This window comes from Silene latifolia, chromosome 10 (assembly GCF_048544455.1).
Source record: "Silene latifolia isolate original U9 population chromosome 10, ASM4854445v1, whole genome shotgun sequence".
Classification (NCBI taxonomy): domain Eukaryota; kingdom Viridiplantae; phylum Streptophyta; class Magnoliopsida; order Caryophyllales; family Caryophyllaceae; genus Silene; species Silene latifolia.
In genome coordinates, this window is record NC_133535.1 from 164,368,057 (window position 1) to 164,440,145 (window position 72,089).

A 72,089-nucleotide genomic window follows, 5' to 3' on the forward strand; every position below is an offset into this window, starting at 1 on the left:
TCCGGAGAATTTTATTCCGGGACCCCGGAATCCCGAAAAACCGTGTATTTATACACTTCAATTTCAGTCGTTCGGAAGGTCGTAACGGAACCTGTTTCTTTTTCTCCCTGTTTTTCAATCACGCGTCCGTGCTCATTTCAGGAATCAACCTGTTCGATTTCAGGAATCAACCTGTTCTATTTCAGCCTCAAATATCGAGCTTTAGCACATTTTTCACGATAATCCGAGTTTCGGCGAATGCTGGTTTGTGGCGCACCGGCACCCCCAAATGTCTTCCGTTGGTGCTCAACCTTTACGTGGCCGCTTTATCTGACCCGAGGAACTTTCTATGTGATTTCCGGAGAATTTTATTCCGGAATCCCGAAAAACCGTGTATTATATACACTTCAATTTCAGCCGTTCGGAAGGTCGTACCGGAACCTGTTTCTTTTTCTCCCTGTTTTTCAATCACGTGTCCGAGCTCATTTCAGGAATCAACCTGTTCGATTTCAGGAATCAACCTGTTCGATTTCAACCTCAAATAACGAGCTTTAACACATTTTTCAAGATAATCCGAGTTTCGGCGAATGCTGGTTTGTGGCACACCGGCACCCCAAATGTCTTCCGTTGGTGCTCAAACTTTGCGTGGCTGGTTTATCTAACCCGAGAAACTTTCTATGTGATTTCCGGAGAATTTTATTCCGGGACCCCGGAATCCCGAAAAACCGTGTATAATTTCAGCCGTTCGGAAGGTCGTACCGGAACCTGTTTCTTTTTGTCCCTGTTTTTCAATCACGCATCCGAGCTCATTTGAGGAATCAACCTGTTCGATTTCAGCCTCAAATAACGAGCTTTAACACATTTTTCACGATAATACGAATTTCGGCGAATGTTGGTTTGTGGCACACCGACACCCCCAAATGTCTTCCGTTGGTGCTCAAACTTTGCGTGGCCGCTTTAACTGACCCGAGGAACTTTCTATGTGATTTCCGGAGAATTTTATTCCGGGACCCCGGAATCCCGAAAAACCGTGTATTATACACTTCAATTTCGGTTTCGGAAGGTCGTGCGGAACCTGTTTCTTTTTCTCCATGTTTTTCAATCTCGCGTCCGAGCTCATTTGAGGAATCAACCTGTCGATTTCAGAAGTCAACTGTTCGATTTCAAAGATCAAATAACGAGATTTAACACATTTTTCACGATAATCCGAATTTCGGCGAATGCTGGTTTGTGGCACACCGGCACTCCAAATGTCTTCCGTTGGTGCTCAATTTTTGCATGGCCGCTTTATCTAACCCGAGGAACTTTCTATGTGATTTCCGGAGAATTTTATTCCGGGACCCCTAATCCCAAAAACCGTGTATTTATACACTTCAATTTCAGTCGTTCGGAAGGTCGTAACGGAACCTGTTTCTTTTTCTCCCTGTTTTTCAATCACGCGTCCGAGCTCATTTCAGGAATCAACCTGTTCGATTTCAGGAATCAACCTGTTCTATTTCAGCCTCAAATAACGAGCTTTAGCACATTTTTCACGATAATCCGAGTTTCGGCGAATGCTGGTTTGTGGCGCACCGGCACCCCCAAATGTCTTCCGTTGGTGCTCAAACTTTACATGGCCGCTTTATCTGACCCGAGGAACTTTCTATGTGATTTCCGGAGAATTTTATTCCGGGACCCCGGAATCCCGAAAAACCGTGTATTATACACTTCAATTTAAATTTCGGAAGGTCGTACCGGAACCTGTTTCTTTTTCTCCCTGTTTTTCAATCACGCATCCGAGCTCATTTGAGGAATCAACCTGTTCGATTTCAGGAATCAACCTGTTCGATTTCAGCCTCAAATAACGAGCTGTAACACATTATTCACGATAATCCGAATTTCGGCGAATGCTGGTTTTTGGCACACCGGCACCCCCAAATGTCTTCCGTTGGTGCTCAAACTTTGCGTGGCCGCTTTATCTGACCCGAAGAACTTTCTATGCGATTTCCGGAGAATTTTATTCCGGGACCCCGGAATCCCGAAAAACCGTGTATTATACACTTCAATTTCAGCCGTTCGGAAGGTCGTACCGGAACCTGTTTCTTTTTCTCCATGTTTTTTAATCACGCGTCCGAGCTCATTTGAGGAATCAACCTGTTCGATTTCAGAAGTCAACCTATTCGATTACAGCATCAAATAACGAGCTTTAACACATTTTTCACGATAATCCGAGTTTCGGCGAATGCTAGTTTGTGGCACACCGGCACCCCCAAATGTCTTCTGTTGGTGCTCAAACTTTGCGTGGCCGCTTTATCTAACCCGATGAACTTTCTATGTGATTTCCGGAGAATTTTATTCTGAGACCTCGGAATCCTGAAAAACCGTGTATTATACACTTCAATTTCAGCCGTTCGGAAGGTCGTACCGGAACCTGTTTCTTTTTCTCCCTGTTTTTCAATCACGCGTCCGAGCTCATTTCAAGAATCAACCTGTTCGATTTCAGGAGTAAACCTGTTCGATTTCAGCCTCAAATAACGAGATTTAACACATTTTTCATGATAATTCGAGTTTCGGCGAATGCTGGTTTGTGGCACACCGGCACCCCCAAATGTCTTCCGTTGGTGCTCAAACTTTGCATGGCCGCTTTATCTGACCCGAGGAACTTTCTATGTGATTTTCGGAGAATTTTATTCCGGGACCCCTAATCCCGAAAAACCGTGTATTATACATTTCAATTTGGTAGTTCGGAAGGTCGTCTGGAACTGTTTCTTTTTCTCCCTGTTTTTCAATCACGTGTCCGAGCTCATTTCAGAATCAACCTGTTCGATTTCGGAATCAACTGTTCGATTTCAACCTCAAATAACGAGCTTTAACACATTTTTCAAGATAATCCGAGTTTCGGCGAATGCTGGTTTGTGGCACACCGGCACCCCAAATGTCTTCCGTTGGTGCTCAAACTTTGCGTGGCTGATTTATCTAACCCGAGAAACTTTCTATGTGATTTCCGGAGAATTTTATTCCGGGACCCCTGAATCCCGAAAAACGTGTATAATTTCACCGTTCGGAAGGTCGTCTAACCCGTTTCTTTTTCTCCCTCTTTTTCAATCACGCATCCGAGCTCATTTCAGGAATCAACCTGTTCGATTTCAGGAATCAACCTGTTCGATTTCACCTCAAATAACGAGCTTTAACACATTTTTCACGATAATACGAATTTCGGCGAATCTTTGGTTTGTAGGCACACCGACACCCCCAAATGTCTTCCGTTGGTGCTCAAACTTTGCGTGGCCGCTTGACCCGAGGAACTTTCTATGTGATTTCCGGAGAATTTTATTCCGGGACCCCGAATCCCGAAAAACCGTGTATTTATACACTTCAATTTGATCGTTCGGAAGGTCGTACCGGAACTGTTTCTTTTTCTCCCTGTTTTTCAATCACGCGTCCGAGCTCATTTCAGAATCAACCTGTTCGATTTCAGAATCAACTGTTCTATTTCGGTCTCAAATAACGAGCTTTAGCACATTTTTCACGATAATCCGAGTTTCGGCGAATGCTGGTTTGTGGCGCACCGGCACCCCCAAATGTCTTCCGTTGGTGCTCAACCTTTACGTGGCCGCTTTATCTGACCCGAGGAACTTTCTATGTGATTTCCGGAGAATTTTATTCCGGGACCCCGGAATCCCGAAAAACCGTGTATTATATACATTTCAATTTCAGCCGTTCGGAAGGTCGTACCGGAACCTGTTTCTTTTTCTCCCTGTTTTTCAATCACGTGTCCGAGCTCATTTCAGGAATCAACCTGTTCGATTTCAGGAATCAACCTGTTCGATTTCAATCTCAAATAACGAGCTTTAACACATTTTTCAAGATAATCCGAGTTTCGGCGAATGCTGGTTTGTGGCACACCGGCACCCCAAATGTCTTCCGTTGGTGCTCAAACTTTGCGTGGCTGGTTTATCTAACCCGAGTAACTTTCTATGTGATTTCCGGAGAATTTTATTCCGGGACCCCGGAATCCCGAAAAACCGTGTATAATTTCAGCCGTTCGGAAGGTCGTACCGGAACCTGTTTCTTTTTCTCCCTGTTTTTCAATCACGCATCCGAGCTCATTTGAGGAATCAACCTGTTCGATTTCAGCCTCAAATAACGAGCTTTAACACATTTTTCACGATAATACGAATTTCGGCGAATGCTGGTTTGTGGCACACCGACACCCCCAAATGTCTTCCGTTGGTGCTCAAACTTTGCGTGGCCGCTTTAACTGACCCGAAGAACTTTCTATGTGATTTCCGGAGAATTTTATTCCGGGACCCCGGAATCCCGAAAAACCGTGTATTATACACTTCAATTTCAGCCGTTCGGAAGGTCGTACCGGAACCTGTTTCTTTTTCTCCATGTTTTTCAATCACGCGTCCGAGCTCATTTGAGGAATCAACCTGTTCGATTTCAGAAGTCAACCTGTTCGATTTCAGCATCAAATAACGAGATTTAACACATTTTTCACGATAATCCGAATTTCGGCGAATCTTTGGTTTGTGGCACACCGGCAACTCCAAATGTCTTCCGTTGGTGCTCAAATTTTGCGTGGCGCTTTATCTGACCCGAGGAACTTTCTATGTGATTTCCGGAGAATTTTATTCCGGGACCGAAATCCCGAAAACCGTGTATTTATACACTTCAATTTGATCGTTCGGAAGTTCGTAACGGAACTGTTTCTTTTTCTCCCTGTTTTTCAATCACGCGTCCGAGCTCATTTCAGAATCAACCTGTTCGATTTCAGAATCAACCCGTTCTATTTCACCTCAAATAACGAGCTTTAGCACATTTTTCACGATAATCCGAGTTTCGGCGAATCTTTGGTTTGTGGCGCACCGCACCCCAAATGTCTTCCGTTGGTGCTCAAACTTTACATGGCCGCTTTATCTGACCAGAGGAACTTTCTATGTGATTTCCGGAGAATTTTATTCCGGGACCCCGGAATCCCGAAAAACCGTGTATTATACACTTCAATTTCAAATAGTTCGGAAGGTCGTGCTGGAACCTGTTTCTTTTTCTTCCTGTTTTTCAATCACGCATCCGAGCTCATTTGAGGAATCAACTGTTCGATTTCACCTCAAATAACGAGTACGTAACACATTATTCACGATAATCCGAATTTCGGCGAATGCTGGTTTTTGGCACACCGGCACCCCCAAATGTCTTCCGTTGGTGCTCAAACTTTGCGTGGCCGCTTTATCTGACCCGAAGAACTTTCTGTGTGATTTCCGGAGAATTTTATTCCGGGACCCCGGAATCCCGAAAAACCGTGTATTATACACTTCAATTTCGGCCGTTCGGAAGGTCGTCTTAAACCTGTTTCTTTTTCTCCATGTTTTTTAATCACGCGTCCGAGCTCATTTGAGGAATCAACCTGTTCGATTTCAGAAGTCAACCTATTCGATTACAGCATCAAATAACGAGCTTTAACACATTTTTCACGATAATCCGAATTTCGGCGAATGCTGGTTTGTGGCACACCGGCACCCCCAAATGTCTTCTGTTGGTGCTCAAACTTTGCGTGGCTGCTTTATCTAACCCGAGAAACTTTCTATGTGATTTCCGGAGAATTTTATTCCGGGACCCCGGAATCCCGAAAAACCGTGTATAATTTCAGGCCGTTCGGAAGGTCGTACCAGAACCTGTTTCTTTTTCTCCCTGTTTTTCAATCACGCATCCGAGCTCATTTGAGGAATCAACCTGTTCGATTTCAGGAATCAACCTGTTCGATTTCAGCCTCAAATAACGAGCTTTAACACATTTTTCACGATAATACGAATTTCGGCGAATGCTGGTTTGTGGCACACCGACACCCCCAAATGTCTTCCGTTGGTGCTCAAACTTTGCGTGGCCGCTTTAACTGACCCGAGGAACTTTCTATGTGATTTCCGGAGAATTTTATTCCGGGACCCCGGAATCCCGAAAAACCGTGTATTATACACTTCAATTTCAGCCGTTCGGAAGGTCGTACCGGAACCTGTTTCTTTTTCTCCATGTTTTTCAATCACGCGTCCGAGCTCATTTGAGGAATCAACCTGTTCGATTTCAGAAGTCAACCTGTTCGATTTCAGCATCAAATAACGAGATTTAACACATTTTTCACGATAATCCGAATTTCGGCGAATGCTGGTTTGTGGCACACCGGCAATCCAAATGTCTTCCGTTGGTGCTCAATTTTTGCGTGGCCGCTTTATCTAACCCGAGGAACTTTCTATGTGATTTCCGGAGAATTTTATTCCGGACCGAATCCCGAAAAACCGTGTATTTATACACTTCAATTTGATCGTTCGGAAGGTCGTACCGGAACTGTTTCTTTTTCTCCCTGTTTTTCAATCACGCGTCCGAGCTCATTTCAGGAATCAACCTGTTCTATTTCAGCCTCAAAAAACGAGCTTTAGCACATTTTTCACGATAATCCGAGTTTCGGCGAATGCTGGTTTGTGGCGCACCGGCACCCCCAAATGTCTTCCGTTGGTGCTCAACCTTTACGTGGCCGCTTTATCTGACCCGAGGAACTTTATATGTGATTTCCGGAGAATTTTATTCCGGGACCCCGGAATCACGAAAAACCGTGTATTATATACACTTCAATTTCAGCCGTTCGGAAGGTCGTACCGGAACCTGTTTCTTTTTCTCCCTGTTTTTCAATCACGCATCCGAGCTCATTTGAGGAATCAACCTGTTCGATTTCAGGAATCAACCTGTTCGATTTCAGCCTCAAATAACGAGCTGTAACACATTATTCACGATAATCCGAATTTCGGCGAATGCTGGTTTGTGGCGCACCGGCACCCCCAAATGTCTTCCGTTGGTGCTCAACCTTTACGTGGCCGCTTTATCTGACCCGAGGAACTTTCTATGTGATTTCCGGAGAATTTTATTCCGGGACCCCGGAATCCCGAAAAACCGTGTATTTATACACTTCAATTTCAGTCGTTCGGAAGGTCGTAACGAAACCTGTTTCTTTTTGTCCCTGTTTTTCAATCACGCGTCCGAGCTCATTTCAGGAATCAACCTGTTCTATTTCAGCCTCAAAAAACGAGCTTTAGCACATTTTTCACGATAATCCGAGTTTCGGCGAATGCTGGTTTGTGGCGCACCGGCACCCCCAAATGTCTTCCGTTGGTGCTCAACCTTTACGTGGCCGCTTTATCTGACCCGAGGAACTTTCTATGTGATTTCCGGAGAATTTTATTCCGGGACCCCGGAATCCCGAAAAACCGTGTATTATATACACTTCAATTTCAGCCGTTCGGAAGGTCGTACCGGAACCTGTTTCTTTTTCTCCCTGTTTTTCAATCACGCATCCGAGCTCATTTGAGGAATCAACCTGTTCGATTTCAGGAATCAACCTGTTCGATTTCAGCCTCAAATAACGAGTAAACACATTATTCACGATAATCCGAATTTCGGCGAATCTTTGGTTTGTGGCGCACCGGCACCCCCAAATGTCTTCCGTTGGTGCTCAACCTTTACGTGGCCGCTTTATCCGACCCGAGGAACTTTCTATGTGATTTCCAGAGAATTTTATTCCGGGACCCGGAATCCCGAAAAACCGTGTATTATATACACTTCAATTTCAACCGTTCGGAAGGTCGTCGGAACCTGTTTCTTTTTCTCCTGTTTTTCAATCACGTGTCCGAGCTCATTTCAGAATCAACCTTTGTTCGATTTCAGAATCAACCTTGTTCGATTTCAATCTCAAATAACGAGCTTTAACACATTTTTCAAGATAATCCGAGTTTCGGCGAATCTTTGGTTTGTGGCACACCGGCACCCCAAATGTCTTCCGTTGGTGCTCAAACTTTGCGTGGCTGGTTTATCTAACCCGAGTAACTTTCTATGTGATTTCCGAGAATTTTATTCCGGACCCTAATCCCGAAAAACCGTGTATAATTTCAGTTCGGAAGGTCGTGCGGAACTGTTTTTCTTTTTCTCCCTGTTTTTCAATCACGCATCCGAGCTCATTTGAGGAATCAACTTTGTTCGATTTCACCTCAAATAACGAGCTTTAACACATTTTTCACGATAATACGAATTTCGGCGAATCTTTGGTTTGTGGCACACCGACACCCCCAAATGTCTTCCGTTGGTGCTCAAACTTTGCGTGGCCGCTTTATCGACCCGAGGAACTTTCTATGTGATTTCCGGAGAATTTTATTCCGGGACCCCTAATCCCGAAAACCGTGTATTATACACTTCAATTTCAAACCGTTCGGAAGGTCGTGCGAACCTGTTTCTTTTTCTCCATGTTTTTCAATCACGCGTCCGAGCTCATTTGAGGAATCAACCTGTTCGATTTCGAAAGTCAACCTTGTTCGATTTCGACATCAAATAACGAGATTTAACACATTTTTCACGATAATCCGAATTTCGGCGAATCTTTGGTTTGTGGCACACCGGCACTCCAAATGTCTTCCGTTGGTGCTCAATTTTTGCGTGGCCGCTTTATCTAACCCGAGGAACTTTCTATGTGATTTCCGGAGAATTTTATTCCGGACCCCGAATCCCGAAAAACCGTGTATTTATACACTTCAATTTGATCGTTCGGAAGGTCGTACCGGAACCTGTTTCTTTTTCTCCTGTTTTTCAATCACGCGTCCGAGCTCATTTCAGAATCAACCTGTTTCGATTTCAGGAATCAACCTTTGTTCTATTTCGACCTCAAATAACGAGCTTTAGCACATTTTTCACGATAATCCGAGTTTTGGCGAATCTTTGGTTTGTGGCGCACCGGCACCCCCAAATGTCTTCCGTTGGTGCTCAAACTTTACATGGCCGCTTTATCTGACCAGAGGAACTTTCTATGTGATTTCCGGAGAATTTTATTCCGGGACCCCGGAATCCCGAAAAACCGTGTATTATACACTTCAATTTCAGCCGTTCGGAAGGTCGTCACGGAACTGTTTCTTTTTTCTCCTGTTTTCAATCACGCATCCGAGCTCATTTGAGGAATCAACCTGTTCGATTTCAGCCTCAAATAACGAGCTGTAACACATTATTCACGATAATCCGAATTTCGGCGAATGCTGGTTTTTGGCACACCGGCACCCCCAAATGTCTTCCGTTGGTGCTCAAACTTTGCGTGGCCGCTTTATCTGACCCGAAGAACTTTCTATGTGATTTCCGGAGAATTTTATTCCGGGACCCCGGAATCCCGAAAAACCGTGTATTATACACTTCAATTTCAGCCGTTCGGAAGGTCGTACCGGAACCTGTTTCTTTTTCTCCATGTTTTTTAATCACGCGTCCGAGCTCATTTGAGGAATCAACCTGTTCGATTTCAGAAGTCAACCTATTCGATTACAGCATCAAATAACGAGCTTTAACACATTTTTCACGATAATCCGAATTTCGGCGAATGCTGGTTTGTGGCACACCGGCACCCCCAAATGTCTTCTGTTGGTGCTCAAACTTTGCGTGGCTGCTTTATCTAACCCGAGAAACTTTCAATGTGATTTCCGGAGAATTTTATTCCGGGACCCCGGAATCCCGAAAAACCGTGTATAATTTCAAATAGTTCGGAAGGTCGTACTGCGAACCTGTTTCTTTTTCTCCCTGTTTTTCAATCACGCATCCGAGCTCATTTGAGGAATCAACCTGTTCGATTTCAGGAATCAACCTGTTCGATTTCAGCCTCAAATAACGAGCTTTAACACATTTTTCACGATAATACGAATTTCGGCGAAAGGTGGTTTGTGGCACACCGACACCCCCAAATGTCTTCCGTTGGTGCTAAAACTTTGCGTGGCCGCTTTAACTGACCCGAGGAACTTTCTATGTGATTTCCGGAGAATTTTATTCCGGGACCCCGGAATCCCGAAAAACCGTGTATTATACACTTCAATTTCAGCCGTTCGGAAGGTCGTACCGGAACCTGTTTCTTTTTCTCCATGTTTTTCAATCACGCGTCCGAGCTCATTTGAGGAATCAACCTGTTCGATTTCAGAAGTCAACCTGTTCGATTTCAGCATCAAATAACGAGATTTAACACATTTTTCACGATAATCCGAATTTCGGCGAATGCTGGTTTGTGGCACACCGGCACTCCAAATGTCTTCCGTTGGTGCTCAATTTTTGCGTGGCCGCTTTATCTAACCCGAGGAACTTTCTATGTGATTTCCGGAGAATTTTATTCCGGGACCCCGGAATCCCGAAAAACCGTGTATTTATACACTTCAATTTCAGTCGTTCGGAAGGTCGTAACGGAACCTGTTTCTTTTTCTCCCTGTTTTTCAATCACGCGTCCGAGCTCATTTCAGGAATCAACCTGTTCGATTTCAGGAATCAACCTGTTCTATTTCAGCCTCAAATAACGAGCTTTAGCACATTTTTCACGATAATCCGAGTTTCGGCGAATGCTGGTTTGTGGCGCACCGGCACCCCCAAATGTCTTCCGTTGGTGCTCAAACTTTACATGGCCGCTTTATCTAACCCGAGAAACTTTCTATGTGATTTCCGGAGAATTTTATTCCGGGACCCCGGAATCCCGAAAAACCGTGTATTATTTCAGCCGTTCGGAAGGTCGTACCGGAACCTGTTTCTTTTTCTCCCTGTTTTTCAATCACGCATCCGAGCTCATTTGAGGAATCAACCTGTTCGATTTCAGGAATCAACCTGTTCGATTTCAGCCTCAAATAACGAGATTTAACACATTTTTCACGATAATACGAATTTCGGCGAATGCTGGTTTATGGCACACCGGCACCCCCAAATGTCTTCCGTTGGTGCTCAAACTTTGCGTGGCCGCTTTAACTGACCCGAGGAACTTTCTATGTGATTTCCGGAGAATTTTATTCCGGGACCCCGGAATCCCGAAAAACCGTGTATTATACACTTCAATTTCAGCCGTTCGGAAGGTCGTGCTGAACCCGTTTCTTTTTCTCCATGTTTTTTAATCACGCGTCCGAGCTCATTTGAGGAATCAACCTGTTCGATTTCAGAAGTCAACCTATTCGATTACAGCATCAAATAACGAGCTTTAACACATTTTTCACGATAATCCGAGTTTCGGCGAATGCTGGTTTGTGGCACACCGGCACCCCCAAATGTCTTCCGTTGGTGCTCAAACTTTGCGTGGCCGCTTTATCTAACCCGATGAACTTTCTATGTGATTTCCGGAGAATTTTATTCTGAGACCTCGGAATCCTGAAAAACCGTGTATTATACACTTCAATTTCAAATGTTCGGAAGGTCGTGCGGAACCCGTTTTTTTCTCCATGTTTTTTAATCACGCGTCCGAGCTCATTTGAGGAATCAAGCTGTTTGATTTCAGAAGTCAACCTGTTCGATTTCAGCATCAAATAACGAGCTTTAACACATTTTTCACGATAATCCGAGTTTCGGCGAATGCTGGTTTGTGGCACACCGGCACCCCCAAATATCTTCTGTTGGTGCTCAAACTTTGCATGGCCGCTTTATCTAACCCGATGAACTTTCAATGTGATTTCGGGAGAATTTTATTCTGAGACCTCGGAATCCCGAAAAACCGTGTATTATACACTTCAATTTCAGCCGTTCGGAAGGTCGTACCAGAACCTGTTTCTTTTTCTCCCTGTTTTTCAATCACGCGTCCGAGCTCATTTCAAGAATCAGCCTGTTCGATTTCAGGAGTCAACCTGTTCGATTTCAGCCTCAAATAACGAGATTTAACACATTTTTCACGATAATTCGAGTTTCGGCGAATGCTGGTTTGTGGCACACCGGCACCCCAAATGTCTTCCGTTGGTGCTCAAACTTTGCGTGGCTGCTTTATCTAACCCAAGAAACTTTCTATGTGATTTCCGGAGAATTTTATTCCGGGACCCCGGAATCCCGAAAAACCGTGTATAATTTCAACCGTTCAGAAAGTCGTACCGGAACCTGTTTCTTTTTCTCCCTGTTTTTCAATCACGCATCCGAGCTCATTTGAGGAATCAACCTGATCGATTTCAGGAATCAACCTGTTCGATTTCAGCCTCAAATAACGAGCTTTAACACATTTTTCACGATAATCCGAATTTCGGCGAATGCTGGTTTGTGGCACACCGGCACCCCCAAATGTCTTCCGTTGGTGCTCAAACTTTGCGTGGCCGCTTTAACTGACCCGAGGAACTTTCTATGTGATTTCCGGAGAATTTTATTCCGGGACCCCGGAATCCCGAAAAACCGTGTATTATACACTTCAATTTCAGCCGTTCGAAAGGTCGTACCGGAACCTGTTTCTTTTTCTCCATGTTTTTCAATCACGCGTCCGAGCTCATTTGAGGAATCAACCTATTCGATTTCAGAAGTCAACCTGTTCGATTTCAGCATCAAATAACGAGATTTAACACATTTTTCACGATAATCCGAATTTCGGCGAATCTTTGGTTTGTGGCACACCGGCAACTCCAAATGTCTTCCGTTGGTGCTCAAATTTTGCGTGGCGCTTTATCTGACCCGAGGAACTTTCTATGTGATTTCCGGAGAATTTTATTCCGGACCCCGAATTCAAAAACCGTGTATTTATACACTTCAATTTCAGCCGTTCGGAAGGTCGTAACGGAACCAGTTTCTTTTTCTCCTTGTTTTTCAATTACGCCTCCGAGCTCATTTCAGGAATCAACCTGTTCGATTTCAGGAAACAACCTGTTCGATTTCAGGAAACAACCTGTTCGATTTCAACCTCAAATAACGATCTTCAACACATTTTCCACGATAATTAGAGTTTCGGCGAATGCTGGTTTGTGGCACATCGGCACCCCCAATTGTCTTCCGTTGGTGCTTAAACTTTGCGTGGCCGCTTTATCTGACCCGAGTAACTTTCTATGTGATTTCCGGAGAATTTTATTTCGGGACCCCGGAATCCCAAAAAACCGTGTATTTATACACTTCAATTTCAGCCGTTCGGAAGGTCGTAACGGAACCAGTTTCTTTTTCTCCCTGTTTTTCAATTACGCGTCCGAGCTCATTTCACGAATCAACCTGTTCGATTTCAGGAAACAACGTGTTCGATTTCAACCTCAAATAACGAGCTTTAACACATTTTCCACGATAATCCGAGTTTCGGCGAATGCTGGTTTGTGGCACACCGGCACCCCCAAATGTCTTCCGTTGGTGCTCAAAGTTTGCGTGGCCGCTTTATATGACCCGAGGAACTTTCTATGTGATTTCTAGAGAATTTTATTCCGGGACACCGGAATCCCGAAAAACCGTGTATTATATACACTTCAATTTCAGCCGTTCGGAAGGTCGTACCGGAACCTGTTTCTTTTTCTCCCTATTTTTAAATCACGCGCCAGAGCTCATTTCAGGAATCAACCTCTTCGATTTCAGGAATCAACCTGTTCGATTTCAACCTCAAATAACGAGCTTTAACACATTTTTCACGATAATCCGAGTTTCGGCGAATGCTGGTTTGTGGCACACGGGCACCCCAAATGTCTTCCGTTGGTGCTCAAACTTTGCGTGGCCGCTTTATCTAACCCGAGGAACTTTCTATGTGATTTCCATAGAATTTTATTCCGGGAACCCGGAATCCCGAAAAACCGTGTATTATACACTTCAATTTCAGCCGTTCGAAAGGTCGTACCGGAACCTGTTTCTTTTTCTCCATGTTTTTCAATCACGCGTCCGAGCTCATTTGAGGAATCAACCTGTTCGATTTCAGAAGTCAACTGTTCGATTTCAAAGATCAAATAACGAGATTTAACACATTTTTCACGATAATCCGAATTTCGGCGAATGCTGGTTTGTGGCACACCGGCACTCCAAATGTCTTCCGTTGGTGCTCAATTTTTGCGTGGCCGCTTTATCTAACCCGAGGAACTTTCTATGTGATTTCCGGAGAATTTTATTCCGGGACCCCGGAATTCCGAAAAACCGTGTATTTATACACTTCAATTTCAGCCGTTCGGAAGGTCGTAACGGAACCAGTTTCTTTTTCTCCCTGTTTTTCAATTACGCCTCCGAGCTCATTTCAAGAATCAACCTGTTCGATTTCAGGAAACAACCTGTTCGATTTCAACCTCAAATAACGATCTTCAACACATTTTCCACGATAATTAGAGTTTCGGCGAATGCTGGTTTGTGGCACATCGGCACCCCCAATTGTCTTCCGTTGGTGCTTAAACTTTGCGTGGCCGCTTTATCTGACCCGAGTAACTTTCTATGTGATTTCCGGAGAATTTTATTTGGGACCCCTAATCCCAAAAACCGTGTATTTATACACTTCAATTTCGACCGTTCGGAAGGTCGTAACGGAACCAGCTTTCTTTTTCTCCCTGTTTTTCAATTACGCGTCCGAGCTCATTTCACGAATCAACCTGTTCGATTTCAGGAAACAACCTGTTCGATTTCAACCTCAAATAACGATCTTTAACACATTTTCCACGATAATCCGAGTTTCGGCGAATGCTGGTTTGTGGCACACCGGCACCCCCAAATGTCTTCCGTTGGTGCTCAAAGTTTGCGTGGCCGCTTTATCTGACCCGAGGAACTTTCTATGTGATTTCCGGAGAATTTTATTCCGGGACCCCGGAATCCCGAAAAACCGTGTATTATATACACTTCAATTTCACCGTTCGGAAGGTCGTGACCGAACCTGTTTTTTTTTCTCCCTATTTTTAAATCACGCGCCAGAGCTCATTTCAGGAATCAACCTCTTCGATTTCAGGAATCAACCTGTTCGATTTCAACCTCAAATAACGAGCTATAACACATTTTTCACGATAATCCGAGTTTCGGCGAATGCTGGTTTGTGGCACACGGGCACCCCAAATGTCTTCCGTTGGTGCTCAAACTTTGCGTGGCCGCTTTATCTAACCCGAGGAACTTTCTTTGTGATTTTCGGAGAATTTTATTCCGGGAACCCGGAATCCCGAAAAACCGTGTATTATACACTTCAATTTCAGCCGTGCGGAAGGTCGTAACGGAACCCGTTTCTTTTTCTCCCTGTTTTTCAATTACGCGTCCGGGCTCATTTCAGGAATCAACCTGTTCTATTTCAGGAAACAACCTGTTCGATTTCAACCTCAAATAACGATCTTCAACACATTTTCCACGATAATTAGAGTTTCGGCGAATGCTGGTTTGTGGCACATCGGCACCCCCAATTGTCTTCCGTTGGTGCTTAAACTTTGCGTGGCCGCTTTATCTGACCCGAGTAACTTTCTATGTGATTTCCGGAGAATTTTATTTCGGGACCCCGGAATCCCAAAAAACCGTGTATTTATACACTTCAATTTCAGCCGTTCGGAAGGTCGTAACGGAACCAGTTTCTTTTTCTCCCTGTTTTTCAATTACGCGTCCGAGCTCATTTCACGAATCAACCTGTTCGATTTCAGGAAACAACCTGTTCGATTTCAACCTCAAATAACGATCTTTAACACATTTTCCACGATAATCCGAGTTTCGGCGAATGCTGGTTTGTGGCACACCGGCACCCCCAAATGTCTTCCGTTGGTGCTCAAAGTTTGCGTGGCCGCTTTATCTGACCCGAGGAACTTTCTATGTGATTTCTGGAGAATTTTATTCCGGGACCCCGGAATCCCGAAAAACCGTGTATTATATACACTTCAATTTCAGCCGTTCGGAAGGTCGTACCGGAACCTGTTTCTTTTTCTCCCTATTTTTAAATCACGCGCCAGAGCTCATTTCAGGAATCAACCTCTTCGATTTCAGGAATCAACCTGTTCGATTTCAACCTCAAATAACGAGCTATAACACATTTTTCACGATAATCCGAGTTTCGGCGAATGCTGGTTTGTGGCACACGGGCACCCCAAATGTCTTCCGTTGGTGCTCAAACTTTGCGTGGCCGCTTTATCTAACCCGAGGAACTTTCTTTGTGATTTTCGGAGAATTTTATTCCGGGAACCCGGAATCCCGAAAAACCGTGTATTATACACTTCAATTTCAGCCGTGCGGAAGGTCGTAACGGAACCCGTTTCTTTTTCTCCCTGTTTTTCAATTACGCGTCCGGGCTCATTTCAGGAATCAACCTGTTCTATTTCAGGAAACAACCTGTTCGATTTCAACCTCAAATAACGATCTTTAACACATGTTCCACGATAATCAGAGTTTCGGCGAATCTTTGGTTTGTACACACAAGGCACCCCCAAATGTCTTCCGTTGGTGCTCAAACTTTGCGTGGCCGCTTTATCTGACCCGAGAAACTTTCTATGTGATTTCCGGAGATTTTTATTCCGGGACCCAGGAATCCCAAAAAACCGTGTTTTATATACTTCAATTTCAGCCGTTCGGAAGGTCGTACTGGAACCTGTTTCTTTTTCCCCCTGTTTTTCAATTACGCATCCGAGCTCATTTCAGAAATCAACCTGTTCGATTTCAGGAATAAACCTGTTCGATTTCTACCTCAAATAACGAGCTTTAACACATTTTTCATGATAATCCGAGTTTCGGCGAATGCTGGTTTGTGGCACACCGGCACCTCCAAATGTCTTCCGTTGGTGCTCAAACTTTGCGTGGCCGCTTTATCTGACCCAAGGAACTTTCTATGTGATTTCCGGAGAGTTTTATTCCAGGACCCCGGAATCCCGAAAAACCGTGTATTATACACTTCAATTTCAGCCGTTCGGAAGGTCGTACCGGAACCTGTTTCTTTTTCTCCATGTTTTTCAATCACGCGTCCGAGCTCATTTCAGGAATCAACCTTTTCGATTTCAGCCTCAAAGAACGAGCTTTAACACATTTTTCACGGTAATCCGAGTTTCGGCGAATGCTGGTTTGTGGCACACCATCACCCCCAAATGTCTTCCGTTGGTGCTCAAACTTTGCGTGGCCGCTTTATCTGACCCGAGAAACTTTCTATGTGATTTCCGGATTATTTTATTCCGGGACCCCGGAATCCCGAAAAACCGTCTATTATACACTTCAATTTCAGCCGTTCGGAAGGTCGTACCGGAACCTGTTTCTTTTTCTCCCTATTTTTCAATCACGCGTCCGAGCTCATTTCAGGAATCAACATGTTCGATTTCAGGAATCAACCTGTTCGATTTCAGTCTCAAATAACGAGCTTTAACACTTTTTTCACGATAATCCGAGTTTCGGCGAATGCTGGTTTTTGGCACACTAGCACCCCCAAATGTCTTCCGTTAATACACGGTTTTTCGGGATTACAGGGCCCCGGAACAAAATTCTACGGAAATCACACTGGGAGTTCCTCGGGTCAGATAAAGCGGTCACGCAAAATTTAACTAGCAACGGAAGATATTCCGGGTGCCGATATGCCATAAACCAGCATTCGTCGAACCTCGGATAATCGTGTAAAATTTATTAATACTCGTTATCCGAGGTTGAAATCGAATAAGTTAACTCCTGAAGTGACCTCGGACGCGTGATCAAATAACCGGGAGAAAAAGAAACAAGGTCCGGTATGACTTCCCAAAAGGCTCAAATTGAAGTGTATAATATACGGTTTTTCAGGATTCCAGAGTCCCGGAACAAAATTCTCCGGAAGTCATACAGAAAGTTCCTCGGGTCAAATAAAGCGGCCACGCAAAATTTGAGTAGTAACGGAAGACATTTGGGGGTGCCAGTATGTCATAAACTAGCATTTGTCGAACCTCGGATAAACGTGAAAAATGTATTAATACTCGTTATCCAGGCTGAAATCGAATAGGTTAAGTCGAGAAATGAATTGGGACGCGTGATAAAAAACCGGGAGAAAAAGAAACAGGGTCCGGTACGACCTCCCGAACGGCACAAATTAAAGTGTATAATGCACGGTTTTTCGGGATTACAAGGCCCCGGAACATAATTCTACGGAAATCACACAGAAAATTGATCGGGTCAGATAAAGCGGCCACGCAGAATTGAAGTAGCAATGGAAGATATTTCGGGTGCCGATATGCCATAAACCAGCATTCGTCGAACCTGAGATAATCGTGAAAAATGTATTAATACTCGTTATCTGTGGCTGAAATCGAATAGGTTTACTCCTGAAATGACCTCGGACGGGTGATAGAAAAACCGGGAGAAAAAGAAAAAGGGTCCGGTACGACCTCTCAAACAGCTCAAATTAAAGTGTATAATACACGGTTTTTCGGGATTACAGGGCCCCGGAACAAAATTCTACGGAAATCACACAAAAAGTTTCTTGGGTCAGATAAAGCGGCCACACAAAAATTGAGTAGCAACGGAAGATATTTCGGGTGCCGATATGCCATAAACCAGCATTGGTCGAACCTGAGATAATCGTCAAAAATGTATTAATACTCGTTATCCGTGGCTGAAATCGAATAGGTTAACTCCTGAAATGACCTCAGACGGGTGATAGAAAAACAGGGAGAAAAAGAAACAAGGTACGGTATGACCTCCCTAACGGCTCAAATTGAAGTGTATAATACACGGTTTTTCGGGATTCCAGGGTCTCAGAACAAAATTCTACGGAAATCACACAGAACGTTTCTCGGGTCAGATAAAGCGGCGATGCAAAATTTAAGTAGCAACGGAAGACCTTTGGGGTGCCGATATGCCATAAACCAGCATTCGGCAAACGTCGGATAATCGTGAAAAATGTATTAATATTCGTTATACGAGGCTGAAATCGAATAGGTTAACTCCTGAAATAACATGGGACGCGTGATAGAAAACCAGGAGAAAAAGAAACAGGGTCCGGTACGACCTCACGAACGACTCAAATTGAAGTGTATGATACAAGGTTTTTCGGGATTCTAGAGCCCCGAAACAAAATTCTCCGGAAATCACACAGAAAGTTCCTCAGGTCAGATAAATCGGCCACGCAAAATTTGAGTAGCAACGAAAGATATTTCGGGTGCCGATAGGCCATAAACCAGCATTCGTCGAACCTGAGATAATCGTGAAAAATGTATTAATACTCGTTATACAAGGCTGAAATCGAATAGGTTAACTCCTGAAATGACCTGGGACGCGCGATAGAAAAACCGGGAGAAAAAGAAACAGCGTCCGGTACGACCTCCCGACGGCTCAAATTGAAGTGTATACAATAATACACTGTTTTTCGGGATTCCAGGGTCCCGGAACAAAATTCTCCGGAAATCACAAAAAAAGTTCCTTGGGTCAGATAAAGTGGCCACGCAAAATTTGAATAGCAACGGAAGACATTTGGGGGTGCCGGTATGCCATAAACCAGCATTCGTCGAACCTCGGATAATCGTGAAAAATTTATTAATACTCGTTATCCGAGGCTGAAATTGAATAGGTTAACTCCTGAAGTGACCTCGGACGCGTGATCGAAAAACCGGGAGAAACATAAACAAGGTCCGGTATGACCTTCCGAACGGCTCAAATTGAAGTGTATAATACACGGTTTTTCGGGATTTTAGGGTTCCGGAACAAAATTCTCCGGAAATCATACAGAAAGTTCCTCGGTCAGATAAAGTGGCCACGCAAAATTTTGAGTAGTAGCGGAAGACATTTGGGGGTGCCAGTATGTCATAAACTAGCATTCGTCGAACCTCGGATAATCGTGAAAAATGTATTAATACTAGTTATCCGAGACTGAAATCGAACAGTTTAACTCCTGAATTGACTTTGGACGCGTGATAGAAAAACCGGGAGAAAAAGAAACAAAGCCCGGTACGACCTTCCGAACGGCTCAAATTGAAGTGTATAAATACACGGTTTTTCGGGATTCCGGGGTCCCGGAATAAAATTCTCCGGAAATCACACAGAAAGACCTCAGGTCAGATAAAGCGGCCACGCAAAATTTGAGTACATACCAACGAAAGACATTTGGGGGTACCGGTATGCCAGAAACCAGCAATCGTCGAACCCCGAATTAACGTGAAAAATGTATTAATACTCGTTATCTGAGGCTGAAATCGAATAGGTTAACACCTGAAATGACCTGGGACGCGTGATAAAAAAACCGGGAGAAAAAGAAACAGGGATCGATACGACCTCCCGAACGGCTCAAATTGAAGTGTATAGTACACGGTTTTTCAGGATTCCAGGGTCACGGAACAAAATTCTCTGGAAATCACAAAAAATGTTCCTCGGGTCAGATAAAGTTGCCATGCAAAATTTGAGTGGCAACGAAAGACATTTCGGGGTGCCGGTATGCCATAAACCAGCATTCGTCGAACCTCGGATAAACGTGAAAAATATATTAATACTCGTTATCCGAGGCTGAAATCGAATAGGTTAACTCCTGAAGTGACCTCGGACGCGTGATAGAAAAACCGGGAGAAAAAGAAACAAGGTCCGGTACGACCTGCTAAACGGCTCAAATTGAAGTGTATAATACACGGTTTTTCGGGATTACAGGGCCCGGAACAAAATTCTACGGAAATCACACAGAAAGTTTCTCGGGTCTGATAAAGCGGCCACGCAAAATTTAAGTAGCAACGGAAGACATTTCGGGTGCCGATATGCCTTAAAGCAGCATTCGTCGAACCTGAGATAATCGTGAAAAATGTATTAATACTCGTTATCCGTTGCTGAATTCAAATAGATTAACTCCTGAAATGACCTTGGACGGGTGATAGAAAAACCGGGAGAAAAAAAACAGGGTCCGGTACGACCTTTCGAACAGCTCAAATTGAAGTGTATAATACACGGTTTTTCGGGATTTCAGGGTCCCGGAACAAAATACTACGGAAATCACACAGAAAGTTCCTCGGGTCAGATAAAACGACCGCGCAAAATTTGAGTAGCAACGGAAGAGATTTGGGGGTACCTGTTTGCCATAAAACAGTATTCGTCGAACTTCGGATAATCGTGAATAATGTATTAATACTCGTTATCCGAGGCTGAAATCGAATTGGTTAACTCCTAAATGATCTCGAACGCGCGATAGAAAAACCGGGAGAAAAAAAAAACAGGGTACGGTACGACTTCCCAAACGGCTCAAATTGAAGTGTATATATAATACTCGGTTTTTCGGGATTCCAGGGTCCCAGAACAAATTTTTCCGGAAATCACACAGAAAGTTCCTAGGGTCGGATAAATCGGCCACGCAAAATTTGAGTAGCAACGGAAGACATTTGGGGGTGCCTGTATTCCATAAACCAACATTCGTCGAACCTCGGATAAACGTGAAAAATGTATTAATACTCGCTATCCGCGGCTGAAATCAAATAGGTTAACTCCTGTAATGACCTCCGACGCGTGATAAAAAACTGGGAGAAAAAGAAACAGGGTCCAGTAAGACCTCCCGAACGGCTCAAATTGAAGTGTATAATACACGGGTTTTCGGGATTCTAGGGTACCGGAACAAAATTCTCCGGAAATCGCGCAGAAAGTTTCTCGTGTCAGATAAAGCGGCCAGGCAAAATTTGAGTAGCAACGGAAGACATTTGGGGGTGCCGGTATGCCATAAACCAGCATTCGTCGAACCTCGGATAATCATGAAAAATGTATTAATACTCGTTATCTGAGACTAAAATCGAATGGGTTAACTCCTGAAATGAACTCGGACGCGTGATAAAAAAAACCGGGAGAAAAAGAAATAGGGTCCGGTACGACCTCCCGAACGGCTCAAATAGAAGTGTAAAATACACGGTTTTTCGGGATTCCAGGGTACCGGAACAAAATTCTCCGGAAATCACGTAGAAAGTTTCTCGGGTCAGATTAAGCGGCCACGCAAAATTTGAGTAGCAACGGAAGACATTTGGGGGAGCCGGTATGCCATAAACCAGCATTCGTCGAAACTCAGATAATCGTGAAAAATGTATTAATACTCGTTATCCGAGGTTGAAATCGAATGGGTTAACTCCTGAAATGGCCTTGGACGCGTGATAAAAAAAGCGGGAGAAAAAGAAACAGGGTCCGGTACGACCTCCCGAACGGCTCAAATTGAAGTGTATATAACTTTAGTCACGGTTTTTCAGGATTCTAGGGTATTGGAACAAAATTCTCCGGAAATCTCGCAGAAAGTTCCTCGGATCAGATAAAGCGGCCACGCAAAAGTTGAGTAGCAACGGAAGACATTTGGGGGGTGACGGTATGCCATAAACCAGCATTCGTCGAACCTCGGATAATAAATCGTCATTCATTTTAATTTTAAAAAGTATATTACGAAAATGTCAGTTGACAACTTGACATTTACAACTATACGATTATAATGTATACAATTAGTCTCATTGTAGACGGGTATTTCCGTTTAAAGATGTAGACGGATCAAATATGTCACCACTTTCATAATAAGACAACCTTCACCTTCCCACTTGTTGTTTATCTTATTATGGAAGTTGTGATATATTTTAACCCGTCCGTCTAAAGTGAAATTTTGTGTAATGTATATTCTCTTCATACCACACCATTGGTAACATTGAGAATCTTGGCACTATTAATAATCGTAGGGAATTTTCGATATTATTCTTAATCTATAAGACAAAATATAGTAATTTGAGATTTTGTTTGATTTATCGTCATGAATGATATAAAAATATCAAACTTTTATAATTTTTAATAATGTGTGTAACTAAAAATATTCACGTTGCAAAACATGTCCCGACAAGTGTGAAAAAGTCAATATTACTATTGGTGTGGTATGGAGGGAGTATATATGTTATTTACAAATGTGTTTGTTTCTAACCATGACCTTATCAGTATTACAGTATTACCTATGTCAGAAATCAAGATTAAACAAATTAATTATAAATTCAAAGCGTCTTGCTTGTGACGGACTAATCCCATCACAAGGTGAAAACCTCTCACAAAAAGGGAGAGGAGGTAAGGTGGGGCACCTCCATGCGCTTTCCCACTCACCTCTCATGAGTATTTTGTGAGAGGAAATGGTATCCGTCACAAGCTTGTGATAAATATCGCCATCTTCAATGAGATTTTGTGTTATAAATTGACTTGAGAATTTGAGATGATACTTGAATCAAACAAAATGACCTCTCATCCTCCTCCTCGACTCTAAAATTTACTTTGACTATTATTTCATTTAAAAGATGACTTATTATAAACGCGTAATTTACAATTCAAAAGTTATCCAAAACATATTTTAATATAGATAAAAAATATATACTCCGTTATTCCAACAACCGTGACTACGAGCTCTACCATTATCCAAATCCGTTTCATAAGATAATTTTATAACAATACATACAAAACATTTTACTTCTTCTGTCTCGGTCATTTGTTATTTTATTCCATTTTGGGGTGTTTCAGTTAATTGTTATCCTTTTTATTTAAGAATGAACTTAATGAGCAATTTCATCAGTCATACACAATTTGGTTAACTTGTCATATACTAATGAACCGCCTCATTTTTTTCGGTTTTTGTGTCAAAACCAAAGAATAAACAATTAAGTGGAAAATGAGTTAATTTTTTAAAACTTTTTGATTTCCAAATAGGAATTGTACTAAAAAAGCAAAAAAAAGTTACAAAAATAAATTCTCTGAATCCATTCATCATTCTACTTCTGTTTTCTGTTCATTGTTCGTTACTATTGTCTCTCTGTCTCCCTCTCTCTATCTCTCTCTCTATCTAATCTCAATTCTAAACTCACACAAAAACACTATCCTTAATCTTAATTAATTCAGTTTTTACTCTCAAGAAACACTCTTTAATTCATAATATTATTTCTAATAATCATTATTCAATAAATTAAAATCCCATTATTTTAATTTAATTCAAATACTCTCTTTTCTAAGTAACTGACTTTTTCAGATAATTTTTTTTAGATCTCTAATGTTATCTATAAGAGCTGAATCCTTCAAGAGCAATATTTAATTTCTGGGTTATTGAAATTTTCAATAATTTTTGCCATAATGTTGATAATTCAATTGAAATAATTGAATTTCTAGGGTTTTGGGTAAAAAGTTGACATTTTTGACATTATAAGTGTGTATTTGTTGAATACTTTCATCTGGGATTGATTTTTTTTGAGGGATTTTATAATGGGTTTGTGTTGATCTTCATAATACTAGTGATTAACCAACTGGGTGCATGAAATTATTGTAATTTTAGCAGAAAGTTGGTATTTTTGGGAAATTTTAGGGGATTTTGATTTGAGATAATTGGAAAAATTAGGGTTTTAAATGGATTGTAATGGTACAGATTCAAAAACTAAGCCTTTGATAAGTAGTTTGAAACCTAAAAAAGAAGAAATTGAAGAAAGGATTTTGGTTAGTGAAGAGGAAGAGGATGATGATGATGAATCAAAGAGATTGTTGCCACCTATGAATGGTGGAATGTCGAAAGAGGTTCCGAAAACTAGGAGAAAAGTTCAGTGGAATGATATTAATGGGAATAATAAGCTTGCTGAAATCTTGGAATTTCAACCAAGGTATATATTTAAATTTAGATGTAATACTTGTGTGAGACGGTTTTATAATGATCTTGTGTAAAATCGGCGTACATAGGACTAATTGTTACTCTTTCAATCTTAGTCATTTGTTTACCTTTTACATTCTTTGCGAGAGGTATTTTAATCAAAGGTAAACAAATGATTGGGAAGGAGAGAATATGTTTATGCTTTGGCTGGTTGATTGAAATACTTGGTGAATTAATGCTTTCATTGGTTATTTGTTGGTGGCTTATCGCGATTTGGTAGTGTTATGTTTTGTTTGTTTATGCTGGTTTAGAACTATTGTGGAGTGAGTTGGTTTTTCTGGACTGCTAGTTTTCCTGAAAGTTAGGTGTTGTTGAGTTGTATTGTGAGATGGAGCTGGGTTAGTGGTTGCATTTTCTGAAAGTTTCGCTAGTTTCGCTTGCGTCTCTTGCATTTTCCATTTTTTTCTTTTATAAAGTGACGGTCATCTGATACATTGCTCGATGCAATTTTCATTCTGGGTCATGCAGAAACAGTGTATTTGTACATTGGAGACTCTCACCCTGCCATTTGTGGCGTTGGGATAATGTTTATTAATGAACGGAGGGGACAGACTATCAAACATTTATTGCCAGTCAAGTACGGTTTGAAGTTAGAAAGGGTTGAGCTTGTGTGTGTGTGGTTTTCCCAACTCGAGTCCTAATCCCCGAGGACATTAACTTAGATGAATGATGGCCTTCAGAAAACTTACCCATAAATTCTTCATGTTGAGCGACTATGATGTGCGTATCTATTTCCATATGGTGGGTATTCTGTGTAGTTTTTGGCTTCAGATTAGGTTGCCTGTCTTATGACTTTCCATAGATGTATGACGCGTGTATCTCATTGCATTGTCTAAAATCTAGATTTCCATGAATAGCCATCGGTAACTCGTACTCTATTTAGGGTTACACTTGTTCATTGAGCATATCCAATTGTCAGATGTATGCGGACTGTTAATGCTTTTCTCTCCTTAAACCTTTTTTTTGTACTTATTAAACCTCCTTATTCAGGACTGAGTGCTTAGTATGTCGTGAAACTGGCCATATTTGCTTCTTACCCCGATAGCTAAGCTGGCATGGCGTGTGAGGAATTTTAAAAGCGATTTCTTAACATGTGTGTTTAGAAGTCACTATATTTTTTTCTATTCTGGTACGTGCTGCTGCATTAATTTCTTAGATAGGTCTGGCGAATGTCTCTCGATCCGTTTAGTTTTGATATTGAATATCAATTTGCAAAAGGGATAGTTCTTTACCTACTGTCCTTTTTGGCTGTAAAGGAACATATACCTGCATAGTATGTTTTCGAGAAACCGATCAGACTGGCTGTGAACTTTAATCAGGAACTAATCGTTGCTCACACTTTATACTTGAGCTCAGTCACCCTGGCCGTATATGAGATTATTATCTCTGTGATCAAGCATATAAGCTTTGAATTTATTTTGTTTTTAGAGTTACAAGATTAAATTGTATCAGCTGAGCTCTGCAATTGTGAGACTGACCTTCTGTAGCTGATGTCCCAACCCGAGAGATAAAGGTGTTATATTGATAAGACATGGATTCAATTGGTTTGTTACAGGCTACATATTGTTTGTCATTTTTGTCTTGTCAAAGGAATTTAATGACCTATGATATGTTATTGGTCCATCCACCCCTCGCCCCGCCTCTAGTTCCCTTCTATCGCTCTTTTTGTATCCATACAAAGGTCAAATATCTTACCAAATGCTTCTGAACCTACCTTATTGGCTCTTCTAACAGTCGGGTTGCTAAGCGTCTACTTTAAATATCCAATGTCTATGAGTATTGTCTCATCGGGTACGATTCCGAAAGTAAAAAGTTGGAAGTAATATTAGACTTGTGACTGGTACATGCTATCGGATCTGCAAATTGATTTGTAGTTCTTCCCGAGTCAGAATTTCATGTCTCGCTACTGAGAGCAACACTCGAGTAGAGTTGTTTCAGACTTGCTAGGCTGACGATTTTTTCTCATAGATGCTTTTGATTCAACTGTCAGCTACTGTATTATTCGGAAAGTATATTATGCTTAAACCATTGATTACTGTCTTAAATTGAGTAAATCTTGTCGTGAACTCCTGTGCCTCTGCATGTCATTTTCCTGGTTGTTAGATGTTGAATATCTCAAGTACTAACTCTTGGGTTATCATTTTCTTGTGCAGTGACGTGAGTGACAGCGACGATGATGATGCAGACTCCTGTTTCTGTACAATCATGTAGATCATACTTTGATATAAACACGGTCATCGATCATGTAGATCCATATAGATCGATCTTACACGTTCACTCATCAGTCAGCAGTTTACCAGTTTCTATTCATGACATCTAATCCCTGGGACGACGTCCTAACCCATTTTGTGTGCCTGTAAATGTTTTTGCTAATACTTGTATGGTGTTTTGAGTGCATAAGAAGATGCATTAACACCTGTTATATTTGCAGCACACTCTCAAGTTTTCTTATACTGTGTTCTTATTAGTCGATTTCAAAAATGTATATCATGTGACGACTGGATTATATAATACCGAGTAATTTTAACAGCTTTATGGTCAAATGTGTTCTCCAAGATTTTTTTTTTTTTTTTTTTTTTTTTGTTTTTGTTATAATACACGTACTATGGATTTTAGTCTGGACATATTCGATTTGAATGTTTATTGTTCGGAGATTGGTGAATGGAAGGAAATTAACCTTAGAGTCCCCAAGGAGGTTAGACCACAAAGGTTGCTGTATACAGGATCTGAATCTGTCGTTTGTAATGACATCATCTACCTTAATTATGGGTTATGTTTAGTGGCATTGGACCCGTTTGATGTGAATGCCTCCTCTGACACGACCCTTGAGACGAGAGTTATGCCACCACTGCCCGATTTTGGGTATTTGTTAGAGTCCTCGGGACATTTGTTAGTTGTGCATGCTTCTACGTATGACGACAAAAATTCTAGCTTGCCGTACAGAAAAGATGGAACGGATATTAAATTGGAGATGGAACTTGCCACCATTACAGTTGAAGTCTAGTGATGAAAATAGACTTCAACATGAGGAAAGGAGTATGAAATTCCTTCCAGAATCAAACAGTAGGACTTATTTTTGGGAATTTCTCAAACATGAGGAATTAGGATCCGTTTACACACAGAAAAAAATTTGGCCCAAATACTGTTTTTTTGTTTGTTTCAGATTTAACACTTATATTTTTTATGGTAAAATGTAAGTAAATATATAATCACTAGCTTAGGAAAATGCACGGGCACATATAGATAATATATGAAAATGAATATTAATTTTTTGGGATATTCTCTCGTGTACCCCTCAACTTTTTCATTTTCTACGATATACCCCTCTTTTCATGCAAAAAAAACTTTGACCGTCAATAACTCTTGGCTATAAGTTCAGAATACGATAAATTTTGTTTTCACATTAACCGTCTTTAAGAGGTCTTCAGTTTGAGAAAAAATTCACCGACGTCTCAACTCGTAGTCGGGAATTATGGTCGGTCAAAGTTTATTCGTTAAAAAATGTTTGACCAACCATAACTACCGGCTACGAGTTCAAAATGCGGTGAATGTTTTTTTCAAATTCAAGGCCTTGACGAGATAATTTGTTTGAAAAAAAAAATTACCATTTTCTGAACTCGTAATAGAGAATTATTGTCGGTCAAAGTTTTTTTTTGAAAAACGAGGGGTACACCTTAGAAAACGAAAAAGTTCAGGGGTACACGAGAGAATATCCCTAATTTTTTTTACAATATGACATTATATTAGCCTGAATGTTCAAATTCATACTCCCTCCCATCCAGGCCAAATATAAGTTATCTTTGGTCTGGATGAGAGGGAGTATGATTTGTGTTGCATAGGAAATATGTACAACCAACATAAGAGCAACTCTAATGACAAGCTACATGATTGACTTCTGACGGTACTTATACCAGAGAGCGACGTTTCAAAAAAGAATGGGGCTAGTTCGTGGCGCCCGCCACTTTGTCGAAGGTAGCGAGGTCACTTTTGGAGCCGATTTTTGGTATATGCTAGAGTACTCGGGACAGAAAAGAGTATGAAATTCCTTCCAGAATCAAACATAATTAGTCGCAACAATGGAAGTTATTCAAATATGCTTTTCGTCTGTCTTATAAATTTATTTACCAGGGTTGTTTGTATGCTTCTTATATTGTGAAATAGCCGCATATGGGTGCCTGATCACTATAACGTTCCCTCGAAACAACCATTTGTGGGTTGAATCACCATAACTCGTCATCAGAACGATAAACAAAGAATTAAGCTCAACTGTTTGCTATAACATAACATTCCTCAGTTTTTGACAAACAAAGTATATGTATAGCGAGACATACGGATTTTAAAAAGTTGAGCTTGATAATGGAAATATAAAAAAGTAATCCCGTATAATGAAAAAGTGTATGTGAAAGAGTATAATTCGTATCTGAAAAAAGTAATTCTGTTTTTGAAAGTTGGGCTTGATAATGGACATAAGCCTGTAAGTTGAGCCCACTGGACATTTTCAACAAGTTAAGTCAGGCCCATGTTCAGCTCTACACCCAAAGTATATCAGCTATATTCAATATTCTCCACCTTAAGGCCCTGTTTGACAAGACACTTAAGGTCAGGGGCGAGGCCACTAAGGTCTTCGGTGTCGCAGCCGCTACACCAAAAGCGAAAAATTCGGTTAGTATTTTGTGATTTGCTACACCAAAATTTAATACTTTCACAATAATTATCTATACATTTTACCTTGAGTATAAATTTTGCTACACGGAAATCAAAATCCTGGACTCGTCACTGCTTAAGGTAGCTTATTTTAATAAAGAAGCTTATTTGACCAAAATTTCAGCTACTTGATTTTTTTTTATTTTTTTTTTTGCAATTGTAGCATTTGAGAAATCAAGATATGAAATAAGTCATCTTCCATTTTTGTATCCCTTTAATCTATAATAGTAAATGATTATCATATCATTTTACGTCATTTTACGAAAAATTAGCTATTTTTTCAGCTAGTTTGCCAAACATTTTTATTATAATCGGTTACCTTATCAGTTCCTAATTTTCAGTCACCTTATCAGTTACATTTCAAGGTTTCAGTTAGTTTTTCAGTTTTCAGCTACATTTTCTAATTTAAGTTACATTTTCAGATACCAACAGAGCCAAAATCAACCTATACCGATCGCCAATAATCAATAGTCTCATTAACATAACGAACATTATTAAAATTATTAATCTTTTATTATTAACTTAATAATTACTACAACAAGTCTCTTTTGTCAGAAAGTTTGCGAGGGTCAAGTACTATCCATGTGGCGTATACAAGAGTACAAGACAAAATAAATTGCTACTCTCTAAGTAGTCTGCTTTTGTCGTAAAACCCATATGAGTAGTACTTGATCCGTCACAAATGAGAGAAGCGGAACAATTTAAGTTTAGAGATATTTATTATTTTATTCAATTTTGATAATAATATCCCGTCAAATTTGATATTATTCTGTAGGTGTATGATTTTTTTGTAAATGAAATAATCAATTCTCTCAATGAAAAAAAATACATAAATGTATAAGATAAGATTTACATGAATCAATTGTGATTGCATTGTATATGATAATATACGCAAGGGAATATATTTTGATTAAATTAAACACAAATAATTCTAAAGCTTAGCTTCCAGGAGGAGAGAAGATGAGAAGGTGGCGAAGGAATCTGGATTTGTTTGTATAATAGAGTGTCCTTATTCTTTCCGGATACGCAAATTTCTTGTTTCAGACGGTCGCTTTTTATCTGAAGCTTTAAACAGACATATGTAACTATTTTATGGTTAAATATAGTCACAATGACACAACTAATATTACAACTTATGTTAACTTGTGTTCCAATAATGATCACATTTATCGGTAAAATGGTTACAAAATCCCATCTTATTACTTCAGAACAAAATGACCTGTCTGAAGCAAGACCAACTGTTCCAAATAAGGGCTTTATTCGTTTTTTTTATTGATCCTATATCTGTCTGTCCAAATTGACGACAGGTAATCCTGTATATTTCTCGATCCTCGATTTTCGAGTTCGATTATATAATACATACATACATAAAATTCATTCTTTATTATTATTAATAATAATAAATAAAAGAGTGGTTTTTATACAAATGAATTGTCTTATAATGTGAGAGTAATCATCATGTACTTTGTTTCGTCAAATTTATATGACTAATTTTCAGTAAGCCCAAGTATTTTTTTTTCTTGCTACAAGAAAATGACCATTTTATAGATATGCATGAGACCGTCTTATTCTAAAATTTGTATTACGTGAATTACTCATTTTGCGCATAAATTATTAGGAGAACACTTATTATTCAAACATGTATTAGGACATATGAAAATAATTAATTACATATTGCGTACAAGTATAGACTATGATCTACATGTATGAATCATGATACGAAATTCTATTAAATTATACGTAAATAATTTGGTCTTACATAAAATCTCTCGTATAAATAAGATGCAATTAAGAACATGAGAATTATACTACATCTCTTACAAAAATAAATACAAGTATACAACCTAAAATTTCTTTTTTCGTGTCGTAAAAAATGTCTTTCCATCATCAGACAAATGATCACAATGTTGGCATCGTTAATTTTTTCAAGCACAAAACCATTTTCATTACAGGATCAACAGGTTTTGTGGGAAAAGGTAATAATAGTCGACTTCTACGAATATATATATATATTTTTTGTCGTAATAAATCACAAATTTTTGTGTAAGATAACCTTGTAAAAATATAGTTATGAAAGTTTTCATGAGTTTATTTAAACGCGTAAATACACTTTTATGTTAGAATCAGATATAAAATTACCTAGACAACTACCGTTATCATATACTGTATCTATTTGAATTCATTTTACTATTAAAAGAGATGTTATCATCTTAACCATGACACTATGCATGTAAAAAATCAGTTTTTGTAGAGAAACTATTACGAGCAATGCCATCAATACAAAAGATTTATCTTTTGGTGAGAGCAAATAATGCAGAAGTTGCCAAGCAAAGAATAAAAACAGAGGTATGATACACATTTATGTAAATCGGTTTTATTTTCTAGGGTGTAGGGCCGTCTTATATTAGAATTTGCGTTTTCCAAAACTATAGATTATAGATTCCAAGCTTTTCAAGGTTTTGAGAGAACAATATGGAGAATCATATGAAAAGTTTATGTGGAACAAACTTGTTCCGATTACTGGCGATCTTTGCAAACCGTATTTGGATATGGATTCGTATTCAAACTACTTAATCAGAAATGAAGTTAATGTGATCGTACATATAGGTGGCAGTACTAAATGGCATGACAGGTACCATTTTACTTGATCTTTCTCTAATTTGGCCGTTCTGTTCATTAGCGAGAAATATTTTAGTCAAATGTATAGAATCAGCCTTTAATCAACGTCATATATTATACATGTATATTTATTAGGTATGATAACTCCATTGAATTTAATGTGAGGTCACTTACAAGACTAGTTGACTTGGCATATGAGTGCCCCAAGCTCGTTCTCTTTGCACAAGTATCATCTGGTAAGTCTCATTCATTTATTTACCCTTTTTATTCTGCGTGGAGGGTAATTTAATTAATCAAAGGTAAATAAATGAATAATACAGCGTATGCAAACCAAGATTTACCCGGAGTTGCATTCGAGAAGCTTATGGATTTGGGACGTTATTGTATAGAAGATGAACAAAACTTGAAATTGTCTGTTGATAAACTCATAAATACTGAAATGAGGATAGTTTCGGAAGTAGCTTGTCAGTTTCACGGAGAAGAGCAAGCCGGAGAAATGTTGAAGTTGGGCATGCGCCGGTATGCCATTCCGTTTATCGCTATCTCATTTTAATTGATCTCATTTGATTTTATTTATTGAGATTACGACAGAGGTATTCTGAACAATAAGTGTTCAGCAAGTTCAAATTTAATGACAAAATATTATAACTAAAGTTGTTATCTTCAATAAGTCTTGTTTCAGATGGTCTGAAATAAAATGGACTAAATATCACCATTTTTAAATAGAACTAGTTTTGAAACCCGTGAAAAATCACGGGTCCTATACAATTTCCTTTTTTTATTAATACTACTTGTATAAAATATATTTTGATTTGAAAACATTGCAGACGATAAAATAGGATGTAAATAATGAGATTGAACATACTAACACTGTAATATAAACAATAATAATAATAATATGAGATTAGTGGGGAATAGAGGCATTGTATTTGTCGTTAAAATGTGGGTCTTTGTAAAAGATACAAAAAAAAATCTAATCATGAGTAACTCTTCTTCTCCTCTATTAACAACCTAGTAAATTAATGGGATTTAGGCATTTAATAGAGAGTTTTTTTTAATGTATATGTTGAACGGATGACGCTGCTCATTGCTCTGATGATTCATGATTTATGTTAACTCGTAAATTCAGTAATGATTTGCATTCTCAATTCATCATACTCAAATTAAATAGTCTAATTACATGTATATAGACATAAGTTGTTTATATAGAAATCAATGATTAATACTTATACATGAGTTATGTATTATGTAACTTCAAAATATTGGTGCTCCGGAGATTGAGGAGTTTCTTAACCATCAATTTACCAACGGCGGTCAAGTTTTTCTCCTTCAATAGCTAAAAGAAAAATAGCCTAACAAAGTGAATGAAGTAAGACTAATATAGTAATTGAATACATTGAATACGTGTGTCTCCATTTCAAATTTAATTATCATTTGATGGTTTTTTTTTCTCTTGTAAGAATTATCCGTCAATGTTGTGTCGATACTATCACTACAACTAAAAGGCCAAGAATAACTAATAGGCTAAAACCTTAGCATAATTATTGGAACAAAAATAGATAGGCTAATATCAATTAAAATGAACGACATAAAAATACATCCTCAATATGGTGATTACTCCATTCAAGAGCTTCATATTTGATCATCCATATGAACACATCCTCCAACATCAACTATCGTGTTAACTGATATTGAACAAATATCTGAAATAAAAAAATTGATAATTCTTAAATTGTGTTCTGTACTCACCGATTGTCATGTATTAATAATTAAAATAGGAAAATCTCCCAAAAAAAGAAATTCCAAGAAAAAAAATGAGAAACAACATGCTACCTCTTAAAAAATCCACATATTTGTCGACTGTCATTTGCACGTATTGATCTCCAAGTATGTCATGCTCCAGAAAATTCAATCAATTGTACAAATTAAAATTATGCCAAAATCAATTGTACATGAAATACAAAATTGTATAAGATATACCGAGTATATGTAAAATATTATCAAATGAGTTTTGTATTAATAATTAAAATAGGAAAATCTCCCCAAAAAAATTCCAAGGAAAAAAATGACAAACATCATCCTCTTAAAAAAAATCCACATACTTGTCCGATTGTCATTTGCACGTATTGATCTCCAAGTATATATGTCATGCTGCTGAAAATTTAATCAATTGTATAAATTAGTATTATGCCAAAATCAACTGTACACGAAATACAAAATTGCATAAGATATACCGAGTATATTTAAAATATTATCAAATGAGTTTGACCAATATAGTAAAATCTTATCATGGAAAAGAGAACATGAGAAAAACGAATTAGTTGTAGGTTGATAAAAAATTATAATAAAGATGCATGTCTATTGTTGTGCTCATGGAATAAACATTATCATCTCAAGAAAAAAAGTACTGTAGTAATTAAGAAGTCATAATATCATCAAAAGTTTAAGGTAAACTAAAAATATAAATCATTATAAAGAAACTTGGAAAATGAGTTATGGAGAAAGAAGATGAAAAGTATGGTTAAATGCTTGTGGTGAATTGAATAAAGTATTGAAGTGGAAGAAGATAAAGAGTTATTGTCTTCTTTAATTTTTTTCTAATATTGTAATTGTAAGAATAAATATTAGGGGACATAAAAGAAAATAATTATGATTATGAGACTTGTAATACGACTTCTTGAAATCATGTTGTTATATCACATGTCATTTAAAAATGTACTCAATGTTAGTCTTTTTTATAATATTTATTATATAGATTTTAAAGAAATAAATAAATGTATACTTTAATTTTATGAGCTGTGTTAATATGAAAAAATTTAACTGATTCACTAACATCTATGTTCTCTTCCAAAATTTTCAATTAAAATGTGAAATATAATTGTAAATTATGAAACTTTTATGTGAATTTTGGTAAGTTACATCTTTTTTGGTTTTTTTAGCTTATCAAATCATAAATATATACATTTAATTTAAGATTATTAATGATGTCTTTTGATTTTCTTTATTTTTATGTTACACAATATGTAAAGACATTTTTGTAAGGACTTTTAGTAATCATTTATTTTTTTATAAGAATTATATCAAATAACCAATAATCTGATAATAATTAATAAATAATTAAATAATCAATAAAAATTAATAGAAATTAATGGGGTATAAAATACTAAATTTTAATGCCATGTGAAATTAAATTAAATGCTTTAATCTAACATGTTAACTATATTGTATAGATATACCTAAGTATTTACAGAATTTGTTTGTAAATTACTTAAATTATATAAATATTTTCTTATCCATATATTTTATATTTTCCAAAACCTTACCCTTTACATGAAATAATTTCATGAACTAAATACACGGTATTATTACCTTTTAAAATTCTATCATTAGTGTTTAATTTCACTTAAGTATTTACATAATTTGTTTATAAATTACTTAAATTAAAAAAATATTTTATTTTCCATATATTTTATATTTTCCTAAGAAATATTTTATATGATCTTTAATATTCAATTGTCAATTAAGTAGTTCCGTAAAACATCTTCTATATACAAAAAAGTTATAGTAACAACAATAGTGAATTAATGCCTTTAAAAAAAAAGTAATGAATTAGTGATAATACAAAAAAAATTTTCAACTTCATTTATTCATCTTCGTTCTTAATTTCTTATGTATTCAGTTTTTTTTTTTTATTTCGAATACATATAATACTTATCCATATGAAATATTTTGAAATTATCAACTTATAATTAATGCGTATTTTTTTATTGTAGTTTTTTTTAGTTATTAAATTTAAAGCTAATGGAATATGAATGGATTTTTAAAGGAAATAAGTATTTTAAATTAATGCAATATAATAATTAATTGGATAATCCATGTCATATTAGTTTGCCAAGTCACATTGTTAATAGTCCCAAAAAAAGAAATTCCAAGAAAAAAAATGAGAAACATCATGCTACCTCTCAAAAAATCCACATATTTGTCGACTGTCATTTGCACGTATTGATCTCCATGTATGACATGCTTCTGAAAATTCAATCAATTGTACAAATTAGTATTATGCCAAAATCAATTGTACATGAAATACAAAATTGTATAAGATATACCGAGTATATGTAAAATATTATCAAATGAGTTTTGTATTAATAATTAAAATAGGAAAATCTCCCCAAAAAAATTCCAAGGAAAAAAATGACAAACATCATCCTCTTAAAAAAAATCCACATACTTGTCCGATTGTCATTTGCACGTATTGATCTCCAAGTATATATGTCATGTCAAAAATTTAATCAATTGTACAAATTAGTATTATGCCAAAATCAACTGTACACGAAATACAAAATTGCATAAGATATACCGAGTATATTTAAAATATTATCAAATGAGTTTGACCAATATAGTAAAATCTTATCATGGAAAAGAGAACATGAGAAAAACGAATTAGTTGTAGGTTGATAAAAAAATATAATAAAGATGCATGTCTATTGTTGTGCTCATGGAATAAACATTATCATCTCAAGAAAAAAAGTACTGTAGTAATTAAGAAGTCATAATATCATCAAAAGTTTAAGGTAAACTAAAAATATGAATCATTATAAAGAAACTTGGAAAATGAGTTATGGAGAAAGAAGATGAAAAGTATGGTTAAATGCTTGTGGTGAATTGAATAAAGTATTGAAGTGGAAGAAGATAAAGAGTTATTGTCTTCTTTACTTTTTTCTATTATTGTAATTGTAAAAATAAATATTAGGGGACATAAAAGAAAATAATTATGATGATGAGACTTGTAATATGATTTTTTGAAATCATGTTGTTATATCACATGTCATTTAAAAATGTACTCAATGTTAGTCTTTTTATACTATTTATTATATAGATTTTAAAGAAATAAATAAATGTATACTTTAATTTTATGAGCTGTGTTAATATGAAAAAAGTTAACCGATTCACTAACATCTATGTTCTCTTCCAAAATTTTCAATTAAAATGTAAAATATATTGTAAATTATGAAACTTTTATGTGAATTTTGGTAAGTTACATCTTTTTTTGGTTTTTTTAGCTTATCAAATCATAAATATATACATTTAATTTAAGAATATTAATGATGTCTTTTGATTTTCTTTATTTTTATGTTACACAATATGTAAAGACATTTTTGTAAGGACTTTTAGTAATCATTTATTTTTTTATAAGAATTATATCAAATAACCAATAATCTAATAAGAATTAATAAATAATTAAATAACCAATAAAAATTAATAGAAATTAATGGGGTATAAAATACTAAATGTTAATGCCATGTGAAATTAAATTAAATGCTTTAATCTAACATGTTAACTATATTGTATAGATATACTTAAGTATTTATAGAATTTGTTTTTAAATTACTTAAATTATATAAATATTTTCTTATCCATATATTTTATATTTTCCAAAACCTTACCCTTTACGTGAAATAATTTCATGAACTAAATACAGGGTATTATTACCCTTTTAAAATTCTATTATTAGTGTTTAATTTCACTTAAGTATTTACAGAATTTGTTTATAAATTAGTTAAATTAAATAAAAATTTTATTTTCCATATATTTTATATTTTCCTAAGAAAATATTTTATATTATCTTTAATACTCAATTGTCGATTAAGTAGTTCCGTAAAACATCTTCTATATACAGAAAAGTTATAGTAACGACAATAGTGAATTAATGCCTTTAAAAAAAAGTAATGAATTAGTGATAATACAATTTTTTTTTTCAACTTCATTTATTCATCTTCGTTCTTAATTTCTTATGTATTCAGTTTTTTTTATTTCGAATACATATAATACTACTCCATATGAAATATTTTGAAATTATGAACTTATAATTAATGCATATTTTTTTTATTGTAGTTTTTTTAGTTATTAAATTTAAAGCTAATGGAATATGGATGGATTTTTTAAGGAAATACGTATTTTAAATTAATGCAATATAATAATTAATTGGATAATCCATGTCATATTAGCTTGCCAAGTCACATTGTTACGTGGCTTTTTTTCATCCCATGTGGCATTGTCTACGTGGCATTTTTAAGCTAGCCTTTTAATAGTATTATATAGATGTAACCATTTAATGACAAAATGTTACTTTTTACCCTGAAAATGATTGTAACATTTTATCAAAAAATAGTAATATTTTATCGTAAAATGACTACATTTAGTCCGTTTTATTTCAGACGGGAAATAACCAGTTTGAAATAAGAATTTGCGATATATTTATTATTTTGGTTATATGATTATAATAGGACTAATTTATTTTATCCTTTGTATCACCATGTTACATTTGTAGGTCAAAAATGTACGCAATGTATAATAGTTATCTATTTACAAAAGCTATCGGAGAATTGGTGTCAGCCAAACTAAGTGGAAAACTTCCAGTTGTCATTTTTCGTCCAAGTATAATCGAAAGCACCATTAAAGAACCATTTCCCGGATGGGTCGAAGGATACAAGTAAGTTTACACGTGATACAATATCCGCAAACTGTTATAGTTAATAGTTCACGTTAAATTAGTTTTGTTTTATAAAAGGAAAAATAAAATAAACTAGTGAGTGAGACAGAGTGAATATATTTTGAACCAGGCCACATGCAGTAAAATGCACGCATAATGTTGATACAAGTAATATTTATCTCCTAACTCCGATCCATTGAATTAGGTCACTAGACCCGATAATCTTAAGCTATGGAACGGGCCAACTCGAAGGATTTGTTGCAAACCCTAATGTGATTCTAGATGTGGTGAGTTTTATATACTATTCTCTTCTACTTATACTTTAAATTTTGCAATTCTGTGGTTTTCTGAAATGGTTTTAATTATTTTGAGACGCCCATATATGTGAGACTAATTTTGCATGCATGAATTCATGCATGCATTATATATCTCTCTATAACTTGACCATGAAGAAATATAAATAATTATCTTAATTTGATTTATTTACGAGTAAATAGGTGCCGGTAGACATGGTGGTGAATGCCATGGTGACGGCAATGGCTAAGCATGGGAACAGAGGAAAGCATGAAGTAACGATATACAACGTTACCTCGTCCCTTTTAAATCCAATTTCATGTCATGATTTCTTCAACTTCTCTACTAATTACTTCACATCGAATCCACTCAAAGACTCAAATGAGAAAGATATAATCGTCAAAGACATGAAATTCTTTGAATCATTGATGGAATTTACAATTGCTGGAACAAATGCTACAAGATGTAATGATAAGCTCAAAAACATGTTGCTGCGCATGGCTGCTATATATGAGCCAGTATTGACTACTCTTGGGGCATGGTACCAACTTTATCCTTGGCTCTTTTACCAAAAAAATCTTTTGAAAAACCGTCTCGCTCTAAAGTGTAAAACTGATTAATATAATTCGCCAGGACTAATTTATCTATTTAAATAGACTAAATTAAAATTTACTCCCTTTTAAAATTCAGTTTTTTTAAAATTACTCTTATATAATTTTTTTTTAAATTACTCCCTTAAAATGCATTTTTATCAAAAGTTGTTTTAAAACTCCAATTTAGGTAACTTATTCCGTAGGTTTATGTACTTATTCCGTATGTAACTTAGTCAATTTATACTCTGAAAGGTAAAACAATGGAGAATAAGTTCAAAATCATACGGAACAAGTTACCTAAATTTGAGTTTTGAAGCAATTTTTGATAAAAGTGTAATCTAAGAGTAATTTTAGGAAAAAATTGAATTTTTTTCCAAAATGGGGCGTAAACACAAACAAATTAACGAAATGGGTTGAGTTTCAAAGTATTTACCCAAAATGGGTCCACGTCATCACCGAAGCTAGGCTCGGATTCAAGTCGCTCTCCCGCTCAGCGACCTTACCCAAAGTGTCACTTAATGTCCACCCAAACCTCAGTATGCTACTTAAAGGGCAAGTCGCTCCGGAGTGAGCGATTTTAGCTCAAATCGCCTTCCCCACAAATGACTTAGGTGCTTGCGCAAAAAAAAAAAAAAAAAAAAAAAAAAAGTCACATTACGCAGAGTCGAACACAGGACCTTCCGCAAAACTAACACTTATTCAATATTACCTAACCATCAATACAAGAAAGTTTATATGTTAAAAGGAAGTGATTAAAGATAATATTAAGTAATTGTTATTCAAGTCCCAAAACACATTTATTGCTGTTAGCATTAAATATGGAAATTTAATCCCCTTAATAAGACATCATATTACACTTGGTGTTATGGTAAGAGTTGGGAGAGAAATGTTATTAGATTGCGTGTTCTATTCCCATCAGCTACACTTCACTTGTCTTTTTTGTTTTTTTTTTTTTTTTTTTTTTTTTTGACTAAGTCGCCCAGCCGCTGAGCGTTTTCCCCTTAAGTCGCTCTCCCGCTAATTTTTTTTTTTTTTGACTAAGTCGCCCAGCCGCTGAGCATTTTCCCCTTAAGTCGCTCTCCCGCTAAGCGACCTTAATCCTGAACCTACCATCGCCAAAACCGAGCCTACGTGGACCCATTTTTGGTAATTAGTTTCAAAGTTATCCTATTTTGTTAAATTGTTTGTTATTTAAACCCATTTTGGAAAAAAATTCGAAAAAATTATATAAGGGAGTAATTTTTAAAAACTAGATTTTAAAAGGGAGTTATTTTTAATTTACTCATCTAAATATGCTAAATAGAGTCAAATTTACAATTTTCTTAAGTTATGAATGCCAATATTTTTATAACAAGAAATTCGCGGTAATTCATGTTTAGATACTGAGTTTTTATATCGATCATGCAGGTATGATGACAAGAATACAAGAAATTTACTTGGAGAAATGTCATTAGAAGAGTTGGATATGTTTAACTTTAACTTCAAATGCATCGATTGGAAAGATTACTTCACTAACGTTCATTTTCCTGGTCTCACTCAGCATGTTCTTAAGAAGAAATCATTGGCTGCAAGTAGACTTTAACTTTTAAGTGCTTATTTCGAACTGAGGCGGTTCCAACCGGGTGCAGTGGTGCACTATTTGCACCCTTTTTCAAGATTAAATACTCTCTTAGTTTTGGTCATTTGTTGTTGTCCTTTCTATTTTAAGAATAAACTTGATGAACAATTTGATTATTCGCTCTCAATTTCTTCCACTTGTCATTTGGTAATTGGTCCCGTCTTTTTTCCTTGGTCTTTGTGCCAAAACCAAAAGACAACAATTGACGGGGACGAAAAGAGTACAATTTTTATTAGTAATGGAGAACATTAAGCATGTTGGTTCGTTCAGTGGTTATTGATATCTTTTCGTAGTTAAAAGGTTATATTGGCCAATCCATATATTAAGCAATATTTAATTAATATTCTTTTACCATACATTTAGTCAATTAAATAAGAATTTTTAATGTACAACTTCATTTTTTATTGTAAATTTTTAATAATGAGATGATGATTATGTAAAAGGATAGTGATAGGGCGCCACCGGGTGACGCACAAATTGGGTGCCACCCTCTCACAACCCTTTTTAATTGAAGGGGTCCCCACTCACCCCATGTGAGAGGGTGGCGCCCAAATTGGGTGTCACCGGGTGGCGCCCTTTCATTTTCCTTATGTAAAATTGCTAGTTGAAACAAAACCTGCTGTTGCCCCTCTCTCTTCGCCATTCACGTGTCTTTTTGCCTTTCAACTCTCAACTTCAATTCAACCGTTCTTCTTTGTCTCTCCACCTTTTCACGTGATTATTACGCTGTTAGATTCCTCTCGCGGTAAGCTATTCACTAGTATAGGTTCAAAATTGTCTAACATGTCGTGGTAGTGTGAGACCCTTTGAAGAAACCCAATAGTCCCACATGTGAATATTATCCCACATGGATAAAAGAGAAGATGATTTACCACGGCAAGGGACTACTCCCTCTATAGCCAATTGATTTTAGAGTGGAACCTCCTTGAGTTATGAAGCGGACTTTCTCTTCCTCATTTGGGTCTGGCTTAAACCCGTTTGCACCAGTTAACATACCCGCAATGAAACACCATGCATGTAACAACCCAACGGCCACTTAATAAGAAATAAATATAATTGTTGGACATACATCAACTATAACCTTAAGGTTTTGGTTGATATGGTTCATTTATCATGGTATTAGAGCCAGTGTAACCAAAGGTCACGGGTTCAAAAATCTTGGCAGCCTCCAATACCTCATGAAGTGGACTTTCATCACATGGTATGAGGGAGCCTCTGCACTAACCACTCTTCCAGCGCAATGGGCATTCGAGGGAGAGGGCGTAATAATCAGAAATAATAAATATAATTGTGACATACAACAACCATAACCTTAGGATTTTGGTTGAAATGGTTCATCTATCACCACTAGCAGCAAATAAGCAATTAGACCCGCAACAAATATATATCAGGTCACGGCTGGTTTATATAATACGGAGTAATGTTAACCGCTTTATTGTTAAATACTCCGTATGTTCTTCAACAAATTAATTCTCTTTGTCATCTTTCTTTGTATCTAGCGTATTGAATCGGGAAATTTTTTAAAAAAAGATGCAGAAATGTTGTATATTGAACTGTGGTTAATGAGTTAGGACATTGCCTGATATTCGGCGGTAGAGGTAATTATACGGGCTTGGAACTTGGAAGCGGGCTGGCAGGTTTGGAACGAGTTAATGAGTCAGACTATGAAATTTTTGGAATTACACTCACCTTTTGTGTTTTTATACTTGACTTGCGGAACAAAATTGTTGTTTCGGATTTTAATTTATTGGGTTTTTTTATGATGTACTCCCGTGTATTCGAATTCTACGATATACCCTCAGATTTTCAGAAACATACAAGATACCCCTAAACTCTTTAAATTACTCATCCGAAATACGTTGAACCATCAACACAATCATCATTTACTCATCAACATACATTTTTATGTGACGACAATATTTAACGCTTAAAAAACCCAAATTTGGATACTTTGGGTATTTAAGAACAGTGAAGATCTTGACACATTACACTAAAAATAATAAAAATGGTAATATTATATCTCAATATGCTAATGTGTCATTAGGAGAAGTAATGGGACATGAGATGAGATATAAAATGGGACAGAGAATTGCTCTGAATTAAGAAAATCTATATCTATATATATCTATCTATATTAATAAAGGAAGCTTTTTTCGAGCGATTATAGAGAATCCAACTTTTACGAAAGACTTTCGACCAATTAAAAATAAATAACGGAAAGATAAATTTTAAAATTAAGATAGAAATTACAACTAGCAAAATAACCATATGCCTACAATTGTACAAATTCTCATAATATGATAAGATTTGAAAATACTATTATACGTGTTTCACATAAGTTACAATTAAAGACCCTTTAATTCTTTATTTTAGTTATAATAGGACTCAAACTTTTTGTATGTGTATATATATATACCAACTTTGGCAGTCGGGATTCCAAATATGAGCTTCATCCCTTTGTAATTTCTCCGATTTTCTTATGATGTTTTTTCTTGATAATGCAAATTAAGACATCCGATCTACTCCATATTTTTTATTGTATTTTTTTATGCTTAGGATCTGACTTGCTACCCTATGATTGTGATTTGTTTTTTCTTTTTTTGCAGGTTTATATAGTCAGTACTCTAGAAAATTTTGCATACATGAGGTACGCATGTTTTTATTATTCGTAAATTACTGAAGTTTATTTATAAGACTAATTATTCCACCATCTAAACATATGTCGCCCCTCGGAGAATCTCATACATGAAGCCAGAAACAAATAACTATCTTTTTGAAGGTCTTAATGTATGTACCTCTAGCTCTAATGTTGTATGTATACAATGCACCTGGTTCACCATTCAACTACTCTTCATTGATTTTACGTAAAAAAAATTTATTAGCTCATACACTTAATATTGATTGTTCATTGTTTTGCTTTTTTTCCCAGCACAATTACATACTTTTCTCATTCATGGTTTTTTTCTCCTATTACAGGCCTTCAAGATCTACAATTATTCTTTTTTTAGCAATCAAAGTATTACCGTCAATAACTTAATGAAATAGTTCTTTTTGACACTTAAAAACCAGAGGTTTTTGTTTTATTTTGCACTCGGTATTGAATAAGAATGTATGTATAATTTTGAAGTCCTATTTGCTAATTTTATTTGGGTAATTCTACTTTTTCTAAAGGTTAATGAAAAGATATAGGCAACTTTCCCCTATTCGACAAGGTAACAAACTAACAATCGTTGAATTGTTTTGTTACGTTTTCTTCATTTTGACATTTTTTATAAGCAAACGTACGTCATAAATAAGTAGTATTATACAGAGTATGAATTAAATTAACATGTAACATATTGTAGAAAAGCAATAATGGTGCATATGTTTGTCGAACAGACCTTATTCAAGGAAAAGCAAATAAGTGAAAATAGAACTCACACCAATACTATTTGATATCAAAAGAGCTATAGAAGATGTTAGGGTGCAAACTCATGTCCCACATCGGTAGAATAAAGATGGAAGATCATCTTTATAAGTGTTTACAAAATATAATAGTATGATGCCTTTTGTAAAGGAGCCCAAGAGTAAATCCGTGAGGGCTTGGCCCAAAGCGGACAATATCGTACTATTATGGGTTGTGGACACAGATGCAGCAAAGGCCCAACACAGGATATTCACGCTTCCGCACAACAAGTGGTATCAGAGCCCAAGGTTCGACTTGGGCTAGGCACGAGGATGCATCAGCGGGCCCAAGACTTGAAGTTGTACACTGTAATGCATGGAACTCCTAGCTCGGGGTGAGTCCTTGAGCAAGCTCGGTCCAGGGCTAAATGGATGAAAGGCGTCATAGGTCTTGTGGGACAAAGACCATTTGTGTACTAGAACTGTTGATCAGGTGGACCCTTATCAGATTGGGTGCTACAGGTCTGGTGGGTCCTTTCCAGGTTGGATGCCAGAGACCGTTTGTGTTCTGCGGTGACATGTGGTGCATGACATGGCTCGTGGTAGCATGGTGTGTCACCTAAAGGGAGGTTATCAAGACTTGTGATGTTTCGGGTGCGTTTGTGTTCTGCGGTGACATGTGGTGCATGACATGGCTCGTGGTAGCATGGTGTGTCACCTAAAGGGAGGTTATCAAGACTTGTGATGTTTCGGGTGTCTAGAGTTGGGGCTGTAGGTTGTGGGAGTAGAGTTCTCCATAGGTCAAGGTCCGAGTCAAGATGATGGTCCTTGGTTTGAGGGGAGGATTGTTTCGGGTGTCTAGAGTTGGGGCTGTAGGTTGTGGGAGTAGAGTTCTCCATAGGTCAAGGTCCGAGTCAAGATGATGGTCCTTGGTTTGAGGGGAGGATTGTTAGGGTGCAAACTCATGTCCCACATCGGTAGAATAAAGATGGAAGATCATCTTTATAAGTGTTTACAAAATATAATAGTACGAGGCCTTTTGGGAAGGAGCCCAAGAGTAAATCCGTGAGGGCTTGGCCCAAAGCGGACAATATCGTACTATTATGGGTTGTGGACACAGATGCAGCAGAGGCCCAACACGTGATATTCACGCTTCCGCACAACAGTAGAAGTAGTAGTAGTTGATTTTTTATCCAAAAAATGGGAATAGTTTTAGGAAATAAAAAATGCAGTGCTCTTAATTAAGCTTTAATTTCAACGACGGTAGTTGCTTAAGCTTCTTTTCCAAATGCTTACATTTTATTGTTTTCATGGTGTATTATGTTAGTATAATTAAAATATGCGGTATTGAGCTATTGAGAAAAATGAACTTATGTATTTCGAGACTTCGAGTGATTATAATAATATATAGTACTCCCTCCGTTCTGGTCATTTGTTGCCTTTTAGTTTTGATACAAAGATTCTGGTCATTTGTTGCCTTTTAGTTTTGATACAAAGATTAAGGAAAAAGAAGGGGGCCAAATATGAGATGACAAGTGAACAAAATTGGGTGTAAATGATCATATTGTTCATTAAATGCAATCCTAAAATCGAAAGAACAACAATTGACGGCACCCAAAATAAAATAGGATAACAAATGACCAGAATGAAGGGAGTATAACCTAATCTTTGTGCAATCTCACGCTAAAATTGTCATGTGTTCTCTCAATAGAAAATTGTTTAGATATATGTTCTACATAGGAAGCCATATACATGATATACGAAAAGTTAATAAATGATTTGGGTTAAATTTTTATTCCGATCGATTTAGTATCGGTCTATTAGAATTAGTTTTCAGCTCAACTCAACGCATGATCTAAAGTTGGTTGGTGTAAATGGTAAAAGCTCTCATCTCTTAAATAATTGACCAGGGGTCGATTCCCGACAAAACCAAACGTGTGAGGGGTTTACCCATTAAATTGCTTTCAGTACTCGGAGCAAATTGCCTCAGCTATCGGTGGAATACTCTTTGTCAAGACCAAAAAAGACTTAAACTCTATAATAGTCCAGTTAAGCTCAATTCAGCTTCATTAAGATTCGATTCACTTAAACTCAACTCCGATTCAACATGTTGTTTACGTTGTTCTACTATTTTATTAACAAATATTTTAATTAAAAGTAAATAATTCATTGAGTCACGCACATGGAGAGGTTGGTCCATATTAGCAATTTAAATATTATATATGAAGTACATTTTAGTATGTCATTTACCATGCATTAGTCCTTATTAGCTTACTAATTTTGCAGTTAAAACCTGTCAAATGTAAATACAGTTAACCAAATTGATTATTATCGACAAATAAAGTACCTACATAATGTTTCGGTTTTTAGTATTTACTATAAATCGAATTCAATTGGAACTCTTACCATTACTATTGCCCTAAGATATTTTTTTCTATAACTTCCATTATCTCAAATTAAGAGTTCGATAGAAAATTCTCCATCAATAAGCTTATAATATGCTTCGCAATATTTTTGGCATATTAAAATCATTATTTGTAAATTGATAACGTTAGGGAGTTACATTATTGATAATGATCACATTTATTATAATTTGTAAGCTTGAGATAAAATGTCCTCAGACTTTACTTATTAGAGCTAATACGACAAATATTTTTAGTTATAAGTTACCCACAAGAGAATTTTAAAAAAGGCCCGTGCATCGCATGGGCATTAACTCTAGTATATATATAAAAGAGAGTTTTTTCGAGCGATCTGAGAGCGTCCACATCATCAAAATTCAATTTAGGAAAGTATAATTTTTGATGTAAAAAATAAAGTAGAAAATCTTTTAATTATTATAATATGCATATTTCCTAAATTATATTCAAGTGATATTTCTAATTTTTATATCAAACTTTTATATTTCATTTGGCAAAAAAATATCGTTAAAAAAATTATGAAAATAATATAATTAGCTTTGTGGTAAAAAATGCTATCATTAGAGTATAGATTTCATATTATTTGCACATATTAAAGATGATGTACTTTTTAATATGTAAAATTGTGTACTTTTTAGTATGTTTTGTCCCACATTGGAAAATAAGTAGGTGTGGTGAATATACTACGTATAAATAGTAGAATTGTCCCACATCGAAAGATTAGTATAAGGTAGTGTGATACTATGATTATAAATAGGAGACATATTTGGAACCTATGTATGAGCCCAAATTTTTTTGAGTCTCATAAATATTATTTTAAAGAGCTCTCTTAAGATTTTCTATTATTATCTCTACGATATGATATAAAAAATAAAGTGGAGATTGATGATAACTACTCGGGAAAGAGTTAAGAACATGAACAAGAGAAGCAAAAATCACTTAATATTGGTGTTACATAGGCAACCTATAATGAACAATATTACAACATACACAAAGTTAAAGCACAATACAAAACAAAGAGTTTTTACTAATGGTTGTCTCCTAACACAGTACAAAACTAAATTTTTTACTAATAGCTGTCTCGTGAATGCACTAATAGAGCGTTAATGTGTCGTTATATGTACGATATAGAGATCCCTATCTAATGATCATCGATTGAGACTAAGTGGGTTTACCTTCAAAGAAAAATAATACGTATACAATAATTATTTTTTTTAAGAAGAGACATTTACTTCTTGGTATGTTATATCTTTCACATTGAAAAATAATGTAGGCATGACGAATATACTACGTCTAAATAATTAAATTATGTATCTCACATAGAAATAATAGTATATAAAAGATATGTACTTTTTAGTAGGGTGAAATTTAAATAGGAGGCATTCTTGAAACTTAGGTATTAACACAAAAAATTTATATAAAAAAGATATGTACATTTTAGTAATTATATGTCCCACATTGAAAAATAATGTAGGTGTGGTGAATATATTATGTTAAAATAATAGAATTATCTCATATATATATATATATATATATATATATATATATATATATATATATATATATATATATATATATATATATATATATATACATTTTCTATATTATATTAAAGTGATGTTTATAATTTTGATATAAAAATTTTATATTTCATTTGACAAAAAAATATCGTATGAAAATTATATAATTAGATGGTGACAAAAAAATGCTATCATTAGAGTGTAGATTCTATTGTATTTTCTCATTATTAAATCGAGTTGATGTCAAAGTAGGTGCGAAAAAAAATGGTGTACTTAGTATATTATTTGTCCTACATTGAAAAGTAATGTAAATGTGGTGAATATACTAAGTATATATATTATAATTGTCCCACATCGGAAGATTACCATAAGGCAGGGTGATCTTATGATTATAAATAGAAGTCATAGCCCAAAATATTTTGGGTCTGTTAAGTATTGTCTTGGAGAGCTCTTAAAAGTTTATATCATTATTTTCTACCTATAGATTTTATATGTCCCACATTGAAAAATAATGTAGGTGTGGTAAATATACTACGTTTAAATAATATAATTAGAATTGTATTAAAAAAAAATTATATTATTAGAGTATAGGTTCATATCATTTGTATATATTTTAATTATGATAAAAAAAAAAGAAAACAAACGTATGAATATTAATAGATAATATAGTATTTGCTTATTATTAAATCGGGTTGGATGTCGAATTAGGTTCAAAAAATATGGTGTACTTTTAAATATGTTATTCGTCTCACATTGAAAAATAATGTAGGTGTGATAAATATATACTACGTATAAATAGTTGAATTGTCCCACATCAGAAGATTATTATAAGGTGAGGTGATCCCATGATTATAAATAAAATATGGAATTAGGAATTAGATGATGAAGTGTTTGTGTAATAGATTTCAAAAGAAAAAGGAGTCACAAGTCATAGGAGTAATGACGAAAGTTGTCGAATGGTATTCTGGGAAAGAAAAAGGTGAACACAGGGGTACCATTTGTAGAAACTTAAAATTAGGGGTACCATGTGAAATCTATCAAAGTTCAAGGTTACCATGAGAAATTTCCAATATTATAATGATATAGTTAATTAAATTTTCATTTAAAAGAGAGAGATATCCGTACCAATTAAATAATAATAAAGGGTATATTATTCTTTCATTGTTATTTTATTGTCATGTCATCAAACTTAACGTACATTTAACAGCCTTTACATTAGGGGGTACCATAGGCAAAAAAAAATGGAACCTTAAGGGTACCATAGGCAGATTCTTAAAAGTAGGGGTAACATGGAAAATCTGACAAAATTAAGGGGTACCACGGGACATTTTCGTATCTCAATTATGATAAAAAAAATGAAGAAAAACAACGTACAAATATTAATGGAGAGTACTTGATCATATTATTAAATTTAAATATAACTATTATATAATGAGTAACAATTGTCCGTATTCGGTATTCGGGATCTGGTTGGATGTCGAATTAATTGCAAAAAAGATGGTATAATTCTGAGTATGTTATTTGTCCCACATTGAAAAACAATGGAGGTTTGATGAATATATACTACGTATAAATAGTAGAATTCTCCCACATCAGAAACATAATCCAAGTTTGGTGAATATATTACTTATAAATAGTAGAATTGTCCCACATCGAAAGATTAGTATAAGGTGGGGTGATTATATGATTATAAATAAGAGTTAACTCACGTATATATTAATCTTTTATTTTTTTTGAAAGAGATATTTTAATAATATGTAAACAAATCATTAGACATAGAATGTAAACATTAAACTCTTATAACATTTTTTTTTATTATAAATAAGTTAAGTACCCCGTTGCAACGCACGGACACTCAAACTAGTAATCTAGGATTTTAGGGGTAGACGGTAGAATTGGAAAAAAAAACATAGGGATATACCGTAAAAAAATCCCTAATTTATTTGGCAGTTTCAATTAATGGGCTAGGCCCACTGGCAAACCCGCTTGCTTGAATAGGGTGGGTATTGGTACCTAGTGGGTATGGACAACAATTACAGGCCGCCATTATGGACACTTTCAACAAAGTTAAGTCAGGCCCATGTCCAGCTTAAGCTTCAAATTTGGATACTTTAAGTATTTTAGTAAGACTATTTAAGTAAAATATCGTTTATTTGGTTTTACAATAACACTAGGTTTTAACTAAAGTTGGCTGATGTGAGTGGTAAGGACTCTCATCTCTTAAACAAGTGGTCACCCATTAAATTGCCTTCAGTATCCCGCTGGAGATTGCCCCAGCTGTCGGTAGGGGATACTCCTGGTCAACACCAAAAAAAGAAAACAATAACACTAGGTTTTATTAATAACGATCCTGCAAAAAAAAAAAAAAAGGTTTTATTAATAACGAAATGTAATGTGGATATGATAAATATACATATCAATATCACCCTTCACCATGGATACAAGCAACGAAGCAAAGGACGAATCTTTGATTTGCATCGATCACCATGGATAGATATTAATTAAACTCTAACACGCATCAAATTAATTCATGCTAATCGCGCAGTTCAATAATTAATATTAATCAATATGGTGCTCTGTGCTCAATAATTTAAAGCCGGTATTTTACTAGCCAGACTCCGAGTGCAAACAATTTTTTTTAAAACGGTTTTATTTAAGGGTAATGATAAATACAGCCCACTAGGTTGTATTTAAGAAACCAAAAGAGGAAATAAATTATTAATATATGCATTGATTGTATTGGTATATGTGTAATTTAGTTCTTAATTTTTAAATTAATACCCAAATTAGAAGGTATTTAATGATTAAATACAACCCATTGGGTATTAATTTAGAAATTAAGAACATCATTGTCTTTTGTCATAAACCCTGTTAAAAAAAACTTCCACTCAGTATCATGTTTTGCAATGAGAACATCACTGTCTTTTGTCAATGATTTTACAATATTTTATATATTAAAAGTAGTTGCACGAGACTTAATTAATTGCGTATTGCGTATGTACATACAAGTATATATATAATATGATCTATATGCATGAATCATGATTACATAATTCTATTAAATTATACCCAAATATTATTTGATCATACAGAAAATCTCTCGTATAAATAAGATGCAATTAAGAACATGAGAATTATCTTCCATCTCTAACAAAAATACAAGTATAGTAAAAAAAATGTCATTCCATCATGCAAATGATCACAATGTTGGCATCAATAATTTTTTCGAGCACAAAACCCTTTTCATTACCGGATCAACCGGTTTTATGGGAAAAGGTAATAATACACTCTGACGAGTATTTTCTTTTTATTGGCCGTAATATATCACAAATATGATATCGATCTATTTGAATCCGTTTTACTATTAGAACATATATTGTTGTCTTCTTTTTATTCACTTTGTGCTAACTCATGACACCATGCATGTAAAAAACCAGTTTTTGTAGAGAAGATTTTACGTGTATTGCCATCAATACAAAAGATGTATCTCTTGGTGAGAGCAAGTGATGCAGAAGTTGCCAAGCAAAGAGTAAAAAAAGAGGTAATAATTAAACAAGCAAACTAACGTTTTTCCCAAACAATTATCTAAAACGGATTTTCCATTATACAGAATTCTTGTATAAGGCTGTCTTACACAAGAATTTGTATTTTCCAAACTAATCGAACGTTTTCCTTGTAACTATAGATTATAGAATCCAAGCTTTTCAAGGTTTTGAGAGAACAACATGGACAATTATATGAAAAGTTTATGTGGAACAAACTTGTTCCAATTGCTGGCGATCTTTGCAAACCGTATTTGGGTATGGATACGTATTTAGTTGACATGATCCGAAATGAAGTTAATGTGATCGTACATATGAGTGGTAGTACTAAATGGCATGACAGGTACACCATCTACTCGATTTCATTATTTTTCGTCTCAGTTATTATCGAGTTATTTAAAGATAATGATTAGTGAAACATTTGGGTCAGGTCATATTAGTCCAAGTACTCAGTTCAAGTAGTGTCGGGGTCAGGTACCAATCGAGTTATTCAAGTCAGGTCAATTTTGCAAGGTTTAGAGTACTATGCTAATTTTTAGAATTAATCATCACAATCAAACCCTTATATTATTATACGTGTGTATATATATTAGGTATGATAACTTCTTTGAATTCAATGTGAGGTCACTTACAAGACTAGTTGACTTTGCATATGAGTGCACGAAGCTCGCTCTCTTTGTACAAGTATCGTCTGGTACGTACCATTCATTTATTTACCCTTTTTATTTTTTGTAATGAGGGAGTATTACATATAGATTAATGGAATCGAGGTAGTAGTAACAATTATCTTGGGTGAATTATACAGCGTATGCAAGCCAAGATTTACCCGGAGTTGCATTCGAGAAGCCTATGGACTTGGGACATTATTTTATAGAAGACGAAATAAACAGGAAATTGTCCATTGAAAAACTCATAAATACTGAAATGAGGATAATTTCGGAAGTAGCTCGTCAGTTTCATGAAGAGGAGCAAACCGGAGAAATGATGAAGTTGGCCATGCGCCGGTAAGCCATTCCATTTATCGCTTTCTCCTTTTAATCAATTTCATTTGATTTTGTTTATTAAGATTAAGATGGAGGTATCGTGGATAGTAATTAAGTGTTCAGTTCCAAAAATCTTTATCTACTGCCTCATTTATGTCGTGATTTTTTTAGGGCAAAACGAGAATGACTTATATCGTGATTTTTATTTATTTATTTTTCTAAAAAAAACTTATATTGTGAAAAGTAGGGTAATGATTTATAGTTCAGATATATTGTATTCTTACTATCTTCGAGCTTTATCATTTATTTATTTCGGTTTCATGATTATTGTAAAACTAATTTAAATTAACCCTTGTATCATTATGTTTCGTTGTAGGGCAAAGTTCTACAAAATGCATAACTGTTATCTACTTACAAAAGCTATCGGAGAATTGGTAGCAGCCAAATTAAGTGGAAAACTTCCAGTCGTCATTATTCGTCCAAGTCTAATTGAAAGCACCATTAAAGAACCATTTCCCGGTTGGGTTGAAGGATATAAGTAAGTTCACACGTTAAATACAATATCTGTCAACTGTTACTTATAATAGTTTACATTTATTTTATTTTTTAAAAAGAAAAATAAAGTAAATTATTACTAGGACGAAGGGAATATAGGTTGAACTAGGTGCATGCAATAATTTAAAATGCATAATGTAGATTATAATTATTATCTTCTAACTCGGAGCCATTGAATTAGGTCGCTGGACCCGATAATTTTAAGCTATGGAACGGGCCAACTCGAAGGATTTGTTGCAAACCCTAATACGATTCTAGATGTGGTGAGTTTTCTGAAATGGTTTTGTTTCAACAAAAAGAAAAGACTTTAATTAATTAAATGTTCCTTAATTGCAAAAAAAAGAAAAGACTTTATTTGATTTATTTTACGAGTTCATAGGTGCCGGTAGACATGGTGGTGAATGCCATGGTGACGGCCATGGCTAAGCATGGGAACGAAGGAAAGCATGGAATAAAGATATACAAGTAATACAACGTTACCTCGTCCCTCTTAAACCCAATTTCATGTCGTGAATTCTTCAACATAACTACTAATTATTTCACATCAAAGCCTCTCAAGGACGCTAATGAGAAAGATATAATCGTCAAAGACATGAAATTCTTTGAATCAATGACGGAATTTACAATTGTTGGAACAAATGCTACAAGAAGTAATGACAAGCTCAAAAACATGTTGTTGCGCATGGCTGCTATATATGAGCCCATATTGACTGCTATTGGGGCATGGTACCAATTTTATCCTTATCTCTTTACAATTAGTTTTTTTTTTTTTTTTTTTTTTTTTTTTTTTTTTTTTTCACCAAAGAGTCTTCTGAATAACCGCCCCACTTGAAAATGAGAAACGGACTACTATAATCCGCCCTATATTTAAAGGGAAATGATCAATACAACCCAATGAGTTGTATTTAAGGAACTAAAAAAGGAAATAAATACTTAATATATGAATTAATTGTATCGATTTATGTGTAATTTATTTCCTAATTTCTAAATTAATACCAAATTTGGAAGGGTATTCAACTTAATATATATAATTAGATACTGAATTTTTTTATACGAAGAAAATCGTCGTAGTTTATGTAAATTCATCCTAATATATATAATTAGATACTGATTTTTTTTGCTGATCATGTAGGTATGACGACAAAAATACAAGGGATTTACTAGGAGAAATGTCAGTAGAAGAGTTGGATATGTTTAACTTCGATTTCAAATGCATCAACTGGAAAGATTACTTCACTAACATACATATTCCTGGTCTAACTCAACATGTTCTTAGGAAGAAGACGTTGTTTGCAAGTCGACTTTAAGTGCTTAATTATTCCGACGTGACCTACCTATGTCTTTGGGACGGAATAACAAGTTTATTTGAAACCGATTACTTAATATTTGTAACAAGAATAATAATAGTTTGTTATAATTACTATCATACTAAAACTCGATCAGTATCACCATGTCACATATACTTTTGTAAGGTCTATCATTTAAATAAATGCTGCTATACTCGGTAATATCAGCTGTCACCATCTCATTTCCAGAAAATATACATAAACCAAGTGTACTGTATATAGAATGGAAACATTCGTTATGATATGAGTAAAAAAATGTCGTCTTAGTTACGTATGGCGATATAATTAACAGTACCATGATACAACTCATTTATTATTTCTAGCTGTCATGTAGACAGGTACCACGTTAAATCAAGCTAAGCGCAATATTTGGTCTTACACAAGTACCAATTGGTCTCCTCATGACTTTTCTACTATTTGACGATATATTTTGTGAGATAAAATGGTAGAAAAAAACGAGTTAGTGGAGAAAGGGGACCACATGAATAGTGTTGCAGAGAGAGAAAAAGTGGGTACATTGTGAGGTAAAATGGTATCCGTCACAAGCTTGTGACGGATATGTCATGTCTTCAATGAGAATTTGTGCACAAGTACTCCCACTCCCGGTTATTTGTTGTCCTTTTGTTTTGACACAAAGACCAAGAATAGAGGAGAAAGTCAATTACTAAATGACATGTGGACCAAATTGAGTGTGAATGAGCAAATTGTTCATTCCTAAAATAGAAAGGACAATAAATGACTGAGACACCCAAAATGGAAAAAGACAACAAATGACCGGGACGGAGGGAGTATTATATATGTAAGATTATTTGTTAATGAACAAAATCATCCCTAGAAAGATTTAGTCATTTTCAAAGATATACTAAGTACAATAGGTCTTGGTATAGACGGGTGAGGCGTATAGACGGGTAAAGATCTCTAATAAAATGGGTAGGGGGACAAGGTGAGGCACCCCATGTGTTTCCCACTTTATGGCAAATGAGTATTTTGTAAGGGGAAATGGTATCCGTCTATATGTATAGACGGATAGTGTCCGTCTATAATGAGAATTTGTGTACTAAGTGTTTCTTGCACACCTTAAAAATGGAGTGAAATTTTCAAGGGTTACAACTTACAAGTTCAAGTGTCTCCAAGATTATTGACTTTTGACTTGTCTTCTAAACTTCGAGTCTATCACCCTCTGGGTACTAATTTGATATACGTGGTTTGCAAGCTATTACGTATATTCGGAGATTTACACGGTACACGCAGACATCGACAAATGTTTATGTTTCTAATACTATTTTCATATAAAACGATTTTCCTTGATACGTTCTCATTAATCGGTCAGAAAATAATAATAACTGTATATATAATGTGGTCATATTCACCTATAAAGAGTATTGTATTACCATTAGTATCATTTTTGAATTTTCATATAAAACGATTTTCCTTGATACGTTCTCATTGTTGGAAGATAAAACTCACATATGGTGCGTTTTTCTCAGTTTGGGTGTGACCGGCCCATTTGCATGTTCGAAAATGTTGTTTTCTTAATAAAGAAATGTGTGAACATTAATTTGGTTTCAGACAAACTTAAAAATAAAATAAAAAAATCATCCTAATTAAACCGTGTGTTACAAGCAACGAAGCTAAGAGACGAATGTTTGGTTTGCATCACCATAGATGAGTCACGTATCAAATTATTAGTTCATGCTGTTCATTCACATAATTATAAAATTATGTGATAGAAGTAATTTTTACCTAAATAATTCCACCAAAATAACTTTTAGTAGGGGTCAAGGTCTTTTTTTTTTTTTTTTTGGATGAAGACGTGCTTAAATTAAAAAAGTTCAAAGTAGCAGATACATCAAGGGGGCGGGTCTGGGGGGAGCGGCTCAATAGCTGCAATAAAGTCAGTAGTACATAATCGAAGGACAAAGGAAGGTGCCGAGTCCCAATTAATACAACCATTACTAGAACTATCATCAAATAAACCGGCCTTGGCAAGAGCATCCGCAACTCCATTGGCCGATCTTTTCTCAAAGACGATCTTCAACCGGGGAGAGCTTTCCACGAGCTTTCCACGAGCTTTCCACGGGGTCAAGGTCTTTATAATATGGGTTTTACCATACATTATTGCAGAACCGTTTATAGGAGACTTACTCTTGATTAATACGAAGTATACATTAATTTTAATAACCTAATTTTCTTTTTCTTTTATAAAAAAATGAAACTATTGTGTAAGTTATTCAAATATTCATTAGGTATTGTGTGCGACTATCTTATGGTTCGACAAAGAAAAAATGATCATTTTATAATACTATTTTATGTTAAAATTGACCACTGTAAATATTGGCGGTTTTTGTGATGATAAAAAATGGTCTCTATTTAATATGAAATGATCATTTTATCATAAATTAGACATTTTTCAGCTAGTTTTCCTTAAAACGGGTTGAATATTATGCCAGAGGTATATTGGATAATTATTTTGCTTTTATCTAAGCATTCTGCTTTTATCCTATTCCTCTTAAGAGGGTATATTAAACTCATTTTACTTAAGATAGAGCACGAAAATTTGCCACATTTTTTTTGTCATAGCACCATACTTTGCATATGAGTTAATGTGATTGTACATATGAGTGGCAATACAAAATGGCATGATAGGTAACATTATTTTCCCAGATCAACTTTTTTTTTTTTAGATTTTTTTGTATCGATTAATAATAACACTTTGCATAATTGCATTTAGTATCGACCTTTTTATATACATTTCAGTCATTTTGTCTCCTGATTCGAAGGATTTACATGACCCTTCTAAGAAGATGATAATAAACTCGAAAGTTACTAGAATATATGCCACTCCCTCACTCTATTTCATTACTATCTTCCTAGTTTGACTTTTGAGGTCAACGTTTAATAACTTTGACCATAGTCCATAAATAAATGTTAAAGTAATAAAAAAAAAACAAAATATTATAATATTTACATTCGTAGTAAAAAAAATCTCTTATAAATATATTTTTTGTAAGAAATAAATAGAATATAAATGGAGAAAAGCCGGGTCACAGTGATATTATGAGACTGTGTAAGTCTCATTATTTTTTGAGTAATTTTCTTATTTAAACATCACAACATGCCCTAATATTCTCATAATATATACTCCCTCCGTCCCGGTCAATTGTTGTCCTTTCGTTTTGGCACAAAGACCAAAGAAAGAGGAAAAAGCCAATAACTAAATGACGAGTGGAACAAATTGAATGACAATGATCAAATTACTCATCAAGTTCATTCTTAAAATAGAAAGGACAATAAATAACTGAGACACCCCAAAATGGAAAAGGACAATAAATGACCGGAACAGAGGGAGTATCATACTTGTATGTATTAGGCATGATGTCTCCCTTGAACTAAATGTGAGGGCAAGTTCAAGACTTGTTGATTTTGCGTCGGACTGCACGAAACTCGCCCTCTTCGTACACCTCTCATCTGGTACGTACTTACTAGCATGAATAGTTAGTCTTGTGTAAAACTGTTTTAATATATAATCAATTATTATTTGTTGCATGATACAGCGTATGCAAACCCTAGTATGCCGGGAGTTGCTTTCGAGAAGCCTTTAGACTTGATTGGGACCGTATTTCACGGAAGATGAGCAAAACTCGGGATTATCTATTGAGAAATTCATAAGTACTGAAATGAAGATAATTTCAGAAGTAGCTCGCCGCTTTCATGAAGAAGAGCACGATACAGAAATGACGAAGTTGGCCATGCGCTGGTATGATCCATACATACACCATTTCGATTTTAGAAACTTTGTCTGCTTTGTGAGAAATATTTTAATCAAAAGTAAATAAATAATTTATTTTAGTCCTTTTATCAATTACTATGTTTATGGTATGTTTAATTTGTAGGTCAAAGTTCTACAAACTGCATAACAGTTATCTACTTACAAAAGCTATGGGAGAGATGGTAGCAATAAAATTAAGTGGAAAAATTCCGGTCATCATTATGCGTCCAAGTCTCGTTGAAAGTACCATTAAAGAACCCTTTCCCGGATGGGTTGAAGGATACAAGTAAGTTTGCAATCACCATAATAATAAGAAGACGCGACATTAATTTCTGTATTATCATACTCAAATTCGACATTATATACATTTATTCAAAAATAATCGTAATCTTCTATATATAAAAGTTAACTTTTTTAAACTCTTTTGATTGACCCTTAAAATTAGGAAGCCAGAGAACTTTTTTAACCTCTACCCCACCACTGAGAAAACTCCATTAATTTCTTATTTTATTTTACAAATTTTACAATATACAATTCCTTTTTATATGACCTTCAACTTTACATTATGTATATGTATATTTTATATATAGCTAATTTCATATTTTAGAAAGTTTACTATATCCATTTGTTATTTAATAATAACTAGTTTAGATCCCGCGCAATGAATGCGCGGTATTTATAGAGTTTTATTTTTATATTACTTTAATCATGCTAAATTAACACCTCATTAATTTTTAATATTTAATGTCATTATATTTTGATATGAAAAAACGAAAATTGAACTTTAAAATGATTCAAGAAAACTGAGTAAAAGTGAACTGTAAAATAATAGTGGTATCTTATTAATTGTTTATTTAACTCATTATTGTATTTTGTTTCAATTAAAAAAAAATTAATCCAAGAAAATTAAGTAATGTGCTGAAATGTATTTTTAAAAAGTATTTTTTTATACTACTAAGCTAATGATTTCAATTTATAAACTCTCTAAATTTGTTTTGTTATGAAAGTAATCAAAACGATAATTTTGCTTATAAATAATGTGAATAGTATGAGTCAAGCCATTCTCAAATAATAGTATCAATAAAAGACTTAATAGTTTATAGTTTTATATTATTGATACTTTTATTAAAAAATTATAGTTTAGTGTTTAGTGAAAATTATATAATTTGATGAAAAAAATTAATTTTAATGAAAAGAATTATATAATGAAATACATCATAATTATTAATTTTCTTATTTAATGAATACAATTAAATTATCAATAGTTTCCTTATTTAAAAATATGCTTTTTGGAGGGAAAATTTGTGAGTTCACCTATTCATTTAGTAAATAGGGGATTAATATAGCTAGCTAATTTCATATCATTTGTGAACACAAAGTATAAATTTTATGTATTTAAAATAAGTAAATACTTTATGTCTCTCTATTTATTTTTATTTATCATTTTATAATTAACTAAATTTAAAAAATAAACCCGTGCAATTTTTTACATGGTATAAAATTAGTAGTTTAATATTCCGTAGTAAGTTAAATGTAACTATATATGATAATATATAGGTATTTAATGAGAATACTCTAAACTATAGGGGTGTTTCTCAAAATACTCCAAACACTATTTTAACTACCAATATACCCAACTTTTACCTCCCTTCTCTTTTATTAAAACAAGTGGAAGGGCTACCTGCCCGGTTGGTTTATCTTTAGATTCTCATTTTCTTTTGTAAACGCCATTTGTTGTGAAATAAAGACAAGAGATAATTATAGAGACAAGGTAGAGAGAAAAAAGAGAGAGACAGAACTGTATATTATTCCATTATGAGGGGGTATATATACACATACAATGAGGAAAGGTTTCCATAAGACAATATATTCTAGAGTATTCAAAGATATGGATATCCATATAATAATATTTCATAACACTCCCCCTTGGATGTCCATTACTGAGGAAGAAGACTCGTTAAAAACCTTACTAGAAAAACCCTATGGGAAAAACGCTAGAAAGGAAAAGAGTACAATAATCTTCAAACACGCATAATAATAGCCGCCTCGTTAAAACCTTTCCATGGAAAACCCAGTGGGACAAAACCATGGATAAGGAAAAAGAGTACAACGCGTGTTTACTCCCCCTGATGATTACATAACTTGATGTATCTTAAAATGATCCATGCTTTTGACATTCCTTCTTGATGATCATTGAAGTAGTACCCATTGTGGTTCATAAACTTGAATCTTCACTCAATAGAAATCCATGACCGCTTTGATATCATATTTCTTGGACAATTCATAGTCTAGATATAATCATTTCATAACTCTTGGATCTTCATTTCAATTGATACTTCCGCAATAGTGATATAATTGCTCCTCAATAAACGACATAACATTATATGTCTAAAACAATTTGTCATTTCAATCAATAATGACGATCATGACTATAGCGTAATAATGCGCTTATAGTGCTACCTCGTTAAAAACCTTGCTAGGAAAAACCCGTTGGGACAAAAAAACCTAGTCGAAGGGAAAAAGAGTGTAGCCATCATTCCTTAAACCTTGTCTTAAGAAAAATCAATCCAATAATTATTGAATAAATCATCCAATACCTTTTGAGCGATTTTCTTTGCTAAACCATATATGTATGGATTGACATTTTCCATTGTAGATTTTCACTACATTATTCTAATCGTTATGGTACTTTTGGACCATAAACTAATTTCACATGCTTAGCAAAAAGCTCATTCAATATGCTCAAACTTCAGGTTGAGACAATAACTTTTTAAATAAACTCTATAGGAGTTTTGATGTTCCATTTTGGAACTAATCACTATATCTTTCAATCGTATTGTAGAGGTTTATATATTTCATCAAGAGTTTTCAATAACTCAACTGATCAACCATTAACAATTGATGATCATTTATAAGAGGCTCCTACAGGGAGTTATCCTCAAAGGAGTAGATCATAATATATTTCTCCTTTCAAACATTATCCATTCAAAATTATATTATGAAACATGTGCATGCATATGATATGAAACTAAGTTCTAAATAACATATTCTAATAACAATGCAATAATAATGTATATATTAAAACTAATATGCAATGATGAATTTACTCTCTATATGCACATGATGATGACTCAAAATGCAAACTGATCAGTTTTCTTTCCAATATTCATAATTTGGATTGACTTCAGGTCAATAACTGGATTTCTAGTCCATGAGCTCATTTATAATCATTGATTATATGTCGACAACCAAAATGGACTTAATTAAATTTACGATCCCCATTATAAAGTCCATAAAATATCACGCGCAAATGTATATAGGTTCCATAAATATATCGATATAATTTCATCACTTCTTGATGATATCAGTACTGTTTAATGATATCTGAATCTGAATATGTATTTGGTACCATTATATTCATTTAAGTCATCTATTATCCTTCAGATATCGTGTCGCTTCAGGGACACTTCAAATATAGCAATTATATGTCATACCAACTGTTTGAACTTGCTATTTCACATTCATTGGAACCGTCAATTTATCTTGACTTTTATTATAATTCACTTCAAGTGTATATACTTGTATTAATCTGGTAAAACATATGGTTATATCAAATTCAAAAACCTCTACTCAATGAATTTAACGTATAACCTTCTGAACTTTTGGTTCAGCATGGGATCAATTTTGTTTTTACCAGCTTTAACTCACTTTTCTCCCCCTAAGGTGGTAAAAACTATAACCAATGTATAGTCTAAATATTTATCATAACCACCTTAGATCTCAATTTCTCATATCATCGATGAGAATTTATATGGGCATATTTGTACTATAACAGATATTTCTGGAAGAAATGTGTAATGCAGTTGGATTTTTAATGTGCTGATTTACAATGCCCAATTTAAGAGATCAACGATTTTATATAAAAATCTGAATGTAATTTTTAATCATGGGAACTATTCAGAAAAATCATTATGTGACTACAAGACACACAATATAGTGTCAATCCATACACGAACATTTAAGTTCTTTATTCAATATCGAGTAGTTTAGATCTCCAATATCATATATACTCAATCGTAGTGTAGTGTCTTGCCTTTAATAAAATTGTTACACGAGAGAATTTCAGCACTTATCTTTTCTTGAAGATAAACTCAAGGTTTATCAAAACGGGTATAGTAAGAACCCGGATGGCTTTAATTTGTCACATCTGAATCATTTCATGTCAACTTTCTTAGTTTGCCAAAAATACACGGCAAACTTTAATCAAAATTGGATGTATCTCAATAAATTCACTTATCACATGCCATATTTTTGTTGACTATATTCATCACGCTAATCTTATGGTTAGTAATACTTTATCCAACCGGATAAATGATGTGACATATGACACAATATGTGTCTCATATATGTAGGCAAGACTCGTCAATATTCCAATAGGGAATATATTACTCTTTGAGTATTTTCATATGACCAACAATTATAATCATCAACATATACAATGATGACATATGCATGCTTATCATAACGCATGTTTCAATGTGCTACATTGCATGATAATACATGTAAGTTGATCACGATTCAACTTACGAATCAATTATTCCCTTTAAGGAACAAAGATGATTCAACAACTTTCAAATTAGTTGTATTTTTCGACCATTTACTTCACAATAATATATTATATGTTGGTCACATTTATCACTCTTATTTCAAATGTGAAGTAATTTCCATTTCTGGTAGGAATACCAGTGTTTTAAAATAAACACATAACGCATGAAAATCCATATCCTCATACTTAACCACTACTTGTGGTATACTTTCATACTTTTATTAGATGAGTAAAACAATGCCACATTATTCTCGAGGAATAATGGCCTATAATCAAATTTATTATGTAATGTGTCTATAGGACTACATTACTTATATGAAAGATAAAATAATTTCATCCTCAAAACACGATATCGCATTCGCTCCAAGGAATGTTTTGATCAATCGGTTTGATATGATTTTGAATTTTCCAAAAGTGTCGCATAATTTGCAGACATTCACGTATAAACACCGAGTTTATTCTTAATATTGATGCTCAAAATAATACTCACTATATAAAACGTGAGAATTTATAAACACTGTAAACTTCAGTTTTAATGTCTGCAAATATTATAAACTCCATGTCATAATTCAGTATATGTAAACACTATGAACTATGATCATAATATGAATATCTAAATTTGAGCTCGTATATCATTTTTTTCTTTTCTCATATCAAACTCTTACATATGTGAGTCTCATATTCTCACATGATTTTTCATGATATATTCACATTCATGAGATTTATTCATTTCTTTCAATGAACTAATTTGCCTCAATAAGGTCACATGATTAAGCTCAATTAAGGCTTCTTTACTTGGCTCAATAAGGCCACATCATTAGGCTCAATTAAGGCCGCAACATTAGGCTTATCATAACGCCATTCTCGATCTCTGCTACAGACAGAGTCTTTATGAGATGTCACATTCATTTCGAGTTTCATATCTCATTATACTGTTCAACTTCAGGTGAACAAGAATCAAGTCGCAAATAAATTTGCCTTTCATAAGGACCGCTTTAAATTCAATTGCGGTTCATAAACTCATCGACGTGGGGCTTCTGGCCACTAGCATTTACACGTGGACTTCTGGCCACTTATACTTATACAATATGATTATATTGTATTGATGAGACGGTGTTAAATTATACACACCTTTAAAACTTTGAACTTCTGGCCAAAGTCATAATGTGGACATATCTCTCATCTTTGTAAAATAAATCTCTTGGAACTTCAAACCCAAAATGATATGATATGTCCTTTTTCCAAAACTTGTCGACCACATACCGATTATAAACCGTAAAAAAGAAAATATGGGTCGCATGGGAAATAAAACAAATCAAATTAGTCAATTAAATTAAAGCTTAATGGTCGACGTTGATATGCACAATTATCAAACAAAAATTTTTTTTAGAGGAAAACTCTTATGCACTGACATATTCCCACTAATAGAAATTCAATCAATTCATACGCCCAAGTTGGTTATTTGTTTCCATTAATTTGAAACCATAATTAATGCAGAACCATAACAAAATCCAGGTTAACTAGATTATTCACACGTTGCTCACAATTCCTATCTAATGATTTATTACTCAAGCATATAATTATAGGCAATTATGAACATGTCAATGTTTACGCAACAACATATTAATATTAACGACTCTAATGATTTTACGAACAATATGGTAATTGGTAGTTATGAGCCTTATGGCCAAGAATCAGTGGTCACAAATATTTTTATTATTTAATTGAATTCCACCATAAGTCCTTTTCATTAAGATGACACCACAATTTAAGCATAATATCCATTCATATACAATCATTAAGATATACCACAATTTGTTATGGACGCATGGTTTGTTGAAAAATAACAGAGGACTTCGAAGTACAATGCAAAAATTGTACTCAATCATCATAAGTGCGTTGATTTAATGCTCATGTAATTCAAATACAACCAATGTTTGGAAATAAAACGAATCTCACAAAGTGCACACATGTTATCAACTTATTATAAGAAATTGTAACGGACTTACGGCGAATCAATTTGAAAAACATCTCGTAACGCGAACGGATTGTAATAGTATTAAAAACGTACCTTGATTAGCTGATTAAAAGAATATAAGATTTAATATGAACCTTCTGATTATCAGATCTAAATAATATATGAACAAATTCAGATTATAAATTCTTTTTCGCTCAGTCGGTTAAGACTCGTGCTGATAACGTGTTGTGAAATAAAGACAAGAGATAATTATAGAGACAAGGTAGAGAGAAAAAAGAGAGAGACAGAACTGTATATTATTCCATTATGAGGGGGTATATATACACATACAATGAGGAAAGGTTTCCATAAGACAATATATTCTAGAGTATTCAAAGATATGGATATCCATATAATAATATTTCATAACACCATTAATCTTCTCGGTCCTCTCCAAAACTTCATTTTTCCTCTTCAAAACCCCATTTTTTTTCAATTTAAATCCCCCATCTCTCCTCTCGCTTTATAGAATTTAAATTAACATAAAAATTAATGTGTAATTGAAGATTCAAACATGTGGAGCTACAATTGATTGGAGAAGCAAACCAAATTTGATTTCCATGATTATTAATTTTTGTTTAATGTAAAAATTAATTCTTACCGTAGCAACAATAAGTAGTGCTGAACACAAATCACAAATATAATCATTCTGTACATTTTTTCATCAAAGTAGGTATCTTTGCCGACCAATATATTGTTCATCTGCTCATATACATGCTTGTGTACTTCTTTTTGTTGTTCATATTAATCAAACCAGCCTACTTTGCTTGATTCTTTAACCTGTGTTCATCTATTTTATTATTTTAGTTTTCTAAAAATCCAGAAAACCACTTATTTTTAACCCTAACCATTTCTTAATTAGTCCTTTTTTCCATGGCGGTGGTGAATTGAGAAGGGGGTAAAATTGTAATCAGGAATTGGAGGGGAAAATGGAGGAAAATTAAAGAAGACTAAAATTGATGGAGATAAATTGGTGGGAGGAGAAACGAGAGAGGAGTAGCACTTCTGGACTCTTGGTAAATGGAGGTAGAATAAGGAAGAAGATTAGTAAAATTATTATAACGGTTTTTCTAACGCGTGCCCTAAGGACACATGTTAATAATCTCCTTATCCATCTAATTTCCACCTATAATTAATTCTTTGAACTTGTTTATGGAAGATTCTTAAAAATTTACATATTTAACTTATATTTTCTCTCACCAATTAATTACCTCATTTATGCGTGCGTATATGATTCTTCATCCCCAATGTTGTTCGTAAATTCTGAAACAGTAACGAATTACGAAAAGAATGCAGTAACGAATAAATGCCAGAGATCAGATATACCGACAGAGGAAAGGTAGTGACGCGGTGCGGAACCGCTGCCTTAAAAACTATTTCTCCGGTGCGACCGTGGTGGCGATCAGCTGCGACCGGTAGTCCCCAAGGATTACACTACTGCTGCCTGACAAACTCGCCCACTCGAGTTTGTAAGACCTGGAACGATATCAATTAGCAATACCCAGAAATTGAGAGAGCAGAGAAGATCGAGAGAGGAGAGTTTATGTTTTTCTGTGTGTTTTGATAGAGAAGTCGGGCTCCTATTTATAGCCAAAACGCAGCAACAGAAGTGGCAAAACCGACTCCTAGGATGTTGCAGTCAAGGGCTACAAACGTGGAGCATGACCCTCATGTTGATCATCGGTTGACCGACCGATTCAACTCAACAACACAAAAAAAACAAAACTCGAGATGCGGCCCAAAAAGATAGGCACACCCGCCGCGCGATTGATTGCAAATCCCAAATCCCAAATCCCAAATCACGAATCCGGATCCGGCACGGCACGCGCGCACAGCGCGTGTCGTGTGCGAGCTGAATTAAGCACCTCGCAAAGTCTCTACAAAAGACTCCCCATGACCACTAGTGATAAGGTAAGGGAAGGGGTGTTATATAAACCCATAAAACACCCACTTCCTCACCAATGTGGGACAAATGGAAACTAAGAAAAAGGCTCTCAAAGCCTCTATTTCCAACAATCCCCCACTAGAGGCGCCAGAGCCAGAGAAAGAAGAATTCCTGGGTAAAGGAAGGGTGGATACTTAGGTATCAATATCTTTCGATTTGAATTGACACTTTAGTGAAATGGGGAAACAACTTACTTACAACTAGAGAATATCTTGCGATTTGAATTCCTAGCTGAACTTCGGTCGATACCCCCCACTACATATATCATACCTTCAAATTAAGATCGTCCCGCGATTTCAGAGTGCAACGCGCTCTTTTAGAGCTTATGCGTTACCTTGGTACTGATAGGTGTGACCACAAGACTTCTCATAGTCTTAGGATCATTACACCTACGTAGGTGGCTCAAGTGCTTCTCATCGACTTCTCACACGAGCCATTAAGGACATAAGTCCAACCTAGAGTATAGTTCATCAAGTGCGTCTCAAAAGCACCACCATAAAGGCTATGAATCATACTACGCCATAGGAATCAAAACTTTGGACCTAGTCAATCTCAACCTTGACTCATGGACCTAAGCCCCATTCCCCTCGACGTATTAACGACTAATCTCTTAGTCAAACCCTTAGTAAAGGGATCAGCAAGATTACTTTCGGACTTCACATAGTCCACAGTAATCACTCCATTCTCAAGGAGTTGTTTAACTGCAGCGTGCCTTATTCGCATGTGTCTCTTTTTCGAATTGTAGACACTATTCTTTGCAACGCCAATAGCAGCTTTCGAGTCACACGGCATGGAGACCTGTCGGCCGTCCTCCCCATCTTGGTACATCGCCAATAGGTTTTTCAGCCAATCAGCTTCTTGTCCTGCCAACTCAAGAGCTATGAACTCCGACTCCATGGTAGAGCGTGCAATACAAGTCTGTTTAGAAGACTTCCACGATATCGCACCTCCACCCATGGTGAAGACATAACCACTAGTAGAACAAATCTCATCGTTACCTGCAACCCAATTTGCATCACAATATCCTTCTAACACAAAGCAGAAATTTACCATAATGCAAACACAGATCAACTGTTCCTCTTAGGTATTTTAGCAAACGACGAAGAGCATTCCAATGTTCATTACCAGGGTTATGTGTATAACGACTCAGTCTACTAACCGCATATGCAATATCTGGTCGAGTACAGTTCATAAGAAACATCACACTCCCTAGAATTTTAGCATACTCTTCCCTGGGAAACACACTTACCCAAGTTTTTACTCAAATGTACACTAGAATCGTAGGGTGTTCTAGCTGGCACAACATCAAAGCAGTTAAACTTTTTCAACACCTTTTCAACATAATGAGATTGACTCAAAGAAATTCCATTGGAGTTTCGGATAACCTTAACCCCTAGGATAACATCGGCTTCTCCTAAGTCCTTCATCTCAAAGTGTGATGACAGAAATTCTTTGGTTTTAATTATCACATCTAAATTATTACCAAAAATAAGCATGTCATCCACATATAGGCATATAATAACACAATCAGATTCTATCACTTTGGAATAAACACATGAATCAGAATTGTTAATCATAAAGCCATTACTCATCAAAGTAGTGTTGAATTTCTCATACCACTGTTTAGGTGCTTGTTTCAGACCATAAAGTGACTTGTTCAGTTTACACATTTTATTCTCTTGACCCTTAATCACAAACCCTTCAGGTTGCGACATATAGATCTCTTCCTTTAGCTCACCATTCAAGAAAGCAGTTTTAACATCCATCTGATGTATAATAAGGTTATGAATAGCAGCTAATGCGACAAGAGTTCTTATAGTCGAAATTTTGGTAACAGGAGAATAGGTATCAAAGTAATCAATGCCCTTCTTTTGTGTAAAGCCTCTAACTACAAGTCTCGCTTTGAACCTTTCTATTGTACCGTCAGGTCTCATTTTCTTTTTAAAGATCCATTTACTCGTAATGGGTTTACTACCTTTAGGTAAATCAGTCAACTCCCAAGTCTGATTAGAAACAATAGAATCAAGTTCACTTTTAATAGCATCTTTCCAAAAATTAGCATCAATGGATTTCATTGCCTCACTATAGGTTTTTGGGTCATCCTCTATTAAAAACGCCCGAAACAAACTCATCACTTGCACAAACAGAGTATCCATATTCAGATAAATGTGTTGTAACATAATCACTATAATCCTTTGGACATCTAGGTCTTTTACTCCTCCTAGGTTCAACAGCATGATCAATAGGAGTGCTACTACAACTAGCATGTGAAGACATATCAATAGATGTAACAGGTAATGAAGTAGATGAAACAACATTTTTCTGAAAAGGAAAAACATGCTCAAAAAATTCGGCATCTCTAGCCTCAGATATAGAACGGTCACTCAAAGACATAAATCTATAAGCAGAGCTATTTTGAGCATAACCTATAAAAACACAGTCATGGGTCTTAGGTCCAACGGTAGGTCTCCTAAAGTCAGGTAAACCTACTTTAGCCAAACACCCCCACACTCTAAGGTAACTTAGGTTAGGAGGATAGCCCTTCCAAATCTCGTAGGGTGTCTTGTCAATTTTCTTATGAGGTACACGGTTAAGAAAGTGACAAGCAGAAAGTATTGCTTCCCCCCACATATCGTCAGACAGGCCAGAACTTAAAAGCATAGCATTCATCATCTCTTTTAAAGTTCTATTTTTACGTTCAGCTACACCATTGGATTGGGGTAAGTAAGGTGGACTAGTCTCATGTATTAAACCGTTTGCAGCACAAAAGTCCGCTAAATAACTGGATTTATACTCACCACCTCTATCAGACCTTACCCTTTTAATCTTCCTGTCGACTTGATTTTCGACCTCTTTTTTAAAGTTTATAAACGATTGTTCTGCTTCATCTTTAGTCTTAAGCAAATAAACTCGGGTGTACCTCGAACAGTCGTCTATAAAGGTCACATAATAATTCTTGCCACCTCTACTTGCAACATTTTTGAAGTCAGCTAGGTCGGTGTGAATTAACTCAAGAAGACTCGTAGTCCTAGTTGTCACAGGTTTACTAGGTTTCTTTGTGAATTTAGCCTCAACACAGCTACCACATTTAGAGAATTCTTGACTCGACAAACTTGGAATTAAACTCATGGTTCTAAGTTTTTTAATGTAGTCGATATTCACATGACCTAATCTACCATGCCACACATCAATAGACTCAGCGATATAAGCAGAAGTAGTAGCAATATTATTAAAAGCAGAATCAGTGTTCAGTACAAAAAGACCCCCAGACAGATAACCCTTGCCCACAAATTCCCCATTGCGCGACATTACAACCTTGTCAGCCTCAAAAACAAGTTTCAAACCAGCTTTGTTCAATAAGGCACCAGACACGAGGTTTCGACGCAATGTGGGTACAAATAAAACATTATTGAGAGCAAGTGTTTTCCCGAGGTGAGTTTGAGAAAGATCTTGCCTTTGCTGTGATCTTTGCGGTGAAGAATTACCCATGGTCCGGAAGCGCCGATTCAAGACCCATTCAGCAAGATTACCCACCGGATTAGCTTCAACAACCACAAAGAAGAAATGACATCATCGATCACAAGATTGGCTTCACTTCAGCAGTCTTCTTATCGATTACCTTTGGTAGGCTTTGTGACCCGGTTTCCCACAAACATAGCAAACCAAAGGACCCTTAGGCTTCGAATCTTTGCAACCGGCTTGGTGTACTTCCCTGGATCGACTTCTTTCCTTTACCCTTACCCCGACCAACCTTGGCCTTACCCTTACCCTTGAACTTTTCAAAGCAACATTTGACGGACCACCGGACTCACCCAAATTAGCTTTGACAAATGGCAATGATGCATTCACAGACCGGTAAACAAGTAGGGTTGTCTTTGAGGCGATTTGCCTCTTCGGTCCTCATATGACTGATAAGTTCCATAAGGGACATGTCTTTCTTTTTATGTTTTAGCCGATTTCTATACTCGGACCAGGAGGGAGGGAATTTTTCCAACAAAGACATTAGCAACAAAAAGGTCGTCTAATTTCATGCCCTCACTAACAATATCAAGACACAAATTTTCATAGACATGGACCTGTTCCATAATAGATTTCCCATCCACCAACTTAAATTGCAGCCACTTACCCACAACATATTTCTTTTTCCCAGCGTCACCAGCCCCATATTTTTTCATAAGGACTCCCAAATGACTTTAGCCGATTTATTATCGGCAAAATAAATCGAACAATGGTTAACCATGTTATTAAGTATGTGACACCTAGCGCTTTGTTGTCCTTAACAAATTTAGCAATAACCTCTCCATTGGACTTAACATCTTTAGAGGGAGGAGGGGTAGTCTCGATCGACGGAACAATAGGTTTTGGCGGGTCATTAAACAAAACATAATCAATTTCCAACTGCTCAAAAAACATCAACAGTTTCTGGGACCAACGCTTATAATTCTGACCATCTAATTGCTCAATTTTCGAAATATCAGGTACAATTTTCGAAATCACAGACATGGCTACTACACTTAAATAAATAGTTTTTAAATTGTTGTTCGTAAATTCTGAAACAGTAACGAATTACGAAAAGAATGCAGTAACGAATAAATGCCAGAGATCAGATATACCAACAGAGGAAAGGTAGTGACGCGGTGCGGAACCGCTGCCTTAAAAACTATTTCTCCGGTGCGACCGTGGTGGCGATCAGCTGCGACCGGTAGTCCCCAAGGATTACACTACTGCTGCCTGACAAACTCGCCCACTCGAGTTTGTAAGACCTGGAACGATATCAATTAGCAATACCCAGAAATTGAGAGAGCAGAGAAGATCGAGAGAGGAGAGTTTATGTTTTTCTGTGTGTTTTGATAGAGAAGTCGGGCTCCTATTTATAGCCAAAACGTAGCAACAGAAGTGGCAAAACCGACTCCTAGGATGTTGCAGTCAAGGGCTACAAACGTGGAGCATGACCCTCATGTTGACAGTCAGTTGGACTGACTGATTCAACTCAACAACACAGCCCAAAACAAAACTCATCGTCTTAGTTTTGTTATCTTCACAAAAAAAAAATCATCCTAGTTTTGTTATGGGTGGGCAGTAAAGGCTATACTAAATGGGATATGGCTAACTTTACAGCGCCGCATATTGAACGCTTATGCCCTTTCAGAACGGTTTTTATCAGTTTTGTATCATATGTTTACCTGGGAACGACTGTTGATTGGTGTATGTTGTGAATAGACAAATGCAAAATGGAAAGGTCATAAGCGTTCAATAAAGTGTAAGCATGGCATGTTAGAAACGACTTCTCTATCCAGTTACGAATTATGAAGTCTGTTTTTCCGAGAAGTGGGTGCATGTTGTTGTGGATCAGCAGCAGACGAACAACTAGCTATCGTCGCTGGATCTTGGTTTCATTGCTGCGGGTACTAACAATGAATATTCGGATGAAAAATCA

General features: G+C 35.8%; 3 protein-coding genes across 3 annotated transcripts; all 3 read left to right on the top strand.

Annotated features, from left to right (window-relative positions):
- Window positions 1-23,270: 23,270 nt before the first annotated feature.
- LOC141606867 (uncharacterized) lies at window positions 23,271-26,790 on the top strand. The gene is made up of 2 exons (XM_074426215.1): window positions 23,271-24,200; window positions 26,401-26,790. Exons 1-2 carry the CDS (start codon window positions 23,953-23,955, stop codon window positions 26,456-26,458), a joined length of 306 nt encoding a protein of 101 aa, XP_074282316.1. The 5' UTR covers window positions 23,271-23,952; the 3' UTR covers window positions 26,459-26,790.
- A 4,034-nt stretch (window positions 26,791-30,824) lies between these two features.
- LOC141608868 (fatty acyl-CoA reductase 2, chloroplastic-like) lies at window positions 30,825-40,549 on the top strand. Its single transcript, XM_074428215.1, has 9 exons — window positions 30,825-30,927; window positions 31,194-31,297; window positions 31,384-31,583; window positions 31,706-31,806; window positions 31,891-32,089; window positions 37,899-38,060; window positions 38,266-38,347; window positions 38,558-38,895; window positions 40,355-40,549. Exons 1-9 carry the CDS (start codon window positions 30,825-30,827, stop codon window positions 40,527-40,529), a joined length of 1,464 nt encoding a protein of 487 aa, XP_074284316.1. The 3' UTR covers window positions 40,530-40,549.
- Window positions 40,550-51,065: 10,516 nt separating this feature from the next.
- LOC141608869 (fatty acyl-CoA reductase 2, chloroplastic-like) lies at window positions 51,066-53,438 on the top strand. The gene is made up of 8 exons (XM_074428216.1): window positions 51,066-51,165; window positions 51,327-51,430; window positions 51,575-51,774; window positions 52,025-52,125; window positions 52,237-52,435; window positions 52,791-52,952; window positions 53,151-53,232; window positions 53,349-53,438. The coding sequence occupies exons 1-8, from the start codon at window positions 51,066-51,068 to the stop codon at window positions 53,436-53,438; spliced, it is 1,038 nt and encodes a 345-aa protein (XP_074284317.1).
- Window positions 53,439-72,089: the final 18,651 nt, after the last annotated feature.

What these genes read in the sequence shown, in the direction of transcription:
- LOC141606867 (XM_074426215.1), top strand. Translation starts at nt 23,953, where the DNA reads ATGGATTGTAATGGTACAGATTCAAAAACTAAGCCTTTGATAAGTAGT. An exon ending in ATCTTGGAATTTCAACCAAG is followed by an intron (nt 24,201 to 26,400) that starts GTATATATTTAA and finishes TTTCTTGTGCAG; the next exon opens with TGACGTGAGTGACAGCGACG.
- LOC141608869 (XM_074428216.1), top strand. Translation starts at nt 51,066, where the DNA reads ATGTCATTCCATCATGCAAATGATCACAATGTTGGCATCAATAATTTT. An exon ending in AGCAAAGAGTAAAAAAAGAG is followed by an intron (nt 51,431 to 51,574) that starts GTAATAATTAAA and finishes TTGTAACTATAG; the next exon opens with ATTATAGAATCCAAGCTTTT. An exon ending in AGTACTAAATGGCATGACAG is followed by an intron (nt 51,775 to 52,024) that starts GTACACCATCTA and finishes TATATATATTAG; the next exon opens with GTATGATAACTTCTTTGAAT.
- LOC141608868 (XM_074428215.1), top strand. Translation starts at nt 30,825, where the DNA reads ATGTCTTTCCATCATCAGACAAATGATCACAATGTTGGCATCGTTAAT. An exon ending in AGTACTAAATGGCATGACAG is followed by an intron (nt 31,584 to 31,705) that starts GTACCATTTTAC and finishes TATATTTATTAG; the next exon opens with GTATGATAACTCCATTGAAT. An exon ending in CTTTGCACAAGTATCATCTG is followed by an intron (nt 31,807 to 31,890) that starts GTAAGTCTCATT and finishes TGAATAATACAG; the next exon opens with CGTATGCAAACCAAGATTTA.